Source organism: Xyrauchen texanus, chromosome 19 (genome assembly GCF_025860055.1).
Source record: "Xyrauchen texanus isolate HMW12.3.18 chromosome 19, RBS_HiC_50CHRs, whole genome shotgun sequence".
NCBI lineage: Eukaryota > Metazoa > Chordata > Actinopteri > Cypriniformes > Catostomidae > Xyrauchen > Xyrauchen texanus.
Genome location: NC_068294.1, coordinates 11367392 through 11428339, shown reverse-complemented (window position 1 = coordinate 11428339; position 60948 = coordinate 11367392). Strand labels below are relative to the sequence as shown.

The following is a 60948-nucleotide window of genomic DNA, read 5'->3' as shown; positions in this document are numbered from 1 at the left end:
ATTATTGTATTACCTTTTACACCTTTTATGTCTTCACTAAACATTTCCCTCCTAACATTTTTTTAACTTAAGTCAAAAAAAAATAAAAATTCTCGCGGCCCACCGGGAAATGTCACAGTTCTCCCGATGGCCAGTGCTCCTCTGCATGAAGAAACAAAGCTAGAATGACAATATATAGCCGTTATATTTTTCAGGATGTGCATCATTTCTGTTAAAGGTGAGATTCTGCTGTTCTCCTTCTGGCCAGTAGAGGGAGACAAAGAAAAACACACGATTTGATAGAGGTTTACGTAAGTGATCATTAGTTTTTCCAAAGCAGAAGCAAGGAATCCAAATAATCATGAAATATCTCCCTTATAGCCACATAAAGTTTTAATCAGAAAACAATACACGTTTATTAAGTCTGTGAAGTAAAAATATATAAATTAGGAAGTCAAAATACACCCTGTGCATGTCCAATGATAATTTCGTCTTAAATTAGTTTAATTGAATGTGAAGAATAGGACTGCAACACCTCGATGACCTAACCGTAGCCCTGTGATCTTGTAACCGAGACATGACATTGGGAGTTTACGGGGATAAGCTCTTACAGTGATTACGGTAGAGAAAGACAGCGGCCTCTAAATGCCCCATCTAAGGGGTATGTCACAGAACCCACGCAAATGGACTGTGCGGATGAGTTCGGGTTCTACTGAGTTCAGTGAATTCGGAAACTTGTGATGCGTTCAGGGGGGGATTGTTGTGCCCGAGACGCGACGAGTAATGCCAGAGTCTGCCGTGTATGCTCGCGCGACCGCCTGTTCGTACCTTTTCCCACGTCAGTGGTGAAATCCAAGGATTGTTCCATTAACAGGAACAGCTGAGGATAATGCCGCACCGAATATGGGAGAGAAGTGAAGGATTACAAGAAGAAATGTCAGCGATTGAGATGCTCACATATTAACAATCAGGTAACGCGCCAGAGTCTGCCTTGTATGCCCATGTCTTCGCGAGGATGGCGTGGTTTTCTGTGTCTTTTCGTGGTCTTGCATTCATCGCACATAGGCTTCGGTGTGTTTTTGTATCTTGTCCCCCTAAACCGTGAGCCCCTCCTTGTTTTGTAGCTGTAATGCTGTAATGTTTACATTGGATTGGAAGTGCAAGGATGGATTGGACGCGGGGTTTTGTCCCCTGAGGTTTTCTCACATGTGCATGATTTTGTGCACGCGCAGGGCAGGTTTCAAGACGGTCTAAAACATTTGAGCGATTTTCAAGGGAGGAACGTTAGGAAGGAAGGTTACATTGTGGTGCTTTCTCTGCAGTGTGCTGCAAAACTCCTCCTGGACTGTGCGTGATAAGTCGAATTCACTTATAACAAGTTATTCTGATTATTTAACGTATATAGTGAAGAAATGCTTCATTGTGACCCCATTCTAGTAGTCTGCTTCCTGCACTAGCTACAGAATATGCTGTATTCTCCCCGAGAAATAACATCTATAGCCTATATATTGTTTGTGATTTTTAGTTTATAAACTTTAAAGTGCATTGGACATATAAGGTCGACCCTCAGTTTTAATAGGTTTGTATCTGATATTGGCCGGCGCGCCATTTGGCGCAAGGCTTACGTAACAGACTGGGCTGTGACACACGGTCTCTGATGGAGAGGCAGATGAGAACTGCTGCTGCTTGATACAAATAGAGTTCATACTTAATGAGTTTGGTAAAGTTGGAAATATATTCACAGATTCGAACTTCCCGAATCAATAACTCATAAGCGAAACGTTGTTAAAAGACAAACGACGCCTCTTTCCAACCGTAGCAAGATAGACAAAGAGCTACTACCTAATTGTAATCAAAACAAGCCGTCCTCTGAGCTGGACAAATAACATTGATCTCTAGAGCAGTCAGCTGTGAGACCAGTGCGAAGGGACCGTCTACAAAGTGCAACACCAAAAAGCAAAACAACAAAAATATTTTGCATAATTTGGGGGAATTTGTTTTGGGAAAAATGTTCAATAACTTCACTCTTATACAGTGAAGTACCATCAAAATCACTTCACACATCAATGGTCTCCTGTTGGTTAAACTACAACACTTAGTTTGGAAAAATGTGCTTTTGCATTATATTGAATATTTTTCCCAATATAAATTCCCCAATATTATGCAAAAGCACATTTCTCCAAACTAATGGCACTTTTCCACTGCACATTATGGTTCCACTCGACTCGCCTCAACTCTACTCTCTGCAGTTTAGTGTCACCTCACCTTGGGTGGGATTATAGGTTAATCATCATAGTTGCGCCACCTCTACTGCCTTGAGATCATCTTAAACATGACCAAAACAATATCACAACCACTAGCTGTTAGCTACTAGCTCATTGTGCTTCATAAAGCAGTTGTTGCATGGTGATTTTACACAAGTGTAAAAGTTAAATTGGCCTGGTTGTATTAGAAGCAAGCTTCCAGTAGCTGGTCAACTAAATAAAGTGAAGCTTTCAAGCAGAGTATAGCGTTAACATAACAAAATGTACCATCCTCCATCGTGGATCAACGCCAGTCCAGGGCACTCTCCCTCTCATTGCTTGCCGGTTGAGATCCAGCATCCATTTGGTCGAACCACTTCCACTTCTCCTTGATGGTTCTGTAGTTACTTACGTTTTTTTTAAACTTTTCCCTACGCTGTTGGTAGGTCCGGTAGTAGCCGTGTGCGGCCAACAGCTGATACACTTCCTGAGAAGTGTTTCGCTCATCGCTAACGAGTGGACCGTCTGCACCTCGTTTATTGACCATGGTGTGGTTTTGCGCACAGCCATTTGTTTTTACACAATTCAAAAGTCCCGCGAACAAATTGTACTGTTATCGCTTTTGCTAACTTTAAAACGAGCAGGTTGATGTTGCGTGTCGGAAATCCAGTGACGATGGTAGTGAGGATTCTCCCTGACCAATCAGTGATCTGCCGGATTTTGACGTCACATTTAGTATCGGCTCGGCTCGATTGGAACCTCGGCCGAGGTGGTACTAAAATGTATAGATACCAGGTACTATCCACAGTGGATAACCCCCAAAAAGCGAGCAGAGTCGAGTTTAGTCGAGTTGTACCGTGCAGTGGAAAAGCCCCATAAGTGTTGTGGTATAAACAACTGGATACCTTTGATGTGTGAAGGGATTTTGGTGACACTACACTGCATAAGATTAAAGTTAAACTGAATATATTTTAGGGATGTGCAGCGAAGCTATTATCTGTATTTGGATCTGTCTCTGTATTCGGATAGAATCGGGTGTGGGCGGGGCTTAAACTGGTAAGTGCGTAAAAAATAAATGAAACTCAAATTTTTAAGTGTTACTCTTACATTTATAGTTTTATTAATGAAATATGCCTTGTATATGCATTTTCATAATAATAGCCTAATAATAATGAAAATAATATTTATTATTATTATTATACAATTATTATTTTAAATAATATTTCATTCTTTTTTTCTTACCAGATGAGGCTGAATTTGTAGGCTACATTAACAGTGGAATATGTTGTGGTTTCTCCTGGTATTTCAGATATTATATCCGCATGAAACAGTATTTTCGTTTGTCTGTTCATGTATAACAAGTTTATTCTGGAGGCAAGAGATGTCCAGCAAAATGTGAAATGTCAAGCACACATTTTGCTGTGAATAATAAATACAAATTCTAAAATAAATTAAATATAGCCTACTGTGACAGAAAGGAGGACATGCCGGGTTGTAATTATACACACCCGGTCCCTTATCAGGCTAATTAAGCATCCGAGAGGGATAAAGGCCGACAGCGGATGGTGGTGCAACAGAAAGAGATCATTTATGGGCAGCTGACCATCACGTGTGTATGTGTGTGTGTCTTTTGTTTAAGTTTTTCATTAAACTATTATTTATTTTGTCAAGCTGGTTCTCGCCTCCTCCTTTCCCATAATCCCCTTCACACCTACAAACAGGTGAAAGTCATGTAAATCTATCAGGAATATTTACAATAGGACACCATTATTTAGTTACATAATAATAATAATAATAATGATGTTACATTTATATTGCACCTTACCATTATTTTTACCTTTTTGAATAAGGTATCCAGCTTCAGGCACATCCCTAAACATTTTCCCAAGAACAATTCCCCAAAATGTATCAAAAGGCAATTTGTCCAAACTACGTGTTGTAGTATAATCAACAGGAGACGACTGACGTGTGATGTGATATTGGTGACACTACACACTTTGTAAGAGTGAAGTTATTCAATATTTTTGTTGTATTGCTTTTCGGTGTTTCACTTTGTAGACGGTCCCTTCGCACTGGTCTCACAGCTGACTGCTCTAGAGATCAATGTTATTTGTCCAGCTCAGAGGACGGCTTGTTTTGATTACAATTAGGTTGTAGCTCTTTGTCTATCTTGCTACGGTTGGAAAGAGGCATTCTTTGTTTTTGAACAACGTTTTGTTTATGAGTTATTGATCCAGGAAGTTTGAATCTGTTAATATATTTCCAACTTTACCAAAGTACATGATGCTCATTCTCCTTTTTCATGTAGCATAAAAACAATGGTTACAGAGTGCTTCATATTGAGTATATTGCTTATATACATGCAGATATATATACAGTTGCAATCAAAATTATTCAACCCCCCTGACCAGCAATACATTCTGGTGATGTGAATTAAAACACATCAATAAAACCTCAGTAAACACACAAAGTAAGTTTATGATACACATTTAAGTTATTTTGAGAACAAAGAGTTCAGTTTACCCACATTTTTAAATAAAAAAAAAAATAACTAATTCTCTATACAAATGTTGTGTCAATCATATGTGGTGCATCCTTTACCCATAATACCGTCAAATAAATGTTTCAGGAAAGTATTCTCACTCTTCGGACACCTCTCTATTGGTATCTTTACACATTTCTTATGAGCAAAAGCTTCCAGCTCATTGACATTCTATGGTTTATGTGCTGCCACTGCTTCCTTGAAATCCCAACAAAGATTTTCAATGGGATTTTAATGATGGAATGAAAGGGCCCTTCAAGGACATTCCACAACCCATCCCGGAAAGTCCAGTGATCACAGAGCTTCAATTTACACACTAAAGTCATCACATTTTTGCCAAATTGGCCTGATACATGATGGAATCCATGGCGCCGGTCACATAATCAGGATAGCATTTCCTGCAGTCACAAAACACCCCCAAAACAGGACTGACTCACCACCATGCTTGACCATTTCAGTTTAGTGTCATACATCCATAAAACCTTCTTCCAGGACTCCACAAGTCTTTCCAAATTCCTTCTTGAATATTCAAGTCAACATTTCCCTCAGTGAAGTTTTGCTTTCTTCCACACCCAAGAAGGTTGCTGTTGTACCATATTTAAAAATGTATGAATGGTGCTGCCAAATTTACATATTTAAGAAACCGCTACATGCAATAGGGGTTGAATAATTATGACATGGTTGTATTTAAAAAAAAAAATCCTGCTATTTAGAAATATTAGGTTATATATTCACTCTATGACATTGAATGTGTCACTCAACTGAGATAAACTCAGCAAAAAAATTTAAATAAAAGTCCTCTCACTTTCAACTACTTTTATTTTTAGTAGGTAAATACTTGTACTAACAAAAGATTCAACAACCAAGAAATAAACTGAACAAGTTTCACAGACATGTGACTAATAGAAATGGAATAATGTGTCCCTGAACAAAGGGGGAGTCAAAATCAAAAGTAAGTCAGTATCTGGTGTGGCCACAAGCTGCATTAAGTACTGCAGTCATCTCCTTCTCATGGACTGCACCAGATTTGCCAGTTCTTGCTGTGAGAGATTAACCCACTCTTCCACCAAGGCACTTGCGATTTGTCCGGACATTTCTGGGGGGGAATGGCCCTCGTCCACACCCTCCGATCCAACAGGTCCCAGACGTGCTCAATGGGATTGAGATCTGGGCTCTGTGCTGGCCATGGCAGAACACTGACATTCCTGATTTGCAGGAAATCACGCACTGAATGAGCAGTATGGCTGATGGCATTGTCATGCTCGAGGGTCATTTCAGGATGAGCCTGCAGGAAGGGTACCACATGAGGGAGAAGGAAGTCTTCCCTGTAACACACATCATTGAGATTGCCTGCAATGAAAACAAGCTCAGTCCAATGATGCTGTTACACACCGCCCCAGACCATGATGGACCCTCCACATCCAAAGCGATCCTGATCCAGAGTACAGGTCTCGGTGTAACGCTCATTCCTTTGATGATAAACGTGAGTCCGACCCCGCGAGTCACCCTGGTGAGACAAAACCACGACTCATCAGTGAAGAGCACATTTTTGCTAATCCTGTCTGGTCCAGGGAGGGTGGGTTTGTGCCCAGCGACATTGCTGCCAGTGATGTCTGGTAAGGACCTGTCTTACAACAGGCCTACAAGCCCTCAGTCCAGCCCCTCTCAGCATATTGCGGACAGTCTGAGCACTGATGGAGGGATTGTGCATTCCTGGTGTAACTCGGGCAGTTGTCGTTGCCATCCTGTACCTGTCCCGCATGTGTGATATTTGGATATACCGATCCTGTGCAAGTGTTGTTACACGTGGTCTGTCACTGCGAGGACAATCAGCTGTCCTTCCTGTATCACTGTAGCACTCTCATGGGCGTCTCACTGTACGGACATTGAAATGTATTGCTCTGGCCACTTCTGCAGACCTCATGCCTCCATGCAGCATGGCTAAGGGCCCTTACATATTCAACGCATCGGTACGCGTATGCGGCGCTACCCTTCGGCCGCCATTATCTGTCGATGCGTAGCCAAATGTGTCATCCTAGTTTTTGATACGCGACGCACCGATGCACGCAATACTATGCGTTGTCGGTGGGGGCGACATTGCAAGTATTGTACATTAATTCAAGTATATTATGTTTACAGAAGAAGATTTGAATACAATGGCGGGCGAAGAGGAAAAATTATGCGAGCTTATACGCATACATCCGCATTTATATTTAAATGTCTCTCCTCGTCCATGCTTCGCATTGGAAGCACCAGAGACACAAACTCACCATCCTGATCTCTTTTTTGGTTTAAAGGGCGAACATACCACTGTCTATCTCTGCGCTGCCTTTGATGCCGCCTATGTAAAATCAGCAATATGCACACATCTTCAGTTGCCAGTTTGATCTGAATATGACGTGACCCGACTCTACTAATTTCACCAGACTCTACTACCCCCTGTTGCGGGAGCGGTGTAGCTCTTTGTCTACCCGTGACGCGTGCGTCTGCTTGCGTCCACTGTTTAGACTATGAAAGGGAGCGCGTCGCTCGCGTTGCTTGCTCGCGTTGACTATGTAACGGCCCTAAGGGACCCTGGGCATCTTTCTTTTGGTGTTTTTCAGAGTCAGTAGAAAGTTCTCTTTAGTGTTCTAAGTTTTTATAACTGCGACCTTAATTGCCTACTGTCTGTAAGCTGTTAGTGTCTTAACGACCGTTCCACAGATGCATGCTCATTAATTGTTTATGGTTCATTGAACAAGCATGGAAAACATTGTTTAAAGCCCTTACAATAAAGATCTGTCAAGTTATTTAGATTTTTGAAAATTATCTTTAAAATACAGTGTCCTGAAAAAGGGATGTTTATTTTTTTTTTGCTGAGTTTAGATGTAGGCTAATGTTTAAAAATTCTGGGTCATCAGAGAAGCTTACCTTGTATTTATATTTAGAACCCCAATACAATTGTTAATTTTTAGTTCATAGTGCATTAAATTATGTTAAATAATACAACTTTTGATTTAAATTTGTTTTACTACTATATGTTAAATTAACATTAACCAAGATTAATAAATGCTGTAAGAGTATTGTTCATTGTTAATGTTAACTTGTGTTGTTAACAAATGGAACCTTATTGTAAAGTGTTTCTGTAATTGAAACTACTTACTTGTAGCAGTGATTTAGTGAATTCATCCCAAGCATTTTTGTAGACATCACTTCAGATCACAATGTGAAATCTTGGTTCTGTTTGTTTGCTGCTTGGTGGTGATTTGACAAAGCTCAATCGACAGCATTTGTGGCATATTGTTGATTACCACAAACATTTATTTTGACTTGCCCCTCTTTTTCTTTAAAAAAAAAAGCAAAAATCTGGGTTACAGTGAGACATTTACAATGGAAGTGAATGGGGCCCATTTTGGCAGGGTAACACAGAAATGTGAAGCTGAGAATTTTTATAAAAGCACTTTCATAAATTTCTCTGTATATTATTTGAGCTGTAAAGTTGTTTAAGTTGTGATATTTACAGTCATTTTAGGGTCTGTTGACAAAATATTTTCATGGCAACAAAAGGTTAGTGATTTGAATCACTCTAAAATCATGTTTGCATGCATATTGTTTACGTCTTGTGGTTATACTTTTGAAAAAAATAAATAATTGGCCCCTATTCACTTCCATTGTGATTGTCACATTGTTAACTAGATTTTTTTGCTTTTTTTTTAAAAGAAAACGAGGGACAAGTCAAAATAAATGTTTGTGATAATCAACAATATGCCACAAATGCTGTTGACTGAGTTTTACTTGTATTGAACACAGAATATTAATTTAATCTTTATCCTTTAATGTAATGAGACATAGGAGAGGGTCAAAATTTTAAGAGGACCACAAGTTACCTTTCGAGCAGATGAATAATCAGAAGTTTAAATAGAATAAGAAGAACGTTCTCATTTGCAAATAGCAGTTTGTTCCAGCCCTGATCCCAGCTTAAAGTTGAGATGCTGATTGAATTGATTTGAAATGATATTTACCCTGGGCTTTGACATGAATACAAGCTTGTTTATAAGGAAGTCATTAATTAGATGCTGTCTTGTTAAATGATCATTTCCACATGGCTGTGTTGTCGGCTGCATCACCCTTGTCCGATAACTGCTACATTTTCCTTGTGACAAACTACTTCCTCCTTATCAGAGACTACACATGCAACCTCAAAATGGCATAGTAAATCATTTCCCATGACATGGCGTTGGATTTGGTAGAATCCAAGTGCTCTGCCCAGGGCCGTAGCTAATGGGGTGAGAGGTGTGTATACATGTGTATACAGTCAGGGGGCCAAGAATCATTGCCCTGCTTTGTTTAAAGCACTTTTTGTCTTGTGATAAGAAAACATTCACAACAAAAATGATCTGTGACTCCATCTGTTGGATTGCAAAAGCATTGTACCTTTAGGTTGCTGCAAAAAAAAAAAAACTACTTTGTACAAACTTTAAATTGGGACTAGGGCTGGAGCAATTCTACCAGACACCAACAATATCTCATAAGTGACTGGCTGCCTCGATCTCTTGCGGAGGTTTCGAGTAGAGGAAGAAGGCGTGACTATACATGCACACAACCACAACAATATTGAACATCACACGACACAGGACCGAAAACACGGAGCGAGGAATGTCACAGATCAAACATAGCTTGAGTGCATCGGATATCCTAATAATAAAGAAAACAACAATTGCATGGTATTGCAAGTTTGTAGGCTCACAAGTGGAGATAAGTTAACAGATGTTCGTCTGCAGAAGAATAGAGTTTCCTATGCTGGAGATCAGTGCCTATTCAACATCAACAACCTTAAGCTCGTGGAAGTAAATGAGGAAACGGAGGAGACTTCCTTATGAGCCTTGAGCGTTTGCTAGTTTGTCTGGACGATTTCTCTCGCAACACTTTGCAAGTTCACGAAACCAAACAGCCTGCGTCGTTTTTGGTCGCCAACAAACATCGCGTGGACGAGTTGGAAACTCGCGCCATTGAAAACAAGTAAGCTCGGCTGGTACGTTCACACTTTAAATGCGGTTCAACGGACACAGAGCTGTCGTTTACCACCTCTGATACAACTGTAAACAGTTTGACTTCCAAACATTGCATTTAAAACGTTCAAATGGCTCAGTTCTGGCGTTTAAACCAAGCTAGTTTCCCTTTGTCAAACGGGCATCCCTGCATTTCCTGTTTAGGGCTTGGGGATTGTCCGCTCAAGCTATGTGCTAACGACGGTAGCAGCGAAGCACTTGAGAAGTGAATGCAATTCGTTTTTATTCAACGCACAAGCTCAGTGCAACCGAGAAATAGTGTTTACTAAAGCATGAGCGCACCTGTGGATGTTTGCAGTTTACACGAGCCCCGCGGGCATATGGAAAACTTCGGCCTCGCGACTCTTTTGTGCTGTTGTTGATGTGCGCTGCTGGGCCACAGTGACACTTTGAAGGGGTTTATACATGGGGGATGTGCGCACCCGTCGTGTCAAATATGAGCCGTGTTTAAATCATATCACCTAGCCGTTATATATTATTATCGCATGTGAAGTACGTAGGGTACTACTGTGTTTGGTGGCGCTCCTTTGTTGTTGCATTGTCTGTATCGGAGCACATGGCACTCCACGCTTTTGTTGTTGAAGTTACAGCTCCCCCTCTTTGTGGCACATCTGCGCCGTCTTTCCCTTAAACACAGGTTCTTTTATCAACATTTGACGAAATTAGTTTTCTAATAAACGTGGCTCTGTGCGTTTAACTTATGTAAAGTGTATCATTATGTTGGAAAGTGTATTCATGTTTACAGAGGAGATATACGAATTAATGCATATTCCACCCATTGTGATAAGGTGGTGATAAGGAATGATCAAAAATGTAGGATACCATTTTTTTTATTCATTCTACATTTTTCCGTAATGGTCTATCAATTTTTGTCTTATAGTTTGTGACATAAATGGTTTAGAAATGTGGTATTGCAGGCCACCCAGCCTTCTGGCATACTAATACGATTAAACTTGTTTTGAACCAATGGCACAGGCCATATATAATCCACTAGTGAGCAGCTTGTTGAGGATAATGTTGGTATACTTCTTTAAGATTGCACCGTTTTGAGTTTGAGAAAAAAAAATCTGCCTAGACAATTTTGTAATGCTCCCATAACCACGAAATACATGAAAAATCTGATATGGCCATATGAACATAGGCTATATAACATTTTAGATTATGTAGTTAAGCATATGTACACAATATATATATTTCCACTAGTATTTGGGAAAATGTTTCATGTATGAAAATGGCAATTTCTGTAGTATTTTGAAATATATGTACAAGTATGTGACTATCAGTGAAACCCATATATGAAAATATTATTTGTGTTTAGCATATAATGCCATATTTCATATATTTGTATAGGAATGCCAGGGAGTATTAATGTTGTGTTCCAGGCCGGGAAAAATCATGAACGTTTTTATAGTTTATTGAATCATTGAACGTTTATTTATTTTTTATACAGTTTGCTTTTAAATATTTAATCAGCTAGTTCTTCTGTAGAGTAAATAATTGTTATGTGATAGCAAATTAATCTTTTGAGTAGGTTATTTTCTATGAATCAGGTGAACCGATTTACAAAAGTCTGAATGATTCGTTTGGGAATCAGGCCCAGATAGTTTGACATTTTTCATCTGGAAAGTTTCACAATCTAAATAACATCTGCTAAACATCATAAAAAGGTCAGATTTACAAACATTCTAAATCATAAACATCTCAAAGACTTCTGATGAATGTCTTATTGACATCCGAGAGGAAACATCATATAGATGTATTGCAGATGAGCAAACAACCTAAAAATACATCTTCCAGGTGTAAACACACACATCAAATAAACGTCTGGGTGATGTTCGTGTGCTATCAGGGAAAGAACTGGAAAGGTCAATGGAAATTCAGTGGTCAGTGTGCAAACCCTGTAACTTGGGGTCAGTTTTTTTTTTTTTACCTTAGGCTAAAATAACCCTGGTTATGCTTCATAATATTGTTTTAAAGCAGTGTCAAAATAAGTGAAATTGATTTAACCCAGGGTTAAAAAATCATTAAACATACAGTAGTCTGAAATGCCTATAAAATACTTAGCACTTTCTCAATTGTTGCATTAAATGCGTTTTTTTGTTTGGCTTGTTATTGTTACTATTGCACTGAAAATGTCTTTCTCTGCTGTACAAACCCACAAAACCTCTTTGTTCTTCTATTTCTTGTGTTTTGGACAGAGTTACGACAATTACTCTGTTAGAGGTTGTTTGACACAAGTGCCTCTTGCAATACTGGTCCCCCACCCCAGGTGTGACTCATTCGCACGACGTCACAAATGCGACCATGGGAAGTAGCAGTGAGTAGGCGGCCATCAACAGCCCCTTTAAACCAGAGGAGGGTCGTCGGGGAGCCTTGCATCACCCCTCTGCACCTGAGGAGAAGGTGAGATGCCCACTGTGTTCACTTTGATGCACAAAGCGATCGCTCGTTTAATCTGCAATTTCTTTACAGCAGCCAAAAACGGTTATATATTTTGTTGATATCCTTTAATTGAAGGTGGTGTGGCCTAGTGTTTAAAAATCTGGGCTGATGATGATAAGGTTGTAGGTTCAAGTTCTGTAAGGACAATCCATGAGCTATCACCATTGTTTTCTTAATTTTTGATTTACAGTGGGTACCGAAAGTATTCAGACCCCCTTAAATTTTTCACTCTTTGTTATATTGCAGCCATTTGCTAAAATCATTTAAGTTCATTTTTTTTCCTCATTATTGTACACACAGCACCCCATATTGACAGAAAAACACAGAATTGTTGACATTTTTGCACATTTATTAAAAAAGAAAAACTGAAATATCACATGGTCCTAAGTATTCAGACCCTTTGCTGTGACACTCATATATTTAACTCAGGTGCTGTCCATTTCTTCTGATCATCCTTGTAGGGATGCACCGAAATGAAAATTCTGGGCCGAAACCGAAATTTTTACCTATTTAAAAAAAAAAAAATGTTGTGTATAATTGTATTAATTTTATACTTTTTCATTAATTTCATGAATTTAATGAATCTGAATTGAAATCTACAAACAAAAAATAAATCACACTTTTATTGAAAGTAACACCAAAATTGGACAAAAAATATATTAAAACTATATTAAATATTCTTCTTCTTTCAGTTCTGTAAAAATCTAATTTTACAGATTTTATTAACAATTATCCAAATAATGTAAAGTTTTAGAAAACTATTATATGAAAAACAACAGTCAAGTAATGAACTTAGCTAGCATCTTTCAAAAAGTTTAATATGCAACAGTAATTTTAATTAAAACAAAAGGCAGAACACAGAATGGCAGAGGGCCTCTATTCCACTGATCTATATAGAACTATAATATATAATTATATATATAGATCAGTGCTCTATTCTGTTTATGTAAACGTATATACACTTTAAGTGAAAATTATTGTGCAAAACAACAGTGCAAAACAGCAATAATTGAACTAAATCCAAAGGCAACTGTAAACGACAGATATATCCTCAAGTGAAGAACAAGTGTAATGTAATTGCTATACACGTCATATTGGACCGGTTTCTATTTAAGTACAAGTGACAGGTTTCTCTTCAAGAACAAAAGTTGCTACATTTCATCAAGAACATGAGATGCTGCACTGAACAGTCGCTCACTCTCTGTGCTGGTGCTTGGGCAGATAAATACCTGTGCGCAATCCGCGCAAGCAAAGGAAAGCGGTCTTTGTTAATGCGACCGTAGTCAAGGGGATTGTCGCTTCTGGCGTAGTTCAGCTAGATACGCCTCAAGTTGTGTTGTAGCAGCGCTAGGTGTGGCACTGCTGTGGATCGGGGCGCTTTCCTGTAGAATCTCTTGCTGTACTCTGTGTGTGTGTGTGTGTGTGTGTGTGTGTGTGTGTGTGTATATATATATATATATATATATATATATATATCTTGAAAGTTCTGCTGAACAAACACTGCAGATCGCAAATTTGATGTCCTTATCAGAAACTTTGAAGAATTTCCACACCGCTGACATGATCGGCCTTTGTTTGGTAGCGCCGCGATAAGGGCTAGATCGATCCAGAGTGAAATCAGAGCACTGAGGGGCGGGGCGAGGAGGTATATATTTTCGGCCTTTTTTCTCTTTCGGCCGAAAATTTTCGGCGGCCGAAAATTCGGTGCATCCCTACATCCTTGAGATGGTTCTACACCTTCAATTGAGTCCAGCTGTGTTTGATTATACTGATTGGACTTGATTAGGAAAGCCACACACCTGTCTATATAAGACCTTACAGCTCACAATGCATGTCAGAGCAAATGAGAATCATGAGGTCAAAGGAACTGCCTGAAGAGCTCAGAGACAGAATTGTGGCAAGGCACAGATCTGGCCAAGGTTACAAAAAAATTTCTGCTGCCCTTAAGGTTCATAAGAGCACAGTGGCCTCCATAATCCTTAAATGGAAGACGTTTGGGATGACTAGAATCCTTCCTAGAGCTGGCCGTCCGACCAAACTGAGCTATCGGGGGAGAAGAGCCTTGGTGAGAGAGGTAAAGAAGAACCCAAAGATCACTGTGGCTGAGCTCCAGAGATGCAGTCGGGAGATGGGAGAAAGTTGTAGTAAGTCAACCATCACTGCAGCCATCCACCAGTCGGGGCTTTATGGCAGAGTGGCCCGACGGAAGCCTCTCCTCAGTGCAAGACACATGAAAGTCCGCATGGAGTTTGCTAAAAAACACCTGAAGGACTCCAAGATGGTGATAAATGAGATTCTCTGGTCTGATGAGACCAAGATAGAACTTTTTGGCCTTAATTCTAAGCGGAATGTGTGGAGAAAACCAGGCACTGCTCATCACCTGTCCAATACAGTCTCAACAGTGAAGCATGGTGGTGGCAGCATCATGCTGTGGGGGTGTTTTTCAGCTGCAGGGACAGGACGACTGGTTGCAATCGAGGGAAAGATGAATGCGGCCAAGTACAGGGATATCCTGGACGAAAACCTTCTTCAGAGTGCTCTGGACCTCAGACTGGGCCGAAGGTTCACCTTCCAAAAAGACAATGACCCTAAGCACACCGCTAAAATAACGAAGGAGTGGCTTCACAACAACTCCGTGACTGTTCTTGAATGGCCCAGCCAGAGCCCTGACTTAAACCCAATTGAGCATCTCTGGAGAGACCTGAAAATGGCTGTCCACCAACGTTTACATCCAACCTGACAGAACTGGAGAGGATCTGCAAGGAGGAATGGCAGAGGATACCCAAATCCAGATGTGAAAAACTTGTTGCATCTTTCCCAAAAAGACTGAAATACTGAACAAAGGGTCTGAATACTTAGGACCGTGTGATATTTCAGTTCTTCTTTTTTAATAAATGTGCAAAAATGTCAACAATTCTGTGTTTTTCTGTCAATATGGGGTGCTGTGTGTACAATAATGAGGAAAAAAATGAACTTAAATGATTTTAGCAAATGGCTGCAATATAACAAAGAGTGAAAAATTTAAGGGGGTCTGAATACTTTCCGTACCCACTGTATTTTTGTTGGCAATCTATAATTGGAGGTGGTGTGGCCTAGTGTTTATAAATCTGGGCTGATGACGATAAGGTTGTAGGTTCAAGTTCTGTAAGGAACAATCCATGAGCTATCACCATTGTTTTCTTAATTTTGGATTTATTTTTGTTGGCAATCTATAATTGGAGGTGGTGTGGCCTAGTGGTTAAAAATATGGGCTTTAACCAAGAGGGTTTTTGTTCAAACTCGTCAAAGGGAAATCCATGATCTATTGCCATTTAAAAATTGCATGTATGCATTTGGCAGATGCTTTTATCCAAAGCGATTTAAAGTGCATTCAGTTGGGCTACAGGTGTATTTATTAAAGATCTGACCTTGAACCAGAAGGTTGCAGGTTCAAGTCCTGCAATGAACAATCCATAAGATTTTGCCATTGGTTTATGAGTTTTGGACATATTTTTTCTGACAATCCATTATTGAAGGTGTTGTGTCCTAGTGAGTACTAGGGTTGGGCGATATGGCTTCAGAATTTATATCTCAATATTTTTCAGCAAATTGACTAAATTCGGTATACATCTCGATAATTATGTTTTTGCTCTGAAATAGCATGAAAGTGATTTTTTTTATTTTATCAGAGGAACCATAATTTCATCTAAACAGCCATTGTAGCCATGTAGAATTAATATTTCAAAGGCATTAAATACAAATCTATTTAAAAACTATGAAGGCATGTTTCCCACAGTTTTTCACTAAATTAACACAAGGAGTAAAATAATCATTGTCATTGATTTGCACATTTCTACTTATATTTAACATACAATCATATATGGAAGCCAAATAAAAATCTTATGTACCTTCATAAATTTTTACTAAAACATTTTTCTTTGTGAATGAACAAGGTGTGCAAAAACAACTTCACTTATTTGTTGGAAACCAGGTGAATATTGCATCATACTGAATTATTACTGTGGAACCCAGTCAAGTTTATTTCTATAATATAATATGGAATTGTTATTATTTTCAGGATAATATTTGTTAAAGATAAATTAATATATTTCTGTCCTATTTACTTCACCCTAAACTGGGGTTTTTATTGACACTGCATGCAGTCATGTTGATTTCACCTTCACCAGGAGCTTTTATTATGAAACGGGGCAATGTTTGTATGATAAGTTCTGAGTTTCACATATTGTGAACTGCTGTCAAACTCTCCTTTACTGTTCCACGTTTGTAGATTTGTATAATAAGTTACTAATTCACGTTTGTACATGAATGCTTGTACTGGCCGTACTTCACAATGCAGGTGAACTGTGCTAAAAACACGTGCCCATGAGACCTGCGGCCACACGTGCACACAGATCAGCATGACGGCGGTGCGTTCTGAAGCACATACAGGTGAAACTCGAAAAATTAGAATATCGTGCAAAAGTTCATTAATTTCAGTAATTCAACTTAAAAGGTGAAACTAATATATTATATAGACTCATTACAAGCAAAGTAAGATATTTCAAGCCTTTATTTGATATAATTTTGATGATTATGGCTTACAGCTTATGAAAACCCCAAATTCAGAATCTCAGAAAATTAGAATATTACATGAAATCAATAAAAAAAAAAAAGGATTTTAAATACAGAAATGTCGGCCCTCTGAAAAGTATAATCATGCATGTGTACTCAGTACTTGGTTTGGGCCCCTTTTGCATTAATTACTGCCTCAATGCGGCGTGGCATGGATGCTATCAGCCTGTGGCACTGCTGAGGTGTTATGGAAGACCAAGATGCTTCAATAGCGGCCTTCAGCTCTTCTGCATTGTTTGGTCTCATGTCTCTCATCTTTCTCTTGGCAATGCCCCATAGATTCTCTATGGGGTTCAGGTCAGGCGAGTTTGCTGGCCAATCAAGCACAGTAATACCATGGTCATTGAACCAGGTTTTGGTACTTTTGGCAGTGTGGGCAGGTGCCAAGTCCTGCTGGAAAATGAAGTCAGCATCTCCATAAAGCTTGTCTGCTGAAGGAAGCATGAAGTGCTCTAAAATGTCCCGGTAGGCGGCTGCGTTGACTCTGGACTTAATAAAGCACAGTGGACCAACACCAGCCGATGACATGGCTCCCCAAACCAACACAGACTGTGGAAACTTCACACTGGACTTCAAGCATCTTGGATTGTGTGCCTCTCCATTCTTCCTCCAGACTCTGGGACCTTGGTTTCCAAATGAGATGCAAAATTTGCTCTCATCAGAAAAGAGGACTTTGGACCACTGAGCAACAGACCAGTTCTTTTTTTCTTTAGCCCAGGTAAGGCGTTTGACATTTGAAGCCCATGTCCAGGACCCGTCTGTGTGTGGTGGCTCTTGATGCAGTAACTCCAGCCTCAGTCCACTCCTTGTGAAGCTCCCGACACATTTGAATGGCCTTTTCCTGACAATACTCTCCAGGCTACGGTCATCCCTGCTGCTTGTGCACCTTTTTCTTCCACACTTTTCCCTTCCACTTAACTTTCTATTAATGTGCTTTGATACAGCACTTTGAAAACATCCAACTTCTTTTGCAATTACCTTTTGAGGCTTTCCCTCCTTGTGGAGGGTGTCAATGATGGTTTTCTGCACAACTGTCAGGTCAGCAGTCTTCCCCATGATTGTGAATTCAACTGAACCAGACTGAGAGACCATTTAAAGGCTCAGGAACCCTTTGCAGGTGTTTAGCTGATTAGAGTGTGACACTTTGAGCCTACAATACTGAACCTTTTCACAATATTCTAATTTTCTGAGATTCTGAATTTGGGGTTTTCATAAGCTGTAAGCCATAATCATCAAAATTATATCAAATAAAGGCTTGAAATATCTTACTTTGCTTGTAATGAGTCTATATAATATATTAGTTTCACCTTTTAAGTTGAATTACTGAAATTAATGAACTTTTGCACGATATTCAAATTTTTCGAGTTTCACCTGTATAGACCATGTTTATCTGTCTTTTATCGCATCCTTTGGGGCAGTTAAATAATCACATATGTTCGTCCCTCCATTTATGTTATTTTAATGAGTTATACAGCCCTGAAGGATCTGAAAATTAGCCTACTGATGCACTCTATGAAACTTAATGGCCAAATAAAAGCCTCATTAAAATAATTGCGATATTCATAATATTGTTGAATTATATACATCGTCAGCAAAATCATTGTGATTATATTGTGGGTTTTCGATGTATCGCCCAGCACTAGTGGTTAAAGATTTGGGCTGATAACGAGAAGGTTGTAGGTTCAAGTCCCGCAAGGACCATTCCATAAGCTGTTGCTAATGCTTTATGAATTTTGGACATTTTCATTATTGGAGGAGGTGTGTCCTAGTGGTTAAAAATTTGGGCTGGTAACATGAAGGTTGCAGGTTCAAATCCTGCAATTAGCAATTCCTAAGCAATTGCCAATGTTTTATTAGTTTTAATTATTTTTAGCCTGTAATCCATAATTGGCGGTGGTAGGGCTGGGCGATATGATGATATCATGGTGACAATATATAGAGTCAATCGACTGAGATTTTGCTATATTATGGTATGTAAATATCCATGTGTGCAGACTGACTGTGTCTATCAGTGGGCATGGTTTACGTGAAACTGAAACCAAGCTTGAGAGGGAAATTAATTTGCTGGGTATTTGCCCTTGCTGGTTTAATGCCAGATTCAAGGAATTATGCAGATCAGATAACGGAGCAAATGCGCCCACAAACTCGATTTTGCGTCACTGTGATCCAGATAACTAGATCGTCTCTTTAACATGCAGAGATGGAGGTGACTACACATCATTTGATGAAGTTTTGCTGATGTGATCAAAAGAAAAGTTAAGAAAATTAAGTGGCGCTTGTTATTAAAATGGGTGCAACATCTGGTTCACAAAAGTACATTTAGAAAAATGTCATCTGGAAACTGTTGCGTGACAATTACATTCCCACTACTTAGTAGGTCCTTGTGGTGGCACGGTTACCTCAATCCAGGTGGTGGATTGAGGTAACCTCCGCTTCTGAGACAGTCAAGCCGAGCATATTATCACGTGGCTTGTTGTGCATGACACTGCGGAGGCTCATGCTACTCTCCGCGTTCCACGTACAACTTCCCACGTGCCCTATTGAGAGCGAGAACCACAAATCATTACCACGAGGAGGTTACCCCATGTGACTCTACTCTTCCTAGCAACCGGGCCAATATGGTTGCTTAGGAGACCTTGCTGGAGTCACTCAGCACACCCTGGATTCGAACTCACGACTCCAGGGGTGGTAGTCAGCATCAATACTAGGTCCCTTTTTAAATTTTTTGTGCAAGAAATGTTTATAAATATATTTTATGTTTATTTTCTGCAAGACGTGTTATGTTCGTTGTGTATTTTCTACTAAAATTATGTGATAAATTCTTTGTTACTTTGCTTTGAAAAGATCTTCAGTTTATTGAGGAAAGTTTATAATAAATCTGGTCAACGACATATACTGAAATGTGGTATAATTAAAAATTCAGTATCATGGTAAGGTTGATTTAAAACTGAGTGTTTATTTTATTTTTAACTGTCAAGTTCTTAATAAAGAGAAAAATATGAAAGCGGAAGAGGTTTTCATTAAAAAAGTATTTATTTCACTCACTATTTCTAAATAATATAGGCATTACAATATGGTTATTTATTATGTGAACTTATTTTTATTGGTTTTCCGGAAAGAAAGAAAAAAAAAATAAAAAATTATATATATATATTGCGATATACACTATATTGTGATATAACATTACTGATATCGTGATATACCTAAAGATTTTTGTCATATTGCCCACCCATAGGCGGTAGTTTGGTGTAGTGGTTAAAAATCTGGGCTGGTAAATAGAAGGTTATATGTTGCAGTCTCGTCGGGTCAATCAATGCGATACCACCATTATTTAGTAAATTTAGGATAAATATTTAGTTGATAAATGTTGCAGGTTCAAATCCCGCTAGGACCAATGCTCAAGCTATCGTCAGTGTTTTATGAATTGTGGACCGATATTTGTCTATAATCCATCAGTGGAGGGGGTTTGGCCTAGTGGTTAAAGATCTGGGATGGTAACCAGGTTGTACGGTCAATTCCCGCAATGAGCAAACATTGAGCTATCGCCAGTGTTTTAGGAGTGTTTGCCTTATTTTTAGTTAGTTGTCCATAATTGGAGGTGCTGTGGCCTAGTGGGAAAAAATATGGGCTGGTAATTGGAAGCACCTACAAGGATGTAACCTACATTTTCAAGTCCCACAAGGGGCAATCCATAAGCTTTCTCCTTAGTACCTTTTCCTTTAACCCAGCTTGTTCCAGGGGGATTGTCCCTGTAATGTTCTGTTTGGAAAGAACATTACAGGGACAAGTAATCTGTTTGGGGGAAAAAGGTGCCTGTTAAATGATTGCTTACGTGCATTATTTGTGTGTCCATGTACTAGTCCTCAAGTTCGGCATCAGTGGGGGCAGCGAGATAGACCTGCTGTACACACTTCCCTGCATCAAGATGAGAACTTCCACCACCCGGTCTTCTCCCAGCATCAGCAGATTCCCTTAGATGAGTCCAGGCAATATAGCCACAACAGTGCACCTCCACGTATGCTGCATACTGCCACACAACCCCCCCAACAGAGCTCCATCATGGTGGATGTTCATGAACAGGTATTAGCAGAAAAAAAAAGATATTCATTCATACATCACAGCAAATGTATCAGTTGTTTGTTTTGACCCTGATATTAAAGTCTACATTGATAATCTGGGATTCAATATCTACTTTATACCTGAAAATAAACAGTTTTAGAATTTTTAAACAAACATAATGACAAAATAAAGAAGAATATTTAAGATTATGCTGTATTTCTCAGTTGCTAATACAATAAGAAAATTTGTGCCATTGATCACAATTTCGTTCAACTGAAGCATGCAAGATGCTCTTTAGAACACACTCTCATGCTGGATAACATGGATCATTAAGCTTTGCTCAAACTTATGGAGTGCATGCTGTAATCAAGTAAAAGGGGAACACACTACATACTAGGAAATTATAATATTCATGTTAATATTCCAATTCAACTTTTCACTAATATGTTTATTGTGATAAAATAATTTAATCTCATTTTTTTAATGTAAATATTCTAATATGTTTAAGTCATGTGTTTTTAACAAGTAACTTAAACTTTATGTTGTCCTTGAAGATGCATCAAGGATCAGTTCCGATATCTTACACAGTTACCACAGTGACGACCCACGGTTTTCCCATCCACACCGGGCAACCTATCCCAGCCTGCAATGCTCAGCAGCTCCCAGCATGCTCGGTAATGTTCAGCGGACAGCTCTCTCTGCTCTGCTGCCTTCCTCCTCCAGTGAGTTTGAAAAGGAAGAGCTGGAATATGTGGAAGTTTGTGTAGAGCACACCTAACATGTCCCATCACTCCAGCTTTACATCAGCCTGATGTGTGTGTGTGTGTTCCAGGCAGTCATTATGCCCACCTGTTCGCTTAGTCAAAGATATTTCCTTATAAATGTATCTTCTGTACGTCCCTCTCATACTTGCATGGGAGGCATTGATTCAAAGCTGCCTTTCACAATTTGATTATCATACTATTATATTTTTTAATGCAGTTATCAAGGTGCCTTGAGAAAAACCCTGTATTTGTTTTTTAAATGCTGTTTTTGGCATTCTAACTGCAAACGAATAAGCATTTGGAGTAGTTGATCTTTGACATTGGTATAAGAGATAAGTGCAGTTTTTACTAATTTTTTCATCTGCACTGTCAAAAGTCATTGCATTTGCATCAACATACCCACCTCTGTATTTTTCATGTGGCCATAGTGCAGTTCAAGTGTCTTAAATTGTGCTGGGGAATGCTGAATATGTTTTTAGGCCTGTTTGCCTTAAAGGCACTTGAGCAAATCAAGTGTCTATAGTATATGCACAGTAGTGTCAGCCTCAGACATAGCACACACACAGACTGCCCACGGTCTGTTCACTGACCGTCTGATGCATATTGCAAACAAAACTGAGCCTAGAGTCGTGTTAACAAAATACTGAGTAGCAAATAAACTAAATATCAGAACTGTAAATTCTGATTCGTTTTTTTTAGTTACATCTGTGAAATACTGTGCACGTTGTATTTTATGTGCTGTACTGTTTCAGAACATTAACTACTTTACTATTATTTATTTTTTCTGCACCCATATATTTTTTTTGTGGTATAATTTATTTTAGATAACCCTGCCCCTAAACTGCAAATAAAAACAAAATAAACTGTGATTGATCATTTTACAGGTCAGTCAGACTGCGCTTCCTGTCTAAGTGGGCGTTTCTTGGACAGAATAAGTGGAAATGTGGACCAGACCTTATGCTCTTTAGTCAGTGATATTTGTTACAGTTTGAAAGCTGTTGTATACTAATGCCTTGGAAATGTTGTTGAATGTGAATCTCTCAGTAGATTGCTAAAATGCATTGCGGAATATTGGAAATGTGCAATATATTATTGGTCAGAGTATATTGCATGTTTCATCGCCTGTATTAAAAGCTGATTCTTTGAGCTGCATAACATATTTTCTGTTCAAAACAGCGACAAAATGCTCATGCGTACCAACTTTGAGTGCATTTATGATTAAAGTGACTAATATTCTTTGTGTATCTTTCTCTTTCTCCCTACAGCTCATTCAGGCCTGCACCATGCAGCACCTGCCGGTGTCCTATCAGGCATTTCCACCGTTAATCTCCAGTGAGCATTTTATCCTGCATCCCAGTCCTCCAGTGCCACCCCACCAGCCTCCCCATCTGCCTCCACTCAATCAGTTTCTCCCCTTACAGCCACAGCACCCGCGCATGGTGAGTGCATTTCATAAATTTATTTTGTGCAAATTATAATTAAAAATGTTTTTTTTACCTGGAGCTATTAGAGCATGGTGCTAACAACACCAAGGTCATGGGTTCAATACCCAAAGTCACTTTGGAAACATCCATCTGCCAAATGCATTAATGCAAATGTAAGAAATGTATACAAGGTTCCTCAATGTGATAAAGATGTAGTTTAAAAGAGGGGGGGTAAAGGCATTTTTGTCTTTAAGCCCCAGAAAACTTAGCAAAATGACTTTGAACTCAAAACATGTTCATCATAGTAGAGGTGTATTCAATTGATTTGTGTGAATTGCATTTTTTTATGTATTTTTTTAATATATAGCTTTTCAGTTTTTATTATGCTTCAGTCCAGGAGTGAATTGTGGGTTGAATTTTAAATGTGTACGCTGAAAAGTTATTATTTATATGTAATGTAATATTTATTTGTGGTTGAAGTCTCTGAATAACTCTGGCATATGTGTATCGTTTGAAAGTTTAGAATCTGAACTTTTCACAGATCAATGCATTTTTGACATTATCAATAGACAAATCATGAGGGGTTGGTATCAATACAGATTTCCCGATTCAAGCTCTCGATTTATTATCTGTTCATATGGGTATATTTCAGTTATAATGTCCCTTTTGCTTGCATATGAAATAAATTATCTCCCAGCTAATTCTGTGAATTATACAGGGGACCATCTAAAAGGTACAATATAAAAATATTAATTTGATTATATTAAATTGGGTTAGTTTTAATATGTAATAGTTTTTCATCATTTTGGTCACATTTTAGCTTTTAAAAAATTACCAAATCAATGTATTTAATCAATAAGTATAATATTATATTGCATGTATTGTTTTATTGGATAATTTGTACTATTTACAGGTATTTACATTGATTTGTGGAACACGTGCTAAAAACCTGTACTGTCTCTTTAAGTGAATCCTGCATTTCTGTAAACAAAGTCTTTTAAATAAGCCCATGTTAATGAGAGAGACTCAAATGGCTTTATCTCATCTGTGCTATGCATGCTTGTAATGAATTATTTAATTTTTTTTATGGTTTATGATCAACAATTGACTGTAAAGAACAGAAAAGGTATTAAGAGACATGTTTCAGTGATAAATGGTTCACGTGTATCAAGTCTTTGGACACATATTAAATGGAACAATTTTTACTCAACAGGCAGTGAAAGGATCTCACTGCTGTATACTCCACCACTGTACTACACAATTAATTTACTGGTGATTGAAATCTAAACATTTACTAGCCAGCTGCCAAAAATATACATTTTTAATTGCATGGTGCGAAATTTGATTGCAAGTGCAAGCGATTTTCCTCTCATTGTAGTGGAGTGCTGTGCACAGTGTAAAAGATTGATCTTGTGATTTTAAGAATCGATATCGAGATCATTTAAATGAAGATCGAGATTCATCGGAAAATCGACATTTTTACACACCCCTACAAATCGTATATCAAATGAAAGCTCTCATTGAGACAGTACCATTTTTGTTGTCCTAATACCGCGCAGTTCAAAAGATTTTCAAACGGATCACAAATTGATATATGATTTCTGTAAGACATCAAATACAGATGTCTCCTTTATATGCAGATAACTGCTGCTGTAAGCCAAAAATAGCTTAACTTTATATCTGGTTTTACTTTTGGCAGTTTTCTAAAATAATAAAATAAAAATAAAAAATTAGACCAATATTTGGCAATAATCAATAGCATGTGTAAATGGTGAGCTTTTAAAAAGATGTGTGAAAAATTGCAGGCAGCAGCCCAAAAATACCCCAGAGATGTAGAGGTTAAAGGGGTCATGCCATGAGTGTAACAAGTTCACAGGAATGAGGAAGCAGCAGACATCAATTTTTAATCCCAAACCTTGTCTTTTAAATAGAAGACACGCTCGCTTAACAGCGAAAAAGAAAACAATGCAAATAACAATAAATCCAAAAGGGGTAACTAAATCAGGGCAGCGTTCAGTATAACGACCAACACACAAAAGCTTGTCAGCTGGGCTCTCTATCTTTCACACTCTGATGACTCGCCCTTTTATTTCCCCCATCTCTCACTGCGAACACAGAAACAAGCAATTACCAGCAATTAATTTCAGGTGAGAACCCTTACCGCCAACTCTCTTCCAGACGAATGCTCGACCATGCCCTCACCTTCACTGAGGAATAAAATTGTCCTTGATATTTTGACATATAAGCAGTCATTGTACTATAAAAACATACTGCAAGTTTCAGAACTCAAAACTGTCTCTCCAGCCCAAAAAGAGCATTTAATGTTTCCACCCTAATAAAACAACTCATTTTAAAATCAGCCCCATAGTGATGTACAGGGTTCAAACAGTCATGGAAAACCTGGAAATATCAGGGAAATTTAATATTGTGATTTCCAGGCCTGGAAAAGTCATGGAAATTAGTCAAATCTTCAAAGTCATGGAAAAAATCTTGGAATTTTTACAAATATATGTTTATTTATTATACCCTGTCCTAAAATATTTAATCAGGATGTTATGTTGCACTGGATTAAAAACACATGGTGAAGATTTAGAAAATATATGCTATCATGTTATTTAGAATATCTGACCAATTGTGGTGCTTTCACACTAGCGCTTTTGGTGCGCACATGGGTTCAAATGACGTCAATGTTCAGTTCGTTTGGATAATGTGAATGCTGTTTTCCGAACTTGGGTGCACACCCAAGAACCGCACCCGCATCTGCTTAAGAAGGTGGTCTGGGGTATTGTTCATGTAAACTCCAGGAAGGTTTGCTGCTGATATAAACTCAATCGTACCAAATCATGTTGTGATGATGTAGAATTTGTGTCTTTGCAGGCTCCCGATTGAAATTATTTTGATATAATGCATTTCTCATATCTGCTTCTGTCCAATTAAATCGCCTTCAGAGAGCACCTCACATTTTTCACATCTCTTGCAATGTATCCGCACGCAGGCTTGCGACAGATGAATGCTAATATTCATAGCATTATTGCACATGCAATGCATCCGTGAGAGACAAACACAAGTATCGGTCTGTGCATGTAAAGTTTTGGTGGTAAATCCAAAGAGATCAATACTTTAATAGTCTTCTTGTGTTGTCTAGTTACAGTCGTAAATAGCTGTCACTGTACTCACGTTAATGATTTAATCGGACCGCGGTTCAGACCCAAATATTATTGTTAACTGAGACCCTCCAATTTTAGGATTCACGCAATGTGTTAAATTAAACATTTTGATGTTTTCAGTTTAACTTTAATCAAACAATGGTGTGGTTTTGTTTTTACTAATTTGCAAATATGTGATTTCTGTGCCATTTTCAGAATGAAATGCTAAATGTTTGGGTTTGGAAATTAGCTTTTCAAGTCATGGAAAAGTTATTGAAATTCATTGGTTGAAAAGAGTAGGAACCCTGGATGTAGGAAAGCAGTGGTCATTTGAATAGCCCCGCCTCCACAACATGCGTAATCGTCATGGTGTAGTGAGCGGTTGGAAGTACTTTATTTCTGAAAGTGGTACTGTTGTTACTATAGTTTGCTTTTAACCAACAAAAAGATTAAGATGTAAGGAAAGGTCCCCAGATGTTGTGTTCCTCGCTGTGGAAAAACTGCATATCTGCATAGCCTTCTGAAGGATCCCGATGTTAGAAATGAGTGGCTTATTTAAATTATGTTCCTAAATGATGTTCCTAAATTTTCACAAGCCCCAACACAAAAATTACAAATAGCTGTTTTTACCATCATGGCTTTAAAAAAAATATTACCTAAACATTACCTAATTAAATGTATACTTACATTTTGGATATTGAGCAGCTCGTGATTTCCAGACACGTGTATAACTGGGGTTTAACAAAGTTTATTAAGTCTCATTCAGCGCTTCATCTCTAAAGGTGAATTAATAAGCGAAAATGTGTTTGTTTTTTACAGTGGGAATAAAACTAGTGCTCTGTTCCTTTACGAGAGCACATGCATGGAGAGACATGGATTTTCAGTCCTATTGAAAGAAACTGTTGATTTCTTGTGTTCCAATGTGTGGATTACTAATATTCACCAACATGTAAAAACTAATAAATTTGGGGATTTCACACACTGTGAACAGGGAATGTGTAGGGATAATTAACATGTTGCACAAGACGATAAATCCCTATACAAAATTCATTTAATTGGGGTTTTCTTCCTGCTATTTTCTAAACATGTAATAGCTGCTGCTAAGACACTTGGAAAAGAGTGTGGACAGTGCTAGGAGAGTTCATGCTCAGGACTGTACCTTGGCGTGTCCAGTATATTATGCATTTGTGCGTCATTGCGAGATAAATATACTCGCGCTCGCTCCTCGTTTAGAAGACTTTGTTCGCTCTGTGTAATTTTTGTGCTCTCTTGCTTGTTTACTTGCACTAATGTTATAAATGTAGCACTGGCCCTATCGGGCAAGAGAGAGTTCTATCAACTGGCCTGAATCTTTCTCACACTGGCCCCGGGCTATCGAGCAGTCCTTATTGTTGAGCCCTGCATCTGTCTACGGTGCTGTGAAAAAGTACTTGCCCCATCCTGATTTCTTCTGTTTTTGTGTAAATCTCTACAAAAAGAAAAAAACATTCAAAAAAATCTAACAAAAAACTAAGGCAATCTGAGTAAACACAAAAAATCTTTTATGATAATGTTATTTATTGAAGCAAAAACGTTATCCAAAACCAACTCCCTTCTTTACTAAATCCCCAAATCTATGAAATCGCATTCATAATTGGTTTCAGCATGTACTTTCTCATATCACATCTTAATGTGCAGAAACCACTATAAGTAAGCCATTTACAGGTTTCCCTTAAAAAGTACAAACACTGTGGGATTATTCATAATCACAACATATTAATTTTTGATAAGCCTGACAATTCCACTTCACGATGCTAGTGGATGGTTTTTATTTTTTTCTTTATTATTTTTGTTGAGGTTTACTTAGTGTTAGTAAAGGTTTTTGCACAAACAAATAGTCATAATATAGTATCCAACTCTGACCTTGCTGACCTTCCAAAATTCCTCCAAGAGCACTGCGATGACTCATCCAGGAAGTCACAAAAAAGCTAAGGACAACATCCAAGGAACTGCAGGCCCTCTCGCATCAAAAAAGGTCACTGTTCATGACTCCACTATCATGAAGACACTGGCCAAAAATGGCATACATGGAAGAGTGGCGAGGCGCAAACCACTACTAATCCAGAAGAACATTAAAGCTCGTCTGAATTTTGCCAAAACACACCTTGATGATTCTCAAACCTTTTGTGAGAAAGTTCTGTGGACTGATGAGTCGAAAGTTGAACTGTTTGGAAGACAGGGGTCCCATTACTTCTGGCATAAATCAAACACAGAATTCCACAAAAAGAACATCATACCTACGGTCAAGCATGGTGGTGGTAGTGTGATGGTGTGGGGATGCTTTGCTGCTTCAGGGCGACTTGTAATAATTGAGGGAAACATGAGTTCTGCTCTCTACCAGAAAATCCTAAAGGAGAACATCCAGTCATCAGTCCGTGAGTTGAAGCTCAAGTGGAACCGGATTATGCAGCAAGACAATGATCCAAAGCATTGGAGTAAATCCACCTCTGAATGGATCAAAAGACGATAGATTAAAGTTTTGGAGTGGCCTAGTCAAAGTCCTGATTTGAACCCGATTGAGATGCTATGGCAGAACTTTAAACGGGCAGTTCATGCTCAATTCCTCCAATGTGGCTGAACTTAAGCAGCTCGGCAAAGAAGAGTGGGCCAAACATCCATCACAGCATTGTGAAAGACTGAACTCCAGTTATCAGAAGCATTTGGTTGCAGTTGTTGCTGCTAAAGGTGCCACAACCAGCTATTACGTTTAAGGGGGTAATTCGTTTATCACATTTGTGATATAGGTGTTGGATAACTTTTTTGCTTCAATAAAAAAAGATATATATTTGAAAATTTTATTTTGTGTTTACTCAGGTTGCCTTTGTTTTATATCTCGTTTGAATATCTAAAATAATTTAGTATGAAAAATAGAACAAATCAGCAAGGGGCAAATACTTTTTCACAGCACTGTATGTTTGTTTGATATGCAAGGAATCGTATAGTTTGCAAAAAAAATAAATTAAAAAGACAAAGTAAACCATGATCAGCACTCCGAGGCTGAGTGGATTGTCCTTACTACACGGTTACTTACAAAAAAGGTAATTTAATACTAAATGATAGCATATCATCGAAAAAAAGACTTGCATTGTGATTACTATACTGACTGAATAATTAGTAATCCCATTTCAATCTAATAAAGTAATTAGCAATTGGTAAATTATTTAGAGTAATAATTTCCCATATGCTGTATACTGTTGTGACTAAATGACAAACATTTTTAATAATGGCATTAATCTAAAGGGAGAGAAGTTTTGTTGTTACAGATGTGTGACTTTTTCCCTTGTGTGTTTAGCCTCTGCAGAGGGTGGATAATGAATTGGATCTGCGAGGAGACCAGCATCCATTAGGAACATTCTCTTATCCTCCAGCCCACCATCCACAATCAATGACCCCCTCTGTCCCACTCCAGTACCTCCCCCAAGAGCCCCTCCATCAAGAGCTACCCTATGGAGTGGTAAGAGTCATTGCCTTATATCAATTTCCTCATCACAATTCAAACAGTGATTCAAATGAGCAGCATTTGCATAAATATAGGTAATGACATTATGCAAAAGGTTTAAGAAGCAATGCCCTTAATGTGCAGAATAATAAAGATCTAGTGGTCTGAACTAGTAGTTCTAGACCTGGGCTGGTAAGCCAAAAGTTACAAGATTCAAGCCCCTAGAAGCTTGATTGGTGAGCTATCACAAATGTTCCCTTGAGCAAAATCACTTAAGTGACATTTTTGCAAAAATAACTAGAAAAGGAAGGGTGGTCAAGGCAAACTTGGATTTTGGCTTGATAGTCTGAAAGTTTTAAAGGTTGAAGGTTATATATTATACTAAACAGCTTTGAAGTAGGAATAGACAGATGGATGAGGATAAAAGGATAAATGATTAGATGGATGAACAGATAGATAGATGGATGGGAAAACAGATGGATGGACGGATGGACATATAGATAGACAGACAAAGGATAGATGAATGGATGGACTAACGGATAGATGGACGGACAGACACACAGTGTATATATATATATACTCTAGATAGATAGATGGATGGAAGTATACTTTTAATCCATCCATCCATCTTCAACCGCTTTTCCGAAGTCGGGTCGCGGGAGCAGCTGCTCCAGCAGGGGGCCCCAAACTTCCCTATCCCGAGCCACATTAACAAGCTCTGACTGGGGGACCCCGAGGCGTTCCCAGGCCAGTGTGGAGATGTAATCTCTCCACCTAATCCTGGATCTTCCCCGAGGCCTCCTCACAGCTGGACGTGCCTGAAACTCCTCCCTAGGGAGGCGGCCAGGGGGCATCCTTACCAGATGCCCAAACCACCTCAACTGACTCCTTTCGACGCAAAGGAGCAGCGGCTCTACTCCGAGCTCCTCACGGATGACTGAGCTCCTCACCCTATCTCTAAGGGAGAAGCCCGCCACCCTTCTGAGGAAGCCCATTTCGGCCGCTTGTACTCGTGACCTAGTTCTTTCGGTCATGACCCAGCCTTCATGACCATAGATGAGGGTAGGAACAAAAATTGACCGGTAGATCGAGAGCTTTGCCTTTCGGCTCAGCTCTCTTTTCGTGACAACGGTGCGATAGAGCGAGTGCAATACCACCCCCGCTGCCCCGATTCTCCAGCCAACCTCCCGCTCCATTGTCCCCTCACTCGTGAACAAGACCCCGAGGTACTTGAACTCCTTCACTTGGGGCAATACCTCCTTCCCTACCTGGAGTACGCACTCCATCGGTTTCCTGCTGAGAACCATGGCCTCGTTTAATCGATTATCAAAATAATCGTTAGTTGCAGCCCTAATGGATGGATAAGTGGAGGGAAAGATAGATAGCATAGAGTAACAGTTTAAAAGTGTTGTAAGTGATGTATTTCTTTGGAATGGTATGCAGAAAATATTTGTTTTCTCTGAAAGATATTATTGAAATAAGTGCTCTGAGATAACTTGTGGATAAATAATTAGACAGCTAAATGGATGGATTGATAGATTTTATCTGATTTATAGATAGATAGATGGATGATAGGAGACAGATGGATGGATGATAGGAGATGGATGGATGATAGGAGATGGATAGATGGATGGATGGATGGATGGATTATAGGAGACAGATGGATGGATGATAGGAGATGGATGGATGGATGATAGGGGAGGGATGGATGGATGGATGATAGGGGAGGGATGGATGGATGATAGGAGATGGATGATAGGAGACAGTCAGACAGATGGATGATAGGAGACAGACGGATGAATGGATGGATGGATGATGGGAGACGGACAGACAGACAGATAAATGGATGGATAGATAGATAGATAGATAGATAGATGATAGATGGATGATAGGAGACTGATAGATAGATGGATGGATGATAGGAGACAGAGAGATGGATAGATGGATGATAGGAGACAGAGAGATGGATAGATGGATGGATGATAGGAGACAGACAGACAGACGGATAGATAGGTAGGTAGGTAGGTAGATAGGGCTGAGAATGTTATTTTGTTATGGTTTTGTTTGACAACCGTGAGAAGACGCACTGCTCTACAGTTCGGTGTAATGGAAAGAGGGGGCATGTCTTATTTAACAGCTCAATCTCGTAGAAGTTCCAGAATGGCTTTAATCGGTTACATCTCCTTTAAAGCTGGTGAAAGGACTTGTATGTTTATACATTTTAACTGTTTGACAGTTGATGTTCAGATTCACTTGCGCTGTTCAGAGAAAGTTTTCATTCACCATTGCAAATGAGTTTAGATTTGTTATAAATAACTCCAAAAAACAACTTTTAAGTTTTGATAGCTCCACAGAGTTGCCGTGTTCACAGTTTTCAGGGAAATAAACCTACGCATGGCTTACTTACAGTGGTCTCTACAGAAAGTATTTATATTTTTATATGCCACAGTTAACTGCAGTTTGCTCCAGGGTTTTTTCCCCCTGTCGCAAAAGCTGGTTTAGAGAAGACAACATCTACATTGTGAAGAGTAACTCTGATGATTTAACTTGTGTGTTCTTAACATGTCTCTCTATCTTCAGCCATATCCGCACATGCTGCCGAGGCGTATGACTGGACAGAGGTACAGGTTACAACAGCCTCTGCCTCCCCCGCCCCCTCCACCACCCTACTACCCTGGATTCCTACCATACTTCCTGTGAGAGTCTCTAAGAGTTTCACTTTTATTAACACACATTAAACGCATGAATTTTTTGTAAGAATTGTTTCACATTCTAAGTAAGGAATAATTGATGACTTTTTTTGATGAATTATTGAAAAATAATGCACAATCGAGGTGGTAAGTAATTTCTGATAACATAGAAATTGTCATTTTTATCTGATTTGCTCAGCCAATGTGTTTGTTTTATTTGGTTATTTTGTTGTGGTAGCCTGTGCGGCTCTTTGAAATAACTGAAATAATCTAACAACGTGCTATTGACCGTTGTCAAGACCTGGAACTACTTTAAAGCCGTGCACACCTTAGAACGTCTGTCAACCAATCATAATCAAGCATCCAACTTCCCCCAGTATAAGTAAAGGATAATGTACAGTCATTATTGCTAAATAAATGCATACAGGGTGATTAGGACCCCAATATGAGTCAGGTTAATGGTTATGATGCCTTATGTGATATTTCTCAGCAATAGAAAAACAAATCTAAAACAGTTGTATTACCCTTGCATTGAGTGTATGCAAATTATTTGTGTGTTTTTGGCAGCTCAATGCTTCCTGTGCCTCCGACAGCTGTGGGTCCTGCTATCAGCCTGGACTTGGATGTAGATGATGTAGAGATGGAGAACTATGAGGTAAACACTCACAGAGAATCATCACCTGGTGGGACGTGGATTTTGCCCACTGTTTTTATAAACAGGCTTGTCCTAAATGATTATAGTCATAATTTGTTTTCTCTAGGGCTGTCAATTGTTTAAAACTTTTAATCGAATGAGTTGCATGATGTGCTAGTTCATTAATGAAATTAATCACAATTAATAGCATATCAATATTTACTGTGAAAACCCCCCAAATATACATAATTTAGTGTATAACAATTTAAAGAATTATACATATAATATATAAGAAATACAATGCTGATAATTCAAATGTGTTAGCCTTCATCATATACATACTGTATATTGTGACAGCAGACAAGTGAAGCATTTACACAATATTTTGACTTTTAAAGCCACTTTCTGTATTGTTTTATTTCCATATCATTAAGCGTAACCCTATTATTGGCCTATTCCGTATGCGCTATTTTTAATTGTTTGTTTGTGTACTCGTGCTGCCTGCTCTTTGGTTTGTCAAGGCCTGCTGACTGCCCCCTAATGTCACAGATTTGCAAAAACATCAAGGTGGTACATCATGCTTGAATTGATCCGATGGTAGTCGACAGCCCTGGTTTTCACATAACACGTGACATCTTATTATGGTTTGTGTCGAGAACTTTGTACAAGTTTTGAACACACTGTTGTGATTTTCTCTTAGGCATTATTAAATCTTGCTGAGAGACTTGGAGAAGCGAAACCTCGAGGACTAACGAAAGCTGATATAGAGCAACTTCCATCCTACAGGTTCAATTTAGAGAACCACCAATCTGAACAAACTCTGTAAGTGTTCTCGAGTTCCTGCCACTCTATTTTAGATAGCATATCTCTTGGACGTTTTGATTGTGACCTGATCATTTATGCTGCTGTGGCTTGGATTTTCTTGCAGGTGTGTTGTGTGCTTTAGCGATTTTGAGTCAAGGCAGCTACTTCGAGTATTACCCTGTAACCACGAATTTCATGCCAAGTGTGTGGACAAGTGGTTAAAGGTAAGAATCAGATTGTTAAAATAAATGCTTTAGGGATCATGAAGTAATATATTTTTTTTACAGCATTTAATAATCAAGCAATATTACACAAGCAAGAGTACTGTTGTTCTATATACTGTATTACATATACGGAACATCAGCACAATTGCAAGTGTGATTGCTTTTATACAACTGCAAATAATCTGAAATAACTTATATTTCAGACCAAAAATTGGACAATTAGTTAATCAATTTCTTATTTGGCAGCTAAAATAGTTCTAAAAGATGACAAAGCATCAAGCACAACTCACTCTCTGTGCTGTGTTTTGAACTAGGTGTCTTTCGTTCGTAAATTAATCAGTGTTTTTGAACAAAACATTCTTGTACATTTCAATGATTCAGTGATTGAATCACTTACTCATGACATAAAAGACACTCATTCGTCACCACCTACTGGCATTAATCTCCAGAAATTCTCACTGAATTAATCAGTAAATGAAATTAAAATCCTAATCACGCTTTAGAAATCCACGAAAAAAAGAGGCGGAGTGATACAAGTTAAGCGCCCCAGTGCTGTTATTCTAAATATCAGCACTCTTGGAACTCCACACGCCCAATCAGATTCGAGGACTGGAACTGACTGGCTATGTTCACTTGCACTAATTTTCATCAATCTGAATAAAGTAAATCCGTTTGCAGATTCTGAATATACTGTTTATATATCCCCTAAACTTTGCAATCCAATACAAATAATAATTTTCATGTGCATTACATATATTGCAAACCAAACTTCTGTGCATGCGAAGAGCGTCAGACGTTGCGTTCTGAAGAAGAGGAGAAAGGCTGAGAAAGTGAGAATGACACCAAAATCCGTAATTGGAGTTTTTGCTTGGAGATATCTAAAAAATATTCCAGAAAAGCTTTCTTATGTTACTCACTCTACTTTGCAAACGAAGAATTAGAAGCAACGTCTAATACCCTGTCTGAATTTACCATGTATTTGCCTCATGCCCAATCCTCTTCCAGTATAACTGTAGGCATCTCTGGATGCGAGTACGAAGTAAAGACAGTGGGTGAGAGTTGTCCTTAAAGAAGTTTACAGATGTGGAATGGAAACAAAATAATAATGGTTTTTGCGTAGTGTCCCGTCCACAGATGTTGTATAAAAACCCTAAGCAATAATGACGGCGGAATGGAGCGTTTATTTATTCAAGATAAAAAATGTAGGCTATTCATAACAGCAAAAGAAGGGATGCTTGCAGTGTTAACTGTCAGAAGAAGAGTTTTACTTTTGTACGATATAAATAACCTTCTTCTAAAACCTAGATATTATTAATATTAGTCAACTGATATTTGTGAGTTTTTATTCAAAGCCTATAACCGTGTGTAATTTAACATACGTTTTGAGGAGGATGTTTAGGCTATTTACTGTTTTCCCTTTGCATCATCTCTTGTAAAATATATTCTAACATTTACTTTCCTAATATGTCACGTACGATCAACTGTTACTATGAGAAAGAAGAAATGCTTTAGAAATTATGGTTTTGACGTCAGGAAGTGAGTGAAGTCACGTACACACAATGGAACACCGAACGCTGTAACCACAGATGCTGCTTAAAGTCCCTATTAAGAATGACACGGTGTTCTTTTTAACTTTGTGTGATGTCATGAAAGATCATAAGTGCCCTGTAGAATATTCAGTGCGAGCCCACATTCCCTTAATGCGTTATGTTTTATAGGTTCATGCAAAGAGTATGATGTATTTAAGTAACAATAAGGTTTACACATGTGTATGTATTTGTGTGTAAAGTAGATGTATTTTCTCTAGCAGTGGTTTTGTATGCTGTGTTCAAAACCCTTATAAATTAGAATATTTTTTGTGAATTCTATCTGGGACATTCACATGAAACCTATGCTACTGGTTTAATGGCACGTTCCATTGTGACAACCTACCCCTTAAAGTGTGAACAAAAGGTCAATGTGTGTTCAATTAACTATATCTTTTTTTCCAGAGCAATAACTTTGAAAATGTTGAATTAATTTTTTGTAGCCACGACTTCAGGGTAGTATGTGGCTATACAGATATATGACATTAGAGAGATCATATTATGCTCATTTACAGGTTCATAATTGTATTTTGGGGGCTCTGCTAGAATAGGTTTACATGCTTTAATGTTCAAAAAACACATTATTTTTCTCAATATACATTGCAGCAGCAACTCTTTTCACCCTCTGTCTGAAACGCTCTGTTTTAGTTCTTTAAAGCCCCCCTTTCCGAACAGCCCAGTCTGCTCTGATTGGTCAGCTGGTCCAGTCCGTTGTGGTTGGTCAAATTCTTAGAGCGTATGTCGGAAATGTAATGCCCCTTACCATAGCCGAGTTTCATCTTAAAGTAGCCCTTAAACGGGCATTATGCAAATGTGTCACATAGGGACATAGCCAAGTCACGGAAGTAATGGCTGGACCCGGCAGTTCAGAAGCAGTGTTTTCTGTGGGAGAGAGTTGACTTGGTGCTTTGTAACTTGGCAGACCTTATACATGAACAAACAGCTATATTACACACTAAAGGAAAGGTATAATCCCAAAAAGCGTAATAGGGCCTCTTTAAAAAAATAAAACCTACCACCTAATACGAGATATATTTACTGGAGTAAAAAGTGTGACAACAAGAACCAGTCAAGCTTAGAAACATTTAGAATATGTTGATGTGTTTAATAGACAATGTATTGGTGCTATGGAGCATTTAATATAAACAAATTTAAATCTGAATGTAAAAAATGCATTATTTTAATGTTAGCAAACCAGTAGCAAAATTATTATTATTTGGCCTATTTGTGGAAATGCAATTGTATTGCAAATTCATTGGCATTTGTGATTTGATGGTGGCTTCAAAAAATGAGCTAGTACTTGTTGCAATGAAGCTTGGTATCTTAATCAAATCATCTTAATCCTCAGACCACCCCATAAATAATTTTCTAGATCCCCCCCATGCATCTTGGTTAATCTTACCAGTCTTATCTTAATATTATTACTATTAACCAAGATTAACAAATGCATTAAAATTATTGTTTGTTCTTGGTTCGAATGTTAACTATTGCATTAACTAGTGGTTACTATCCCTGTTCCTGGAGGCCCCCAAGACTGCACATTTTGGATAACTCCCTATCAAGCACACCTGATTCAGCTCGTTAGTGAAGACTCCAAGACCTGAATTGGGTGTCAGAAAAGGGAGATATAGAAAAGGTAGATATACAAAATGTGTAGTTTTGGTGGGCCTCTAGGAACAGGGTTGGGAACCACTGAACTAGTGTTAAAGTTTATATCTACATTTGCTTAAAATTCTAAAATATTTGAAAGCAGAAAATTAGCATTATTTATTGGTAATGTTATTGTTGTTTTTTTAAACTGGCACAAAAGCTAGCAAACGTCACTGTCGACCAAACAATCACATTATGTACCCATGTCCATAACCTTAAAATAACCAAATATCTGCCTGAAATGCCTGAAAGATCCATCACTAGTATATGGAAATAGCACTGGTTTGGAGAAATTAATGGGTAACATGTTTTGCAGACCAATCGCACCTGTCCAATCTGTCGAGCCGATGCCTCAGAAGTTCACCGTGATGTGGAATGAGTTCAGGCTTTTGTCCTTCACTGGAAAGCAGCACAAATCCTTGAGTGTGATTTGTGAGTGGGGACGGACACCTGTTCTGCAGCCAAATGCAAATCTACCCCCCTCACCCTGCTCCCAAACCCCATCTCTACAATAAGCAATCTTGGAATTTGTATGGAACCCGTTTGACCTCTGCTGTGTCATTGTGTGAGTTTCATGAAAGCTACTGCCTCTGATAGCCACATCCAAGTTCTGGAATTATGACCATTTAGTTTTTTTCTTTTTCATTTTGTTTTTTTCCCCCACCCCTTGTTTTTGCAGATTCCAAAGATAACCTGTAATACGTGTTGTGTTGGCATATTTGTTTACACAATTCAACGTTCTATATAGTTTTTTGATCACGACTAATTAAAACTCGTGCTTTAGTGTCGTTAAGGACTGCAGGGGTGGGCCCGGATGATGGTTGTTTTTGGCTTTACCATGCAATCAGAGAAATTAAAGAATGATAAGCACCAGTCTGCTTGTGAATCACCATCATAGATGCATGTCTGTGTATGTGATGGGCTCGAGGGACTTGTTAATAATTTATGTTTTGCAATAATGTATTGATCATTTGAATATCTTAATCCTGATTCTCTTTTATCTGCGAATGCTATTGTGAAGGTGTGACTTTCAGTGGTTTAACGTTCAAAGGTCTGAGGTTAAAGGCAAAAAAAAAAAAAGGAAAATAACTACACAAAAGGACTGCAAATGATGGATGTGATTCCATCTGAAAACTCCCCCTGGGATTTCATCACGCTAATATAGACATCAAGGAAGTGAGTTCTGTGATGAGCACAAGGGGAGATTGCTGTGGAGTTTTCGCTTTTGCTGTTGGCTGGCACGGGCAAATTGGACTGCCCATGAAAACACAGGGACAAGGACAGCACACTGCCTCTGCCAAGCTCCCACCTGGCTGCACTGCACAACCCCCATCTATTCTGGACTGGCCCTCTTCAGCCTGATCCATCACTCAGCTGTCACCCTCCGGGCGACGGCTACATCCAGGAGAACATCTTACGGGCTTTACACGGACTGTTCTTTTAGACTAGCAATATTTTTAACTAACAAGACCCACCGCATTTCAGCCGAAGCTAAAAGAGAATTTGGGAATTGAACCGTTATCATCTTGCCATTTTCAAACCTCTGCATTTACAGTGGATGCCAGGAGATATCGCTTGCCTGTCCAGAAAGACTTTGAAAGAAGGTGGAACACTTTTGCAGAAAGCAGTATGTGCAATGAGTGTCTGAAGTGAAACGTTTCAGCCTGATTTTTGGAGGACTAGGCTTTTTTTTTTTTTTTTTTTTTTTTTCATTAAAGAGCCAAATAATCAATATACACTCTACTTCTCAAGATCTTGACAAGCACAAACCTGTTACTAATCTTCAAAACATCCTTTGTCAGTTCCTCTTTTAAAAGTATACTTTTTTTTTTTTTTTTTAAAGTGGTGTTATTTATTGGTTTTACCTTCTAAGAGTTTTTGAAGGATGCGGTCGGAAAACTAAAGCACCTATAATGTGTTTTAGTTTGCCTCTTGTTGTAAGGTCTCAGGCCATGTTCACAGTGTAAAGTGATGTGAAAGGAAAGAAAACATTGTATGCATAGCCTTGTCGTGAAAGGTTGAAATTATAGTCTTGTTTTTAAGACAAAAAGAATGTTGAAACCCTCTGTATTTCTTGTAAAATGGATGGTTCACCCAAAGAATTCAAATTCTGTCATCCATTACTTAGCCTTATATTGCTCAACTCATATGACTTCCTTTCTTTTTTGGTACATAAAAGGAGCAAAATTAAGGCCAAAGTATACTTCATTTTCTGTGTGGATGGAAATTTCATCATCAGCACCACTGTCCACAGTTGTACATCCGGACAGTTCGTGCCTTTGCATGATGTCGGAACATGTGCCGTTGACTGCTAAAAGAGTATCACAAAATAGTCTGAGCGTGCATGTGTCGAATGTACCTGTTTCGGCTTGTAGTCAAAAGACTGTAAGATACAACTAAATTGATTGGAGGTTGAAGCTAACATGGTAACCTTCCAAGAAAGTCATATAAGTATGGAGCAACAAAAGTGTTAATGATGACAGAATTTAAATTTTTGGGTGAAATATCCCTTTAAGTGTGCCACTTGACTGTAGTCGTTCCACAAAGATCCCCAACAGGATTTGAAATGGCAGAGACAGAGCGTTAGGGTCGTTTAAAGAAGAAGAAAAAAAAAAAAAGCACTGTAAAACGCTCAACTCAAGGTTCACTCAATTCCAAAAACTAACCTGAACATTGTTCGGGGGAAAACTATGAACTATTTGGGTATACTTTTTTCCCAAGTACTTTAATTATAGGACTTTTAAATATATAAATATATATATATATATATATATATATACACATATATATATATATATTCCTGAGTCATATGTCCACTGAATAGTCATTGTAACTCAATACACACTGGCTTTCTCGGGTAAAGGGACTCTTTTTAAGAGAATGTGAGAATCTTGCTTTTGCGTGCCAGGTTTAAAAAAAAAAAAAAAGCCATTGTAATGAATTTAATCCACACGTTTGATAAGTAATCTATGTATACATATCTGTTCACTGGCATATATTTTGAGTATTAAAAAGAAAAATCACTCAGGGCCTCTCGGTAATTGAAAATAAAGGAAAACAGTCCATATCAAATGGGATTGACGCCATGGAGATATATTTGGGTATTCTAGGCTGTTTTCCTCAGGCCATGCATATTTTAAATGTAATCAACTGAACTAATATTCCTTTTTTAAATAGTGATGAATATTATTCTATTATAAGACTGGCATGCAATGAAAAAAGAAGAAAAAAAGATCAAGTGACCTGTTGTATCGAGTTAGAATAGGCTTTTTGTTACTGCAGCCAATTATTAAGCATATGTTACTCGAACATTTTTTCCAGCTGTTCCGTTTCCATGTACTTGAACCACACAAACAGGTTGTAACCCCATTTGCAAACGTGCCTCGGTGCACACACTGTCCACCTAGACCATTTCCAAGATTATTCTTACAGTGTCTGCATGTTTTAAGGGTTTAAAAAAAAAAAAAAAAATGAAACCTGTATTTTCAGTGAAAGATATCTAGACAGGGGTGGGCAAGTATTTAATTGTGCACAATATTCATGCATGTCTAACCAGGTCCCGACTGTTTTTTTACGTAGATCTAGTTGGCTTTGGGTTCTGAGTATAGGGGACTTTTTGCTCAGCTGATAACTGCCATGCACTGTACTGCACACATTTCTAATAGAACCGAATGACTTCAAGACGTTATTGTGCGTATACTTGCAAAAGAAGAAAAAAATAATTAGTACATTAACATAAAGTTGTGCTTGATGCCAGTAGGAAGTGAACAGCTTTTGAGATGGGTAATGTGATTGGCTACTCACCACATTTGTGCTTCTATATTGTTGCCTCAGTGACTGACACCCTTGCCTGGAATCTAGATAATGGAAAGCCATATAGTAAAAAGGTGCTAGATATTCTATATTTAGGTGTAATGCTACATTCACATAAGAGAATGCAATAGTTTATGGGTCTCTATTCATACAGCATGCAGTGCTAATACCCTCACGACAGTCAGCAGCAGTTAATAACATTATCAACAGGGGTTTCAATTAAAAAAAAATAAAAAGTAGCTTTACTTGTATGTGCTGGTAGACAGTGACCGTTTCAAAATGTGTCTTGTAAAGGATTCATTTACTGCCCAAGTGATCCGATTCAGTACATCTGCCTTAAACTGAAGTAGGAGGTATTGTCTGGGGGTAAATAAAAAAAATAAAATAACGGCGCTACCACTCACCAAAATGGTTAAAAAAAAAAAAAAAAAAGAATATGTACCTGTTATATGGTTATCTCTACCTTTTAGCATCTGTAATTGTTATGGTTTAAAAATAAGTTGTTGATATACACGCAAGCACTTTTGCTTGGGTTAACCGGCTGTGGGCTCTTTATAATATATCCTTATTTAGATTTATAAAGGAATTTTTCACAATAACCAAGATTCCTTGAAAACCTCAGTGTTACCTGTACTGAATTACTAAAAAGTAAAAAACAACTATGAGTTATGATAAATAGAATCTTGTAGTCTTTCTGTGATTCAACTAATAAATAATCTCACGGCTTGTGTGGTGGAAAATTGTGTTCCAATAAGCAGCTAAATACTTTAGAATTTGTGATTTGTTAATTGCTCTATAGACGCCACTGATTGTTTACCAATGATTTCATGCTGTGTGGTGGGATAGTGGATTGTTTACTGTTCTATTCTCCTGGCCTCTAGGGGTCAGTCATTGCCTGAACTCCAGACTACCCAGCCAACAACAAGGCCAGGGGCATGTGTTCTGTGTTAGGAAGATATTTTGCTTTGGTACTTGCACATTTACAGTTACCTCATTTTTGCCATGTTTGTATTTGGAAGAAAAAAATTAATAAAAAAATTTAATAAAAAAAAGCTTATATATATATAAACATATACATATATATATATATATATATATATATATATATATATATATATATATATATATATATATATATATATATATATGGTTCTTAATGCTATCATTTTTTCATTCCATTGAAATCATTGTTTGTAGCATTTAACATATAACTAGTTATAGTGTATTATAAATACATCTGTATACTGATTTGAAATTTTTAAGATTTGTACTTTTTTTAAATGAAAGTTGCTAGTTCTGCTTTACCGAGTAGTGCAATCATATTTTTTTGAATTGTGGCTGATTGGAGAGGGTTGTTCACTAATAAATGTGTGATGTATACTCGTACTACACTGACTTAAGTAATCACTGCTTTAAACGTATTGTTCAATACAGATTTTGCTGCAGTTCAATTAACTTGTGTGAGGGTTTCTGTGCCATGCGAAGCTCACAAAACAGGGTGAAATCACCGAAGAATGTGCTCTGATTTCACCTCAGTTCACTCAAAAATGAAAATTCTCATCATTTACCCACCCTCATGCCAGGCCAGATGTGTGTGACTTTCATTCTTCCGCAGAACACAAAGACATTTAGAAGAATATCTCAGCTCTGTAGGTCCATACAATGCAAGTGAATGGTGATCAGGCCTTTTGAAGTTCCAAAACACAGATATAGTCAGCATAAAATAAGCCATATGACTCCAGTGGATTAATCAATGTCTTCTGAAGTGATTCAGTTGGTTTTGGATGAGAACAGACCAAAATGTAACTCCTTTTTCACTGTACATCTTGACATGTCTCTTGGCATGATCTTGATTATAAGCTCGATTACACTTCCTATAGCGCCATCTAGCGCTCTGCGCATGTGTCAAACACTAGGAAGTGTAATTGAGCTTGAATCATGACTGGGCCTAGAGATTACAATGGGAAGATGTACAGTGAAAAATGAGTTATACATTGGTCTGTTCTCACCCAAAACCAACTGGATCGATTTAGAAGACATTGATTAAATCGCTGGAGTTGTGTGGATTACTTTTGTACTGAGTTTATCTGTGTTTTAAGGCATATCACCATTCACTTGCATTGTATGGACCTACAGAGCTGAGATATTCTTAATTTGTTGTCAGCAGAAGCAAGAAGTCATACACATCTGGCATGGTATGAGGGTAAATGATGAGAGAATTTTCTATTTTGGGGTGAACTATTCCTTAAAGTTGTTATTTCTCATTCTACCCTATTGCTGAAATACATAAAATCTGTCTGGACACAATGACTGTTTTATTAGAATCAGCATTTGGATAATGGATGCATACCATTTCCACAAGTTATTTATTTTAAATGTATAAGGCAAACTGCATTTTATGTGCTATGAATGGTCACCATTCTAAAAACTTGACTTCTAAATCCATGTCACACTGCAGAACCATTTTAAAGAACTGTTTAAAAGTACAAATATTCCATGAAATCTCAATGAGGTTATGAAAGCCACATCACCCTTTTTCACCAATGACTTTAAATGTACTTTCCTTGAGTTTGTTTACTGGATACTGATTTTTTTTTTTAATTTACAATTTGATTCAGACAGATGAACTATTTATGACTAATTAATTGGAAAGAAACGACTCTAATGATTTACAGACAATTCTGACTTCGCTAATATCTAACTAATGACATTTAAGAGCAAAGACAAACTAGAAAAATGTCCACAACTTTTCATTCCTTGATGTTTACAGGTGTTCTATGACAAAGGGAACACGTTGGCATGCATTAAAATGATAAAATTAACTGAATGCTGTTTGCAATAGTTTTAGACTAAGTGTAGCATGTTGCTACGCAGTGCATGTTGACTTTTCATACAAAGCAATGCAAAAAATACTGCCATGATGTACAGAATACTGTAATGACCATTAGAGGGTAAATGTGACCGATCTTATTTAACCTAAAATCGGCCTCATATTCTTTATATTGATTTTGGGGTGAAATACAGCCTGGGCATTTGTACAGGCTTAGTGAGATTGCCCTAATACAAAAATCTCCTTTTGGGATGGAGACTTTATAATATATAGCAAATGGTAATCTGGGTTACTACCGCTCCAATTATTATTTTATTTACTATACAAAAGTGTTTTAGGCCATTAATGTTGAACCACTTGTAATTTCTACACAAACTACACAAATACTAAAATGGCATGGCTTTGGGTTTGTGCATCACTCTGCAATGCAAATATTACAAAGAGCTTCATAAACAAGATCACTGTTAAAGCCAAACCACAACAATGTTTTAAAATGTTTAATTTAGAATTGGAAAATTACAACTTTACATGACCAGACCCATCAGATGGACGACAGGCAACATAGGCATCTATGAATTAACACACTATGGGCAGAATTGCACTATACTCTATATAGACAAAGCCACAGGGAAAAGATGTGGCCTTAGTTTTCTTATCTGAACTCATGTTGAACTGCAAGCAGCACATTGGATCCTTTTGCAGATAACCCTCTTTTGGTCGTTAGATGAGATGCATTATATGGTAGACTTTGATTTGCATTAAAAAAAAGAAGAAAAAAAAAAAAGAACTCTGTCGTGGCTTCCAAACTTGTCCTTAAATATCTAGGTCATATATTTACAGGGCCATTCACTAAATACAGCTTCTGGCCATTCACCTGCACTCATTTTACAGAACAAAACTTAACTGCAGGGGAGAGAGGGCTACTTTTTTTTTTTAAATGCAGTAAAAGGTTTATTTCAGTGATCCCTTTTCCAGGCCACTGAAGAGAAGAGAAAAACTGGAGGGGAGGCGGGACTTGAGTTGTGAGCAGGGGGTTAGCTAAATGTCAATCGTCTGTGAGGTCTTGCACAAAGAGGACTTCTGACCGGCTCAGACCTGCCTCCTTCAGAGTTGGGGGATTGGGCTGCTCTTCTGTCGGCAGGCAAGGCAAAACTCGGCGTGGGAAATTCGTTACTATTTGGAATTTCTCAGGGGTCTCTTTCAATGAAAACAGGAAGTCGTATATTACCTAAAAAGAACAAAAAAAACAATGATGCTTAACTATCGGTTCCTCAGCCAAGAATTACCTTTAGTACGTATTATGCATCTCATATGAGACACCAAAGCAATGTTTTACTCGCAATAAAGGACTGAGTCATACAACTCGCCTTTTTACACAAACATAACTTCACTACAAAAGCAGAGTGTCTCATCAGTCTGTTCTCTTATCTGGAACCACACAACATGTGTAGACACTGATATCATACTGTTATGGCACCTGACGCAATACTAACAAGTACTGGTTACCGTCAAAGACTGGTCGAAGAGGAATCTCCGCTCCACGCGAGTGTCGTTGGGCAATTTGAACACTATTTTGACACTGTCCGGGTCGTCCAAGGGCGGCTCAGGTGGAAGACACTCAGACTTGCGCTCCTTCTCTTCTTCCAGTGTCTGTGATTACAGTCATTAATTAGTCATATGGGCTTAGTCATCGCTATGGAGGATGGAAATGTGCCAATTGACAAAACAAACAATTATCACAAATTCTTCTAATGATGTGGAAAGAAATATGAGACAGCAGATGTTATTCAAACTGTTCTCAAGGTTTAGTTTATCAAGGGTTTGCAATTATGGCATACAGTGTACACAGCTAATGGTGTCATTTTCGATTAAATAATTGTTTCACTTACTCTTCGTCTTCTCTCCTCGGCAAGGACGCATTGGCGAGCCATTTCTTCCTCTTGACGTTTCTGCTCTTGTTCTTCTCTTTTCTTTCTGTCTTTCTCCTGGTCTGCACGGAGGGATAAAAGGTAAGCTTCATCCTGCTGCTGCCTCAGTACCTGCGTCTGGTTCCTCTCCTCCCTGGACACACACACACACACACGATCAGATTTCCATGTATTTGACAGACAGACCACACCCAATTAAGTCCCAACTTTCGATTAAAAGAGCCAATTGCCCCCTTTCAAACTCCTCAGCTTTAGCTGGACCAACCTGAAAATATTCCTTTGCTTGTTTTGAGGCCAAAACTAATTTAGTTGGAAATTTGATCTAGGCAAACAATTTGGGGATTTTGAGATTTCTGTCCTATCCATTCAGGCATATAAGCGCTATACTTGCGTAACTGGAAATAGTTGCTTGGGGGTGTTACCAAGATGATACTCTATATTTAAAAAGTAGAACTGTCAGTCAATAATGATTTTTAAATCGCAAATAATCACATCATTTTTGGTAGTTAACGGCGATTAAGTCGCAGATTTTAAAAGTGATGAAATTTGACTACATATAGTTTTTTCCTGTAAACATGCATTTATTTCCTTCTTACAGGGTTGCTGCAGACTTTTTAAAATCTTATTTAAGACAAGACCTAAACAAATTAAATTATATGTTCCTATATGTCCATACTTGTCCCAGTGCAATTAAAGCATAAAATTGTGAATTCTCTTTCATTCTGCAGCTAATTTACATAGTAGCAAAGTGTCATTTCTTCAGTGTTGTCACATGAAAAGGTATAAAAAAATATTTACAAAAATGTGAGGGGTGTACTCCCTTTTGTGAGATACTGTATATATTTTTTTTGTTTTTTATAAAAAAACAACAACAGTGGCTAAACAATCTGGCATTTAAAGGGTTAAGTGAATGAATATTTGGTAGTTGTGATCAGGACTGATGTCGGTTAAAATGATTAACTCATTAAAAAGAGGAAAATTATATTTTGGCAGTTTTTTTAAAAGGACATTTTTGTCCTCGAAGGACCTCGGAGTAACTATTTATTGACACACAAGGGTTAAAACTGGTTATCAGCAAAACGGGGTATCTGGCAGTTTAAAATACTCAAAAGTCAGTAATATACCGAGGACTTTTATTTTGAAATGTTCTTGCACCACTACTTCCAGCTGCTCATTTAAAGGGAGATAAAATATGCACTGTTACAATCATCTAAAACGTATTATAATATAAACTCTCTAAAGTAAACATGTCATAATTCATCAACAGTAAATAATCAGCGATCGCTTGTCATGTCCGGTACTCACTGGTTGTGAACTGCTCTGCAACTGCTGGAAACAGTATCACAAGCTCCCCCACGTGCCCAAAGGATGTGCAATATTGCAGCATCTTCATTTGAAGGATGCAGTGCATGCATATATTTGATTAAATCGTATCCTTCTGAAGTTTAAAAATAAATCACTTTAGGCCATTTCACAAATCCTCTATATCCGTCCCCAATTTAAGACCTTTTTAAATGATAATTGACTCATTTTTATATCATTTAAGATATTGAAATCTTTTTATAACCTTAAATTTTAGAAAACAGAATTTAAGACATAAAGACTGTAAGGAAAGAAAACAAAACACTATATCAGTTTTATTGATGAATCGGTACCGATTTATGCTTTTTGGAAGTAATGGTTATTGGCAAAAATCAATGCGATAGTTCCTTTTTTATTACTCCATCTCCAACGCTGGAGGATTCTACAGTATAACAGCGGCCAGAGGTGAAATACAATCACTGACACCTCATATGGATTTGCTATGTCTATATATCTTTGACAATATTCATCCATATTTTTATCCTCACTTGAATGCATATTCAAGTTTTTCAATGAAAGCAAAGGGCATGCAAAGAAAAATGTGACTATGCAAACATGCTCTTCAGCAGATACATCGTGTCTCCAACTTAATATGTTACAAACAGTATTCCTTATTAAACCCTTATCTGGTAAAACATATATACAAAATCATTCATCTGGAAAATATACAGGCTACAAAAAGCTCAATTTGATTAATACTTAAATATAGACCCTGTTTACACCTGGTATTAAGATATGCTTTGGGTAATCCGATCAAATGTGGTCAGGCAAGACATGTCGCTATTTACACATGGTCGCTAAATAAGTCTTCTGTGACCACTTGTGTTCAGATTTGGAGGGGAGGGTCTCTGTTTCGTGAGGACATACATTCAAATCACTATGTATGTGTGTTACTGCATGATTATAAAGGACAGAATTCATAAATGACAAAGAAAATGGTGCACTGTTTCTCCCAGATGCATCTGAAATTTAATTCAAGCACAAACGCAACATTTCCAGCAGAATTCTCAGTTGTTTTAGGGTTCTACAGAAGCTTCTGGTGTTCATGCTTGATATCAGTGTTGATATCAAACACACTAAAGAAGATCAGTGAATCTCTTGTTATTGTGTATGCATCCACTTTTTTAAATGTTTCCAATCGGATGATTATAATTTTTTTTAAAGCCGCTCGTAATCTGCAAAATTTAGCGGTTGATTGATAGGTGAGGGGTGGAGCTTCAAGGCTGCCAAGACGCATACAGGACAGCCATTTGTATGTGGCTTTTGTGATTGGATCACAAAATGTTTTAGACCCCGTTTAGACCTGTATTTAGTGTTGAACACATGTGATCAGCAAAATCTACTATCAGTCGACCTTTTCCCTTAATTTCCTTAAACTTGTAAACTAATAGAAAAAATTGAAAAATACAGCACAGAGCTTGATGTACACATGAAGAAACATTTTTAGAAGATTTTAAACTCAATCATCAAACAGAAAGCAAAATTACAGCCATGATCAGAATAGCCATTTTATCATCTACTCTTATTTATTATATACTCTGATTCATATATTATATGCTGTATATGAATATGGCAGAAATAGTAGTAGTATGGTAGTACGCTTATAGCCTATGACATCTCACCTATCTAGTCGTTCTGACATGAGATATGTCTGGTTTGCCTCCATGATGAAGGTCAGCTGGTTGATAAGATCCTCAGGCTGTATAAGCCCCTCAAGTCGCCCAACAACTGTCATTTTACGGTCCTTCAGCATGATCATGGCCAAGAAGGGATAGGTATTCTCACGCAGGGCCTGAGAGACTGTACATACAACATGCAAAGACAGAGTAATGAAATCAACAAGCAACTCTCAAGGCAACTATAAAACTATAACAATAGTAAGAAGTGGATCAACCAGAGAAGACACACATTCCTGACATTTAATTTAGGAAGTGATGTTGGTTACCTCGGAAACCCTCTGGCTTGCTGGTAGAACATGCCCAGAACAGCATCCTTGTGTTAATGAAGGTCAGTACCTCTTCTGAAGATAATGTGGTTCTGAAAGAGCGAGATCAAACGACAGGAGCTGTAGTCATGACAACGAAAGCGGTCAAGGTTTGACACATGGATGGAGGAGCACGTCACAACAAAAAACCTACCGGCAGAACTCATCCGTGTCCTGGTGATCTTCCCCATGAAGATAAACTAACAAGTAGCGAAGCTCTCGCTTGGCATCGTTCAAAGCCTAAAAAGGAGAAAAATCATTAAATATACTTCTATTAATGTCTGATTTACTTAGCCCTCCTATGGTCTTCATAAATGAGCTCTACTTTTGGTCCTATATATTTGACCGGAAAGAGCAGAAGTGTAACTTTTTTCTTTCTTGATGATGATCCCATTTCTTCTTTTCTGAATGTGTATCATCTTGTGTATTCTGCCTCCTGGCTGTTTTAATCTTACTCATTTATTTTGGTGAGCATGCGAGTTCTGTAATGTGTGTGTTACTGTCTCACCCCCTCATTTCTGAGTGTGCATGTTTAGCATTGTAGCTGATTTATTGGTTTTACTTGAAAAAAAAATGCTCTGTGTTATGGTCTTTCCCATTCATTTTCAATTGTCATTCAATTTTAAGCACAAAGACAAATGGTGTTGCTTTTTTTTTTTTTTGACGACTTAGACTTATTGAATCATGCCCAATTTTTGTTTGCATGTTCAGATGCAAGTGAAGGAAAAGTCACCAAGTCTTGCACCGCTCCGATAAAAGAAACCATTTTTATTAAATCAGCAAAAGTGATTCCGGTCAAAAATGACCGAAGACCTTAGGAGGGTATAAATGGGCACATGAATATTTAGAAGCACAATGTTTAAGGATTTCAATATAACCCGTTAATATCAATGCATCAGTTAATTGTGTTTTGTACTGAAACTTTATCAACTGACTAACTTACTTGACTATATGTTCCCTGGTAGCATACAGGATGTGATCGACCATATTTCTCTTCAAAATTATGAATAAAGGACATGACATCTCCAACTGGATCTGTGACGCGACCCCTCGGATCCGGCCGAATGAATCTCAAGGCAAACCTGTGAAAACATTTATATTTTAGTTAAACAATGATAATATCTAGCTCTGCATCAGATTTACACAAAATTACACAGCCATGCAGTAATACCTGAATATGTCCAGAAGTGTATAATACGTAAACCTGAAGGGAAGCATTATTAAGTAGTAACTCCAACCTAATAAGCCCTGAAAAAGAGAGAAAAATGCTTATAAAAAACTATTAATAGAAGAGGACCATGTTGAAATTTTATGTTTTGCTTTTTTGTCATAATACTGCTGCTCAACTTTTTGTTGGCATGTCAGGCCATAACGAGGACCTTTCCTGCATATCACTGTTTTACATTTGAATATACACTATAACTAAATAAAAATGTGTTGTAGGAAAGTATAGAAAGAAGGAAAAAGGGAAATAACAACAACAAAAAGGTACATACTCTAGGATGTGGCCTTGAGACTATATAGCTATACACTCTGTGGTCTGTTGTGTGGACTTGTAACGGTCTGGCGGGCGGCGGGTTAAAAACGCTTGGAACTCCTTCCTGCTCATTTAGTCTGTCTTGTACTGCGGCCTGTAACAAACACAATGCAAGATTGCCAAAAACAATAATAACTATAACTTGGGTCCTCATACAAAGAGGGGTAAACAATGACAGTACAAAAGGATCCATTCATACGGTTTACCAGATCTCACCTCAATGTTCCAGTTGTGTTGTTCTAGTGTGCGCCGGCATTGGTCCATTGACTCCAAGCCTGTCAGGTCCTGAATAATAAGAATACATCATGTATAATTTGCAAAGCAAAACTCTTAGGGGGGAGATAAAATCCATGATCAACATGAGTTTAAGTGAGGTAGCTGTTGCTCATCAAATATTGCTAATCTATGACAAATGGATGAATGACGCATCTGGGTGGAAATGTGTGTGTGTAAAATTAGATAAAGTGAGTGTTTGAGGAACAGACACAACTCTAGGTCATACTCTTACAATGACTAGTACACATCTCTAATGAAGGTGGCAACCATTTGTCAAAATCAAATGGTTTCAAAATCAAATACTTGTGAAATTCCCCAAACGCAATTGGTAAGTTACAGTCTGACTAGATGAAAAGACACCAAGGAGATCCCAATCTTGACAGCATTTTGGGCATTTTAAGTGCATCATAAAGTGCATTCATCCCTAAATAATAACGCTCTCATCATTTACTCACCCTTATTTTGTCTCAAACTCAAATTAATTACTTCACCAAAAACACAAACTAAGATATTTTAACAGAGATATGATGTTTGTTTGTCCATACAATGCGAGTGAATGGTGACCAAACTTTCTAGCTCCAAAAAGCACATAAAGGCAGCATAAAAGTAATCATCAATAAGACTCCAGTGGTTTAATCCATGTCCTCTGAAGTGATCCAATCTGTTTTGGGTGAAAACAGACCAAAATAAAAATCCTTTCTCACTATAAACCTTGACATCAGCAGTATCATTGGCGACCAAGATTTCAAGGCCGATCACACTTCCAAGTGCCATCTAGCCGTCTGCGCAATAGAGCTTGAAATCATGATCATGCCTCGAGACTGCAATGACAAGATGTACAGTGAAAAACGAGTTACATGTTTGTCTGTTTTCACCCAAAATCGATTGAATCACTTCAGAAGACATGGATTAACCCACTGCAGTCTTATTGTTTACTTTTAAGCTCCCGTTATGTGCTTTTTAGAGCTTGAAAGTTTGGTCACCATTCACTTCGTTAAAATATCTCAGTTTGTGTTCCGCGGGAGAAAGCCATATGAGTTTGAGACGACATAAGGGCAAGAAAATGATGAGAGAATTGTAAATTTGGGGTGAACTTTTCCTTTAAATTGTAGTTTTTTTTTTGCTGTACTTCAAAACCTAGTGTGCTGCCTATCTAGGTATAATTTTGCACAATGCTTTACGTTCTAAATGTGCGTATGTTGTCCAAAATTCTAGTCCATCTGTGCAGGGATCTCTCTAGGTTATACAGTTCAACTGAACCAAAAGACACTTTTGGTTTATATAGACGTCAACTAAGAGGTTCTTATTTATATTAAATCTGTATTTATTGTGCAAACTGAAGTTGGATTCGTTTGAGTAAAAACTAACGATCTTAACGGCAGTTAGCTCGCTGACTGATCATTTACATAAAACCTGAAGAATAAATAATACATATGAGCCGTGGAACCCCTTTTCTAATGCTTTTGTGTATAAAAGAGCCTAACTGTATTTAGTGAGAAGAGAAAGCTGGTGGTACCTGAAACTGAAGGAGTTTTTCAGTTTGAGCCTGAGATAATTCCTGCTCTTCTGGCGCCGCCATCTTACCTCGCCGAGCCCTAACAAAACGCCATGACGTATAAAGCGTGCTAACGTAACGGATGCATAATACGCTGCACTAGAGGTACTTTCCTTTTTGCGCCGCCTGCTGCGGTGGAGTCGTGTGGCGCATGTTTTTACATTCAGTTTTACACACAGCATCCCTGCAAGCAAAATATTTGATGATGAATAATTCACTTTTTGAATTTAAAAATAGGTTGCTCTTGTTGGTCTGGCCAGAGGTTTAGCAGACATCACAAACATTCCATGTCATAGATATTTATGGAATGAAAGAATTTCACGATGAAAGAATGTTTAGAAGTTGTGAAGAGTATGACAATTTCACTGAGAATCAGTTTTGAGCAGCAAGACATGTGCAAATTATAGACAATTGTTCTTACTCTTTTGCTCACATGTGCCAAAACACATGCAATTTGCTTACAGTTTTTCTCAGTCGCTATGGTACATTTCTCAAATCATCCTTAACATTTGCAAACCAGTACGTGCATTTCTTGACACAATAAATACAAACAGCACCACACAATGGATTACAAGCAAAAGCCTGTAACTTGCTCAAAATCCTTAGTTCATCTCTCAAAAGTAAATATTTATGTCAATGAACATAACAGTGCCATCAGAATGACACGTCCTTGTGTCATTGTTCACAAACAAGATAGTCAAAATGCTATGTTGTCAATATGACATTGTACTGTGTCAGTATTTCCTGATGTAAACTATGGCTACAGTTTTGATGACAATGGTTGAAAATACACAAGGCTGCAGTTCTTCTGTATGGCATTTATCAATTTCAACAGTACAAAGTTACACAGTGTGTGGGATATTGATTGCAAGCGATTGGACGGGAACATTTACGCTTTTACTGTTGGTCTGTCAACAAATTACAGTACAATATCACTGCGATACAGAAAAGAAAAAGACAAGACTATTTTACTGCACAAAGGGAAAAATACAATCAATTCAGGACACATTTTCAAAATAGTCTAATAGAAATGTAAAGAAAATATGCTTGGCAGATTATGACAACTGTCAACCATTTTGCTTTTAATGACTTATGCATCAACTAATGCTCAGAGAACCAGTATAATATATTTTGATAAACATGACATGATAATGTAGGAAACAGCATAGGCTACAATTGTACATACTCAATTGTATGAATGTACCAAATCATTGGCAATTTGTTCAAAAGAATGAGAAATTGCTTTTATGATGTAGCTACACAAGTGACTATATGATGTGGAGGTTGAACAAGTAGATTTAAGGGTTTCAATTGTGATTTGAGAAATGTATGAAAGACCAAAAAATATAATAATACTTATTATAAAGTACAGTCCAGATAATCAATTATATGATTGTCGTTGACAAATAAGTTTGTCCGAGATAATAAAAGTGAGAAATCTTAAAAAAAAATAATAATTAAACAAAAGTTAAGTTCGTAGAAATGCCATTTTTGTTTCAATATTAGCTATATATATATATATATATATATATATATATATATATATATATATATATATATATAGACAGACAAATAGACAGACAGACAGACAGACAGATAGACAGTCAGTCAGATACTAGATAGATAGACAGACCGATGGCTTATGTCATTTGATCTCAGCTGGCGGAAATGGCCAGTCCTCTCTGTTAATTCGACTTCCTGCCAACTGAAGTTCTTTAATCATGGCAGCTGCACCGACCTCGGTTGGCCAAGATCAACCGACCAAAACATCAACTCCACCCGTCGTGTTTGATCTGTCTCAGCCTCCGGTCATCGATGGTTTCACCCCTCTGTCAAGGACGAGGGAAGAGAACTTTAAGGACAAATTCATGAGGAAGACGAAAGAGAACCCATTCGTCCCTATAGGTGAGTTATATAAAACAATGACAAACACAAGCTGCAGAGCACGATTACATTACCATTAGAAAAGTTTATACCATCTTTATTACCACATTAAAGGCCGTTTAAGATCAAATGTATGGCATTCTGTTTGAGTCTATAATGTATAAATACAATACAATATACTACTACACAGGAGAGCGGAACCTGCTCATGTCATAGTGAAAATGCATTTAAGATCACGGTGATCATCGTATAGGCGACAAATGCGGTATTAATGCTATTTTCTGAGTCACATTAACAGGTTTGACCATGAAACTAGAGGTTTAGCTGACATTTTACTCTAATAATGCATGTTAAAACGTCATATTTGCACAGCTTGACTTTCAACTACCCGTCAACTGGAAAATTTGTCATTTTAACGGTAAAATAATGTAAAGATGCCACAGTAAAAAAAGTGAACTGGTTACATATGGTAAAAATTTTAATATACGTAACAAGACAATACATGTTATTTGAGCTAAAATATTGTTCATGTATTTTAGATATGAATGTTAATTTACTGTATAGTTAATGGATAATATGCATATTATGTTTAACAACAGAATACATGCACCTTTAAATATTCTTACAATTATGGAACAGTAATCTGGCATTTTCTGAAGTCCCTGGCCTTGACCCATCAAATTTCATTATATTTTATGGGAATAGTTATGTTGCTTCTTATTTTTATATCAGTTCAGGGTTGGGGAGTGACGGAAGACATGTAACAGGATTACGTATTTAAAATACAAAATATAAGTAACTGTATTCCACGACAGTTATAATTGAAATCATTGGTAATTAGAATACAGTTACATTCTAAAAGTATTTTGATTACTGAAGAGATTACTTTGCATTTTATTGTCATTTGTTTCATTTAATATTTAGTCCTTTCAGATGGAAAACATAAATGATGTGATCCAAAGTGCATTTGAACAGCGGTGAAACACTTTCTTATGATGTGTTACATTCATACGAGCAGACAGAGAATTACGTTTGAAGTAAGTTTGGAGCACAAGAAATAGAAATAAACCTTGTTTAAATTGTCAGCTTTACGCTAAGCTAAAATGTTATTTCTAGTCATTTTACATGCACATATTACCAGACACCATCATGTTTATTTATCAAGAAAATTCACATTGGATCATAATTAATTTTTTTTCTAGTAAGATCTTTGATATTAGGGCAAAAATCATATGCTCGATGATAATTTTTGTAGTGTTTTCCTGTAAAAATATCAAATAAATCCTTAAAACATGGTTAATTTGATATATCTTGTTTTAGAAACAACACTGCATAAGATAGTTATGTTTTTCAGAGAATGTATTTTTAACATGTGTATTTTGTCTTACTGTACTGGCAGAGTTTTTATAGTCAAAACAAGTGAACAAATCTACCAGTGGTGAAGAAGTAATCCAAAGTATTTAGAATACGTTACTGACCTCGAGTAATATAACAGAATATGTTACAAATGACATTTTACAGCATGTATTCTGTAACCTTTGAGATTTCGTTTTATTTTGTCTCAGCACAGAAATAGAGTAAGTGTGCGTCTCCCCCTCTTTGTCATTGCGTGTCATTAACACATGTGTATGAACCAGGAATATTTGCTATTACAGGGCTTTGCTTCCACAATCAAGGTTTATACTTGTTCTTTATATTTTCGTGGGAGTTTGGCACAAGACCGCACACGCATCAGAGCACTCTTCAAGGACAGGAGCTTGTTGCCCTCTATGGCGGCTCAGTGATGCTCTGAATTGGAGTTCAACTGAATGACTCACAAATGCTCCTTTCATGGCATTTATACAGTACATTTGTTTAAAATTCCCTTATTTGAGCATTAAAATGTGATTGGAATATGAATGCACAATAATCGCAGTTGTTTCAATAACCCGTGATCAGACGGTTATTTAATAATCGTGACAGGCCTACACGTGTGTTACCCTGATGGTGTTTTGTGTTTGTGTGAGTAACACTCTACAGTACATGTATATTAATTAATGCTGCTGGAAGAGTCATTCTTCATGAACTTCATGTCATCATGTGGTCTTTTGTAGTTACTACGGTGATTAACATTACATTTTAAAGTAAAAAGCAGACTTTTATAGTTTCAGAAGGTTACTGTCTCAAGTTTCTACCATTTAATAATATAAACAACAGTGAACCGTAAAATAAACTTCCCAAAAGCCTGAAATATGGTCATCATATTTTTTACATTAAATTTCTACATGCAAATCTGTTTGTGAATTATTTATTGTGCCAAAGCCAGAAAGAAAGAATAACAAAGATGAAGTACAATAAACAAAAACAGAGGTATTGTTTTTGAGAGCAAAAATGCTTCAAACCAAAGGCTTTGCTGGTGTAAAAGCTCCATTGAAGCTTTTTGTGACCATTATAAAGTAGTAATGCATCAACAAAGTAATTATAATAAAACATTTTGAATACCAGAACCACACTTTGGGAGGACAACATATTTTTGTTTCATGGTCTTGACAATTGATCTTGACAAGTGATCTGCTTATGTTCTTTCTGCACTATAACCTTGTGGAGGATTTTGTTTAAAACTGTCAGTTATTGGAATCATTATCATTCTCTCTTTAAGGTTGCTTAGGAACAGCAGGGGCATTGATCTACGGCCTCAGCGCCTTCAGAAGTGGCAAAACCCGACAGTCCCAGCTGCTAATGAGAGCCCGTATCTTCGCCCAAGGCTTCACCGTCGTTGCTATTATAGTGGGCGTGGCTGCCACGGCACTGAAACCCAAGCAATGAGAGAGGACAGACCAAGGGCAACACCAGAGTCTGTTTTATTATACAGACAAGAAGAGCCTTATGTGATTCATGGGTGAAATGTGAATGAACTGAACCATAAATGCCAACTCTTAGCATTTTTATTTCCTTTAAAGTGGTGCAGTGCAAGAACACAAGTTATAGTACGTCAGGTGGCGGCCAATAATATTTGCAATCTTTATCAATGTGTATCACACTTATACACAGATATAATACCCAGCATTTAATGTAAGAGGGTCATATCTTCTTGACACAGGTTAAGTGCACAGTAGCCACTTTTTGTGGTTTAATTATTTGGTTTGACTGGCAAATCAGTGCCTGGTGCCAATGTTGGTAAATTAAGGATATTTGAACATTGTTTTAAACATTACAATGCTTCTTATTTCAATTTTCTATTATGTCTGTACATTTAGGAATTGAACTGTTTAAGATGCAGTGTAATGTGTGACAATATGAATTCTTATTATTAAACAAAAATCAAGTGTAACAAATGTATTCTTTGTTTTGAGGAGTCACATTTGGGACATTCCGTGTCAATTAAACTGGCTCAAACTTTTGTTTGTGATCTTTTATTTTTGTGTTGGTGAAAATAATACATTATTATTATTATTGCCAAAATATTAAATGCAATGGATCAATATTTAGTATTTTGTAGAGGAGGGTCAAAATGAAAATATTTGCATACGATTTTGAAGAAAACTAGTTAAAAAAGCGTAAAAATGTGGCAGCATCATTATTTTATATTTACTTAGCGTATGATGGTCTATTACTAAACTCGGTTGACTTCGGCACTCCTTGTTGCGTTATACAGCAACGAAGTCCAAACATTTAAGTGAAAAAAACAAGTTTTCCAAAGTTGGATCACCTATAAGTTTTAAATATATTTTAATATCCTTTTAGATTTTAAAATGATCAGTTTTGTATAATAATTTATTTTGCCCTATGTGGTTTAATCCCAAAGATATGGCGTTCTCAATGTGACTCATGCAAAAATTGTTAAAGGTGCACTCAGTAATACTTTCCTCATTAAAAAAAAGTTTACCTGTAAGTCCAAGATGACTCAAAGACAAGATTCTGAGTGCACCTTTAAATCTCACACATTTTCAATGGTTGGAAACCAAATGTAGGTCACATCATATGAAGCTAGTTTTTCTTGTCCAACAAAACAAAGTTCTGAAATACAAATGAAACAAGAAATGTACCTTTGTTTATTAACCTAAAAACAATAGTCAAAATCCATAATTTCTTCAAAATACTTGGCAAAAGTTTTATTTTACCAGCTCTGTGCATGTGCCAAGTACTAGGATGTGTAATTGAGCTTGATATCATTATCATTTTTGGGTGAACTATTCATTTAAAAGTTAACTGAATTCAAAAGGTTTTACTTGAATTACAAATCAATATTGCATGTTTTAAATCACATTTGCACACATTTAATTGGCCAACTGCCATATTACAAACCACAGAGAAATTCAACCACAATTTATTTTCCATTAGATTGAAAATTCAAATATAGGCAAAAAAGAGTCAAATATAGGCAAATGGTTTCTACAGGAAACCATCATTTATTGTAGGATGCAACTAAACTGTTTAGCTTTAAAGGCAACACAAATTACTCTATGTAACAAGGCCTCCTCCCAGTTGGGTGAATATGAATTATATAAACAATCAGTAACATTTAATAGTCGTTTGTAGCTAGTAACAAGTAGAATTAAAAATTCAACATCTGGACCAAGTTCTATAAAAAGCAATATTGTTATTTTATTGCTCTACCATTTTTATATTTTGGCAGCTCGGATGATGAAGGCCTACGGATAGACAGTAAGTCACAGTGAGCAAAGGTTCAGGCACAGAATTCAATGGCCACATTCAGGAACTCAACACTTGACAAAAGATGTGCTTCAAACTCAGAATTATTCATCCTTGTGTTTATAGTAACATAACCGAACAATATGAACTGCAATCCAAGTACAGGAAGTAATGAAGGCTTGCTGTTCTGTGCTCTGATATATTAGCATGGTATTACACCTGTGAATAATAGGAACTGATCTTTTACTCCTGCTGGAAAATATCCCAAGTGCTGACTGCTATGGGAACAACAGACATAAAAAGAGCTGCATTTGTAAATAATAATGACAATGTGCTAATGTGTAAATTATAATAAAACAAGAACTTTAACAAGCTCACAAAAGTAACTTTCCTCATTGCAGTGAACATAAACACATGAAAGCAGATAATACAAAATCTGAGCACTGATTATTACAATTTATGTGAAGAAACGAAGGGTATAGAATACTCTGTAGGGTTAGAGATGGTAACTAAACTGTCTGTATCTATACTGAAACAAACCAGTTAATGTGGAGATATCTGTATAACATTAAAGACCCTGAATGGTTCCTTTGGCTGGACTAAAATGTTTGGCATTATGGTAAAACTACTGCCTTATTAATGATTTCACTTACATTGGGATTCATGTAATAAAATTCCTTGACCTGGTCTCTTTATGTCCAATATTTGAGGCACACTTGCAATTTTTCTTAATTTACAAAATTCTCGAACATATGGAATAGGCAAACTAAAGCTTCTGACCCAGCAAAACACCCGGGCACATAAATAGAAAGTTTAAATACAATAAATTGTACACCATCTATGACCCCGTTAAAAACAAAAAACTTGTTAAGAGTGTTCAGCCTCACTAAAATAAAGTGCAAGAAGGGAAAAGGAAGAAAGCCTGTGAAACATTATTTTAGAGTTATTTTAGCGAACCAGAGGTGTCTGTTTTAGAGAAATGAGAACAGAGCGCATTCGAGACACGTCTTTAGTCTGACGGCTGGTTTTTGGGTTGAAATCACACAGCCGGGCCACTTTCTCCCACTCTGTGCCGGGACTGTCATCATCACACTCCTTGAGGAAGGCCTCCTCTGATGCTCTACAGTGATAAAAGAAGAGAATAATCAGTCACCTCACAGATAGAGTAGAGGTCATATCCGTCCATCCGTGTTTTTATATGTATATCTGTCTTTTTATCTGTCTATCAGTCTGTCTGTCTGTCTTTTTATCTGTATATCAGTCTGTCTGTCTGTCTGTCTTTTTATCTGTCTATCAGTCTGTCTGTCTGTCTTTTTATCTGTATATCAGTCTGTCTGTCTGTCTCCTATCTATCTATCTGTCTGTCTGTCTGTCTGTCTGTCTGTCTGTCTGTCTGTCTGTCTGTCTATCTATCTATCTATCTATCTATCTATCTATCTATCTAACTATCTGTCTGTATATCAGTCTGTCTGTCTATCTATCTGTCTGTCTGTCTATCTATCTATCTATCTGTCTGTCTGTCTGTCTATCTATCTGTCTGTCTGTCTGTCTGTCTGTCTATCTATCTATCTATCTATCTGTCTGTCTGTCTGTCTATCTATCTATCTATTTATCTATCTATCTAATCTGTCCGTCCGTCTATCTATAAGTCCATCTGTCTGTCTATCTATCTATCTATCTATCTATCTATCTATCTATCTATCTATCTATCTATCTATCTATCTATCTATCTATCTATCTATCTACCTAATCAGTCCGTCCGTCCGGCTGTCTGTCTATCTTTTTATCTGTCTGTCTGTCTGTCTGTCTGTCTGTCTGTCTGT

General features: G+C 37.5%; 4 protein-coding genes across 8 annotated transcripts in view; 2 read left to right on the top strand and 2 right to left on the bottom strand.

Moving 5' to 3' along the window:
• Nucleotides 1-618: 618 nt before the first annotated feature.
• LOC127659841 (RING finger protein 44) lies at nt 619-42202 on the top strand. Of its 4 annotated transcripts, none has more exons than XM_052149794.1 (11): nt 619-950; nt 12011-12215; nt 20726-20945; nt 21479-21646; nt 22954-23127; nt 29590-29751; nt 32317-32432; nt 32994-33081; nt 33761-33882; nt 33989-34088; nt 37641-42202. In XM_052149794.1, exons 2-11 carry the CDS (start codon nt 12109-12111, stop codon nt 37701-37703), a joined length of 1320 nt encoding a protein of 439 aa, XP_052005754.1. In that variant the 5' UTR covers nt 619-950; nt 12011-12108; the 3' UTR covers nt 37704-42202. The 4 variants fall into 4 exon arrangements, with proteins under 4 accessions (XP_052005754.1, XP_052005757.1, XP_052005755.1 ...); XM_052149797.1 differs by having other exon boundaries at nt 620-950; nt 21479-21598; XM_052149795.1 differs by lacking the exon at nt 619-950 and adding an exon at nt 9365-9762.
• A 2248-nt stretch (nt 42203-44450) lies between these two features.
• Nucleotides 44451-52643, bottom strand: LOC127659958 (FAS-associated factor 2-like). Its single transcript, XM_052149972.1, has 11 exons — nt 52571-52643; nt 50995-51063; nt 50738-50872; nt 50413-50489; nt 50185-50323; nt 49396-49481; nt 49203-49294; nt 48880-49057; nt 45857-46028; nt 45474-45617; nt 44451-45195 (listed from the first exon to the last, which is right to left on the bottom strand). The coding sequence occupies exons 1-11, from the start codon at nt 52631-52633 to the stop codon at nt 45013-45015; spliced, it is 1338 nt and encodes a 445-aa protein (XP_052005932.1). The 5' UTR covers nt 52634-52643; the 3' UTR covers nt 44451-45012.
• Nucleotides 52644-54277: 1634 nt separating this feature from the next.
• LOC127659961 (HIG1 domain family member 2A-like) lies at nt 54278-57872 on the top strand. The gene is made up of 2 exons (XM_052149975.1): nt 54278-54514; nt 57132-57872. Exons 1-2 carry the CDS (start codon nt 54331-54333, stop codon nt 57296-57298), a joined length of 351 nt encoding a protein of 116 aa, XP_052005935.1. The 5' UTR covers nt 54278-54330; the 3' UTR covers nt 57299-57872.
• A 638-nt stretch (nt 57873-58510) lies between these two features.
• Nucleotides 58511-60948, bottom strand: part of LOC127659959 (clathrin light chain B-like) — an 11149-nt gene continuing 8711 nt past the window's right edge. Inside the window, exon 6 of one of the 2 annotated variants that reach the window (XM_052149973.1) lies at nt 58511-60245. In XM_052149973.1, coding sequence (XP_052005933.1) covers nt 60074-60245 — 172 coding nt within the window. In that variant the 3' untranslated portion in view covers nt 58511-60073. The remainder of the gene's footprint in view (nt 60246-60948) is intronic. The other variant, XM_052149974.1, reaches the window with a different exon arrangement.

Coding starts and splice junctions, on each gene's coding strand:
- LOC127659841 (XM_052149794.1), top strand. CDS start 12,109: ATGCGACCATGGGAAGTAGCAGTGAGTAGGCGGCCATCAACAGCCCCT. Junction 21,647..22,953: donor TCTGCTGCCTTCCTCCTCCA/GTGAGTTTGAAA, acceptor TTCTCCCTACAG/CTCATTCAGGCCTGCACCAT. Junction 33,082..33,760: donor TAGAGATGGAGAACTATGAG/GTAAACACTCAC, acceptor ATTTTCTCTTAG/GCATTATTAAATCTTGCTGA.
- LOC127659958 (XM_052149972.1), bottom strand. CDS start 52,633: ATGGCGGCGCCAGAAGAGCAGGAATTATCTCAGGCTCAAACTGAAAAA. Junction 49,058..49,202: donor CAAGCCAGAGGGTTTCCGAG/GTAACCAACATC, acceptor TTGTATGTACAG/TCTCTCAGGCCCTGCGTGAG. Junction 45,196..45,473: donor TCTTCGACCAGTCTTTGACG/GTAACCAGTACT, acceptor TGTTCTTTTTAG/GTAATATACGACTTCCTGTT.
- LOC127659961 (XM_052149975.1), top strand. CDS start 54,331: ATGGCAGCTGCACCGACCTCGGTTGGCCAAGATCAACCGACCAAAACA. Junction 54,515..57,131: donor GAACCCATTCGTCCCTATAG/GTGAGTTATATA, acceptor TCTCTCTTTAAG/GTTGCTTAGGAACAGCAGGG.